The sequence below is a fragment of the Brassica napus genome, unplaced genomic scaffold, assembly GCF_020379485.1.
Source record: "Brassica napus cultivar Da-Ae unplaced genomic scaffold, Da-Ae ScsIHWf_2632;HRSCAF=3384, whole genome shotgun sequence".
Taxonomy (NCBI): domain Eukaryota; kingdom Viridiplantae; phylum Streptophyta; class Magnoliopsida; order Brassicales; family Brassicaceae; genus Brassica; species Brassica napus.
In genome coordinates this window covers 28013-100101 of record NW_026015932.1, presented here as the reverse complement: position 1 = coordinate 100101, position 72089 = coordinate 28013, and the positions used below count along the sequence as shown (strand labels likewise).

Genomic DNA, 72089 nt, shown 5'->3' with positions numbered 1-72089 from the left:
TTTACGATCCATTCATTCTTGCTTCACAAGCTGACCAGGTATGTATGTTGAAATATATTTTCCATCGGAAGTAATCATATATAATTACTTCGACTTATATAATTTATAATTTTTCAGGTTTGCTATATTCGTTATCCGCGGATTAGGCAAAGGAACGATCCTTGGATCGTTGTCATGTCAATAAATCCCAGAAGCCGAGTACAAGGAGTATTTGATCCACTACAACAACAATTAACCGAAGAGGACGGCGAGATTGGAGAGTTTGACGAAGACAATTCAGATTCATCATGTTCATCATCAGATAATTCCTCAGATGGAGAGTAGATACTCTTTTATGAATGTATATGCAAATTACTTTTAAACATTGTAGATTTCTTCTAAAAACAAATTATGGGTTTGAAACGTTGTATACTTTTAAATTACAAAAAATAAATTAGATTTGTTGATTCTAAAATCGAACGGTTTTGATTGATTGATTATATACGGTTTTGATTGAATGGTTATATATATGTCATGTTCAAAGTTAAAAAAAAATCAAACTGAAACTCTAAATTGATAATGTCCGTCGGTTTTCCGTCGGAATTTACCGACGCATTTCCGACGAAACCCTAGAATTTGAGGGTTTCGTCGGAAATGCATCGGTAAATACCGACGGAATACCGATGAACCCCTCAAATTCTAGGGGTTCGTCGGTATTCCGTCGGTATTTACCGACGCATTTCCGACGAACCCCTCAAATCCTAGGGGTTCGTCGGAAATGCGTCGGTATATACCGACAGAATACCGACGGACATTATCAACTTAGAGAGTTTCGGTTTTTTACAAATATGATTTTTTTTGCACTTGTATTAAATATCATATATAACATCAGACAACAAATCTACCCATTGTATTCTCACAGTTTTAAAACTTTGAACATGACATATATATATAATCATTCAATCAAAACCATATATAATAAATGAATCAAAACCGTTCGAACAACATCATACACTTTTAAGTTGGCTTGTGCCAGTTCTCAGAAGTTGTAGCACTCAAACAAATCTAGAACATTTTTTTAGAATGTTTTATGATTATATAACATAATATATTGGTTTTAGAAAGTTTTATAACAAATATAAATAATTTCGACACCCTGTGTAAACTCTAAAACTTAATCCGTCGGTATCTCGTCGGAATATTCCGACAAATTACCGACGGAATTAACTATACCGACGAAGAACAGACGGATAAGGTCGTCGATATTTAAAAAATTACACGGGTCAAGCTGTACCGCGCAAAATTTTGGTAAACCGCCAATATTAAAAAACCGACGGATTTCCGACGGGTAGATAAAATACCGACGGAAAAAACCCGTCGGTTATCCGTCGGTTCATTAAATGAATACATAAGAGAAAATCTCTTCTTTTTCCTCATTTCTTCCCCGTTTTCTCTCTCTCTCCGCCCAGCCCCTCCTCCTCCCTCGCGATTTCCGGCGATTCCCTCCTCCTCCCTCGCGATTTCCGACGTAATCCCCCAAATTCGACCTCCTCTTTCACCCAGTCATGTAAGATTTTCAATTCTTTTATCTTTCTCATGGGATTTCAATGGTTACAATGTTAGTTTTAGGGTTTATGTGATTTTGAGATTGATTAGGGATTTGGAAGTTAGTTTAGGGCCGGGATTGAAGTTTTTATTTACGATTTGTGTGATTGGAGTTATAGATTTTGGATTTCTTTAATTTGAATAAAGTTTTTTAAAATTTTTTTTTTAATTATATAAAAATCGTTTTTAATTATAAAACGTTTCATATTTTTATATTTTTTTCATTATAAAATTTCGTTAAATTAATTTAAAAACACTTTTTAATTATTATAAAAAAAATTTAATTATAAAAAGTTTCTTTTTTTTTGAAACACAATTATAATACGTTTCTAAATAATAAAAAAAGCTTACTAATGTTTTTAAATAATAAAAAAGCTTACTACGTTTATAATAAAACGTTTTTTTTTTTTTGAAACACAATTATAATACGTTTCTAAATAATAAAAAAGCTTACTAATGTTTTTTTTTCGTAGGGATGAACCACCTCCTCTTATAGTTAGACGTCGTTTTCGCCGGGGTACTTCTTCAGTCACTCAGAGTACGTCACCCGCTAGTAGCCCAGTTGCAGCTACCACTCCTCCAGCAGCCCCCACCCCTCCAGCAGCCCGCACCCCCCCTTCTGTAGCTTCCGGCCCTTCTCAAAGTTCAAGAGGAGGAGGATTGCCTACTACGATGACTGTTGCGGAGTTAGTTAGGCAACCTGGCCGAGAATCGCTTCAGCGCCTTGATCCAAATTATCTTATTGTCCCAAACACCACTTGGTAAGTATTTGTTTTAAAAGGTTCTTTCATTTTATATTCATCTTTTACATTTAATTGTGTTTGGTTTTATTTCGTAGGTTTGATTTGTCTGGCAATGGTATCACCAACAGCCTTCTTAGGATGGAGTACACGATGCTAAAGCGTGGTTATCCAACTTTCTATGACATGCCTGCAGAAGATCAAGAACTTTGGTTTCGGCAATTTGCGGTATATGTTCTCAATTTTTAATATTATAAATTTTTTTCCACCAATTGTAACTTTCTAAAAAAAAATTTATATTTATTTTGCAGCAAGAGTTCACTTGGGAATCAGGGATTACCGAACAAGTGAAAATTGTTTTCCGCCGCAAAGCAGCTTCGCACTACACCAAGCGGATCAATGAGTGGAAGCAAAAATTCGATGTTGGTGAGGTCCCGAAGCACATCAACCCAGACGTTTGGCGGGATTTGTGTGGTCATTGGACGAAAGATGAGACAAAGTCTTTGTCGACAATCAACTCGCAAAATCGGTGTAGCAGGCGTGGCGGGAAAGGGATGTTTGTCCACAACTTAGGGGCAACAAGTTTACAGACCCGAGCACTTCAGCTAGTAAGTTTCTAATCTGATTTTCTTATTCTTTTTTAAATATGTGATACTAAATATATTGTTTTTAGATGAAGGAAAACGGTGGAGTTCCCGTAGATGATTTTACCCTGATGAAGAATGCCTATACCAACAAGAAGACTGGCGTGATTCAGGATGGACTTATTCAGGACGTAATCCAGGTCGTGGAAAATCGAAAAGAGGATCTCCTCGCGACTCAAGCTTCTATGTGTGAAGAAGGCGATTCTGCATCTTCCAACTCCTTAACCGTAGAGCAACTCAACAACCTTGTTCTCGAGGTACATTCTAATTTCTTTTTGCTATGTATGTGTGATATGTGTGTGTGCGTGAGTATGTGTGTGATATGTATTTGTTATTTCTCATTCAGGCTGTTCCAAGGAAAAAGGGCCGTTATGTTGGATTGGCTCGTTCGACCGGAGGGGCTTCTTCTTCTTCTTCAGCTCACTATCCACTGGTTCATGAGCTTATGGAGCAGATTAAGACCAAAGATACGGAGATTGAGTTCCTCAAGAATGACAATGCTGAAATCCGGGTTGAGCTGCAGCAAAACCGAACGACTATGGAGCAAAACAATGTTCTCACCCAGACCTTGTTGCAGAAGTTTAGGAGCCGATTCGGTGAAGACTTTTAGTTGTTTTTTTAATTTTCAAAAACTTTTTATTACTTTTCATAACTTTAATGTATAATAATGTTGAATTTATATATCTATAATGTTTTTAAATTCTAAATTATCAATTTTTTCCTGAAATTAAATAAAGAATTATAAAAATTGTTTTTTTTTAATTAAAAAAGGAAAACCGACGGATGAAGTTTTCCGTCGGAATTTCTACATATTTCCGACGAATATGTTCCGTCGGTTTTTTTCTAAAAATTCCGACGACACATATCCGTCGGTTTTTTCAGAAAATTCCGACGAATTCTCTTCGTCGGTATTCTCTATAAATACCGACGAACATATTCCGTCGGAAATTTTAGAAAATTTCCGACGAAACATATCCGTCGGTTTTTTCAGAAAATTCCGACGAATTATCTTCGTCGGTATTCTCTATAAATACCGACGGATATGTTTCGTCGGAAATTTTAGAAAAAAACCGACGGAATATGTTCGTCGGTATTTACCGACGATATGTGTTCGTCGGTATTTTGCCGACGAATTGCCGACGAATATCAGTATACCGACGAGATGATACCGACGGACATATTTCGTCGGTATTCCATCGGTATGCTACTTTCCCGACGAGATTATGACGGATTTGTCCATCGGTATCAAGCAGTTTTCTTGTAGTGGTTTCATTCTTTATTAATCAATCCATGTTCGATTATGGGTTCTTAGGTTTTGAATTACCTTTTAACCTTAGATGATTGTTGAATCGGACCACCAAAGGAGTTGAGCCGCGAGCGGACACTAACAGGATGCGAGCTGGAATGGATCGAGTCGCTTCTATCGGGTCACAGACGTCCTTTGTTGCTTGATCGGGAACGCCTTGATCGTCGGACGCGAGCTGTCTGATGCTGTTGCAAACGAGGAAGAGGTCGCGTGCTGGAGCTGCTCTCGGGTCGCGAACGTCTGAGCTAGGATCAGGAACGCCTTGGGCTGAAGCTGATCGGGGACGCGAGCTGGAACAGATGCAGGAACAAGAGACGCGATCGGGGTTTAGAGTTCGTCAGATCGCCGGCTAGGGTTAGGGTTTTAGGGTTTTTCGATTTGGGTATTAGCTTAGGGATTTAGAGTTTCGTGCTGATAACGTGTTATAAAAGTAATGGAAAAATTTATCTTTATTCATAACATAGAGGTTCATTATATATGAGATTACACCGTCGTAGATAAATGGAAAGATTACAAATCATAATCTCTTGGTTATGAGTCATCCACGATCTGGTTATTAACAGTGATATGATTATTGATATTCCTTTGTTTTGCATCTCTGGTTTTTTTTTTTTTTTCTCTGGTTCTGTTTTGGAAGTGATATGATTATTGACTTACGTTTTGGATTGTCAGGCTTTTCACATCGTAAAATGCACTGGCTGAGTTTGCATGGGTTGCAAGGCAAAAAAGGAAGTTGTAGCAGGAATGATGCATCATCTGACCCTGGAGTGAAGCCATGGTTGACCTTCAAAGAGTTGCAGGAATTCAAGCCGCTACCATTAATCTTTCCAATCTTGGCTGCAAAAAAAAAGGTATGACTACAGATGTTACGTTATGTACTCAAGAAATAGATTAATATTAAGAAATACTTTAATGATGAAGATTTGGTTTTATGGATCAGATGGCCATGACTCTGGATGCAGGGAAGTGCAATACGTTTCTTGATCATGTCAAGACCATCTAACAAAGATCTAACTCACTGTTCACTTATGAACTTCAGGAGGTTGTGCATAGTACTTTAGAACATTTGTAATGCCTCTCTCTTTAGTGTTGGCTCAACTTACGAAGTGTATTCTGTTCGTTTGCAGGCCCGTCAAAGCCACAAAAGAATTGGAGTGATACGCAAAGAAACTACAACGGATAATCAACAAATAGTGGGCCTCTCTATCCCTAATGCAGCTGTAGAAACTGTGTTACAACTTACAAGGTATCGTTAAAAAAGCTTCTTACATGTAGTTTCATCTTGAGATCCTAATCAGTTTACTGTAAGTCTGACAATCATTAGTTAGGAAAATGATTAGTGTCTTTTTGTTGTCTTGAAGATTTAGCATGGGTTCAAGAGATCAATAACTAACTGTACATTGTGATTAAAAAAAAAAAATACGAGTCATTCTCTTTTTTTGTCTAAAGACAATAAATTCATTGGAACTTTCACTGATTATCATCTTCCTGCAGTTTTGAACGTTTTGAATTCTTCATTTATCTATGTACTCTAAGAAATTTAAACTTAGGATATTCTATGTATATTTTTATTAAAGAATTATTATAAGTACATTTTATACCTTAGGAACAGGAGCCATTGAAGTAGAGAATTATCCTTTAGCAGCTACAAATTGTTTTGATGTGTCGGTATAGCCGACAATGGCTTCATTTTATTCGACATCAGGATCATATAAAATTTATATAACATGAAATCAAAGAAATAATAATATTTTTTTGTTTATAACCAAACAAATAAAAACCTAAAGCATTTTTAACCGAAAAAAAACCAAAATAAATATAGATTCAGAATGATATTTATATTTTAGGAAATTAAAAACCAAAATACAATCCAACCCAAAACCGAATCAATATCCAGATTGAACAGATCTAATGTCTCCTTATCTGAAAAATAACCAAGTTAATAATCTCATTCCGCGCAAATCGCGGGTTACTACCTAGTTAAAAGGTATAACAGGAACCGAAAAATATGGATCGACTACAACCACAGTGTTATTCCCAACATAAGGGTCTAACTGGTTTAAACGCAATGGTTGCGGTTGCGGTCAGGGGCGGATCCAAAATAATTTTTAGTACGGGGCACATAACCATTTTCTTATAACAAAAAGCTTAGCTTATATGTATTTGAACAAACTTAGACTAATTATTAATGGAAACAAAACCACACACTCTAGTGCTTTACGTCCGCCCCTGGTTGCGGTTGCTGAAGTTTGCGGATGCGGATGGTTGAGATTTCTAGCGCTTTTAAGAGATTTGTACGGATGGTACTGGGGTTAGAAATTAGTGCGTTTGCGGGATACTTATGACTGGTTAACTACCAAATGCAGCATCAGTTAAATAATAAATTAACAATATTTATATTTTATATAACTATAGAAATATCAAAAATCATAATATTATAATAAATATAAAAATTATATTTATAAAGTTACAGTTTTGAATTTTTAAAACTTATAGATTTTTTTTTATAATATTAATTAAAATATAATAGATATATTTTAGTATATTTATAATTCCAATTTAAAATTTTTATTGAATATTTTTATTTTGGTATTTATATTTTTATTTTTTTTTAAGAAAAAATATTATCTTCCCGCAGCCACCTGCAAACGCAAAAGCTAGCGGGAACCAGCTTTTGAATTATGAGGTTTAGAACGATTTGAAGTGGTTTAGAGCAGTTTGAGTGATTGTTGCAAAACGCCAACAGCCGCAAAAGATGCGTTTGCGGGTGGTAGCGGGGAAATCAGTCAGACCCTAAATAGAGGGGTGTCAAAGTGAGCTAGCTCGCTCAACTCAGCTCAGCTCATAGTGAGCTCGGCTCTTTCATGAGCGAGCTCGGCTCTTTCATGAGCGAGCTCAGCTCAGCTCATTTATTATATGAGCTTCAATATGTAAACTCGAACTCAGATCATCTAGATCATGAGTTAAATGAGCTAACTCGTGATCTAAATGAAAATACTAAAATAATTTTAAAATAAAATAGGGATAAAAATAACTTCTATAATATTGTTCAAAATTTAAATATTAAAAAATCCAAAACATAAATATTAAATACTAAATAAAAACCAACACATGACAAAAAAAAAACAACACCTAATATAAATTAAAACTAAAGCAAAACCAATGATCAAAATCTCTATTCTTTATGAGAGTCTTGAGACAATTCATCTTCAATGTCTTCATCTGTCAAAATTATAAAATTAAAATAAAACACTTATAAACATTTCATGTTAAAATAATAACAAAATATAAATAAATAATCTGAGATGGAAAATATATTACCATTGTCGTCGGAAATAAAACCAAACAACCAAGATCGGGTGCAAAGTAAAGACTGGACGTGTTTAGGAAGAAGACGGCTTCGGTATTTATTTAAAACACGAGAGCCAATACTGAAAGATGACTCAGACGCTACCGTAGTTATAGGAATGCTTAGTATGTCATATGCCATATAAGTCAAAGCTCCAAAACGATGGGCATGGTCTTTCCAATACTGCAAAACGCACATATGAGGATGATTTTTCATCTCTAACTTCGCTTCATCGAGATATATATATCCAAGACAGATTTTCCTTCCTCCGTAGCATCTTGCATATCATCTAGTTCAAACAAATCCTACATCATTCAAAAGTAAAGCCCGTAAGTCACTAAACAAAATAATATATAATATAAACATATATCATATATGTAAGTTGACTTACATCCAAAACGTCTACGTCTTGTCTTGCTTGTTTATTAATCTCATATTTGGATACTCTCATATTTGGTTTAAGTCTGATTTGGATATAATATTTAATCTGGATTTTGGTTTAATTCGAGTGTTTCGGTTGTATGGGAATCAGAACTGAACTTAGTATAAACTGGTATATTACCATTTAAACTTTTCGAGTTTTAATAAAACATCATTTAAACTCTTCAGAAGTTTATATGCTGCCTAATACTTTTAGAGGCAAACCTTCTATGCAAAACTTGTGGGAAGGGGGGGGGGGGGAGAACTTTGTTTAATTTCCGCCTCAGTTCTAAGACCTTATCCAATCCAATACTAAAACTCTATTTTAGTGTGATTTTTACACTAAAAATCACACTATTTTAGTGCAATACTATAATTTTATACCAAATTTGGTGTTACATTATTCACCACACTAAAATACTATTCATTCAACTAAAACACTATTTATTGATTTTATTAATAAAATACACAATTAAATAAATGACAAATAAAATTATAATGTATACATTAATATAAAATAGGTTTTAGTGTAAAGTTTAATGTTGTCGTTGGAGAATATATTTTTTTTTTTTTGAAATTACACTAAAATTTTAATGTGGTTTTCTAGTGTTATGGACCGGAGATGCCGTAAGCATTCCAAGTCTGTACTGTACGGAATATGCTTGATGTATCAATGATTCTTGTATATGCCATACTGTGCATATACACTGTATATATCATGTGGTCTACGTTGCTTGCTGCCTGTCAGTTGGTGAGAAGGGGACCATGAAAGCGAAGATGAAAATGAAATGTACTCCCCATTATCAAGTGACTTTACCTCTTTCACGTCACAAAAATTAACTATAAATGATTTAAATATGGAGTCTAGAATAATAATTTCACCCTCGCGTTATTTTTCTTGTAAAAGAAATAGATTTGAGATAACGTAAGAAGAACCTAGAATACATGGAACTCACTTAGATACGGATGTAGAGTACGTAAGAATGGTCCATACCCACGTTCATATTGTTTGGTATCTATATGTTTTTCATGTTTTCAGAGATCGCAACTTTTCGGGTAATCGACTCTCTTTCAAACTAACAAAATCTAAGATAATTTTCAGAAAAGTGTACAAATTACACTTTTATCCGATCCCTTTACCGCAAATCAATTTGATAGTACACTACAAGAAAACATTAAGGATTCTGAGGGAAAAAATCGTCGGAATTTCGTCGGAATATCGTTATTCCGACGACATACCGACGAAACAAGTCGTCGAAAATAATTCCTCGGAATTTCTTCTTTCCTCGGAAATCCCTCGGAATTTTCCGACGGAATTCCGAGGAAACAAACTTCCGAGGAAATTCCGAGGATCACTAGTTTGTCGGAAATGTCCTCGAAATATACCGAGGGAGAACTTCGTCGGGATATTTCCTCGGACGTTCATCGATCGATGCGTTTTTGGACATATATACATCGATCGATAGGAATATACCGACGGACATATTCCTCGGAATATTCCGAGGAACATGTCCCTCGGTATATTCCGAGGAACCGGTCCCTCGGTATATTCCGAACGTTTTTTTGTAAACAGATCGATCGATGGATTTATGTCCAAAAACGCATCGATCGATCGAGTAAAAAATATAATTAATTTCCTCGGAATGTAAAAAATATTATTTTTTTTTTAAAAAATAAAATTTCTGAAATTTAAATTCGAAAATATGAAATTAAAATTAAAATTGAAATCATATTAATTAATATTCAAAGTTTCACAAATAAAAATAAAACATTCCGAGTTTTTGGAAAAAAAAAAAAACTACGGGTCTGGCACGTCCGGGAACACCTCGTTCGGGTACATCCTCTGCATCATCTCCATCATTTGCTGGTTCAGCCTCCTCTGTACCTCAAAGCCCGCCTGTTGAGCCGCCATCTGGGTCTCCAACAAAGATATACGATCATCTTTGTCCTTCAACTGAGCCGTAAGTACTTCTGGATCAACAAAGGGCGGTGGTGCAGAAGAAGGAGGAACCGACCGGGTGCGACGACCCAAACCGACCAAACGTCCCTTCTTCTTTGGAACCGACTGAATAGAAAATAGCCAAATTTACAAATTTAAACCAAGAAATAAATGAATTGAACTTTAAAAAAAAAAGAACTTACGGATTCAACGATTTCGTTGATTCGAAACCGGGACAAGTTGGTCGAAGCCGTCGAAGCGTCATCCTCGGTTTGAAGCTGAGACACTTCGTCTACCACCTGAGTTTGGACCAGGTCGACCACGTCCCTCACAAGACCGTCATCAATCTGGCCGGTCTTCTTGTTGGTATACGCCCTCCTCATTAGGGCGAGATCATCAACCGGCTCGCCATCATTTTCTTCCGCCTTGAAAAAAAACATAAATTAAAGAAACATTAGAAATTAGAAGAAATGCACAATAAATTAAAATTCTGAAACTCAAATAATTGAAGAAAAAGCGGTTGAACTTACCATGCGATCTCCCAGAGTGGCAATAGATTGAGCACCCAAGTTATGCTTGTAGATGCCCTTCCCTTTACGGTCGCTCCTGCGGTTGGTGGAGTTGGTGGAAGAAGTTTCTTTCGTCTCTTCCTTATCCCAATGCGCACACAACTCCTTCCAGACCGTGTCGTTCATCGACTTTGGGACCTTTTAATAAAAAAAAAAAAGTTTAATAATTAAAAATTAAAAAATAGTTTAATAAATTAAAAAATGTTTAATAAATTAAATCGAACCTTATTGATTTCCCACTTCTTCTTCCACTCGTGGATCTGCTTCCCATAGTTGTCCATAACTTTATGGACGAAGTGGTGATAGATAAAGAGCGTCTCATCGGAATTCCAGTTGAACTCTTGCTGAAAAAAAAACACAATTAGTAGAAAATTTATATTAAAGATTAAAAATATAAGTAAAAATTAGAATACTTACCGCAAACTGACGAAACCACAGAACCTGCTTGTCGGTAGGGAAGTGAGTGAAAGTCGGATGTCCACTGTCGAGGGCCGAGTACATCATACGGTTGATCCATGCGCTGATCCCGTTCCCGGATCGGTTGAACCTAATAAAAAGAATAAACGGTTAATAATGAATCCAAATTTAAAGAAAAAAAAATGTTTAATTACCATGTTTGACCCCGTCCATGTGGATACGGAGTGAGATACGGAAGATGGTCACGACCGGGCTGTTGAACCAACTCCGCAACACGCATCACTCCCGGAGGACCCGGAGGAACAGGAGCGGATGCAGCAGCGCAGGAGCGAGAGGAGCAGGAGCGGGTGCAGCAGAGGGAGATGTATGGTTGGAGCTGTGGGGCGAAGGGGAATCCTGAAAATGGCTGGAATCCCGAGACTGGCTCCCCGTACCACCACGACCACGACGCTGTCGAGGCCGGGTCTGATCATCATGAGACCTGTAAATTAAAAAAATATATTTAATAAATAGAGAAATATATAATTAATTTTTTTAAAAAAAATCCCAAATAATTTAATCACAAAAAAGATTTATATATATTAAAAATATTTAATAAATATATAAAAATAGTTCTAATAAAACAAAAATAGTTTTAATAAATAAAAATAGTTTAATAATTACAAAAAAATAGTTTTAATAATATATATATATTAAAATATTTTTAAATCCCAAATAATAGTTTTTAATCACAAAAAAAGTTTTATAGATATTTAAAATGTTTTGTAAAATCCAAAAAATCGAATTTATATACAAAACTTTTTTGTAAAATCCAAAAAATCGAATTTATATAGAAAAATCGATTTGTAAAAACAAAAATCGATTTTATAAAAACAAAAAATAAAAAAATTATAAAAAAATTCTAAATCAATTCAACAAAACAATTATTCAACCAAATCATAATTCTAAACCTATTATACAACCAAATCACAATCCTAACCAATCACCCTAACAAAAATCTATCAAAACTACACAAAAACCTAACAATAGAACCTAAGAGAGTGGGATAGGGTCCTTACATGATTTGTGTAAGAGAAGGGGGAGATCGCCGGAGATATCGTCGGATTTCAGGGGGAAATCGCCGGAGAGAAGAGAGGAGTCGCGCAGAGGAAGAAGAGAGAAATGGGGAAGAAGAAGGGGCTCGTGGTTATAAAACCTAGGGTCCGACGGACATTATCCGTCGGAATTCTAATTTCAATTTTCGCGAAATATTTGCCCGGTAAAATGAAAATATTCCGAGGAAATACCGAGGAACTAGTGTTTGGGGTTTCAAAACATCAATTTTTTTTTGCCGTATTTCATTTCTTATACAATTGTAATGCATACCATTGAGGATTCTTTGTATAGATGAGCATAAACCATGAAATAACAAATTTCAAAACTAATTGAAAGTATTCCCTTTACCGTTCATTAAAAGGTATAAGTGTTTCTCTTATGTTGTGGGATTTCGTTCATACAATCGGAAAAGTGTTAATTATACGGTAAGGAACAAATATTTGACTTCATAATGAACGTAAGACACTTAATAAGGGTTATATAGGTGTTATTCAAACCGCAAAACGTTGTTTTCGGTTTAAAAACCCTATTTCCTCGGATTATTCCGAGGGAACTCCGAGGAAACCCTCTTCTTCCTCGGAATTGCCTCAGAATATTTCGAGGAAATTCCGAGGAACTAGTGTTTGGGGTTTCAATACGTCATTTTTTTTTATAAACGGATCGATCGATGTATATATATCCAAAAACGCATCGATCGATCACTAAGATGGACCGGACCGTAAGAATGTGATCGATCGATGAGATTAACCCATCGATCGATCGAGAATCTCAAGTGTTCCTCGGAATGTCCTCGGAAAATCTTGTAAGTTTTTTTATAAACGGATCGATCGATGGATATATGTCCAAAAACGCATCGATCACTAAGATGCACCGGACCGTAAGAATGTGATCGATCGATGAGATTATCCCATCGATCGATCGAGAATCTCAAATGTTCCTCGGAATGTCCTCGGAAAATCTTGTAAGTTTTTTTATAAACGGATCGATCGATGGATATATGTCCAAAAACGCATCGATCGATCACTAAGAAGGACCGGACCGTAAGAATGTGATCGATCGATGAGATTATCCCATCGATCGATCGAGAATCTCAAATGTTCCTCGGAATGTCCTCGGAAAATCTTGTAAGTTTTTTTATAAACGGATCGATCGATGGATATATGTCCAAAAACGATCGATCGATCACTAAGATGGACCAAAGCGTAAGAATGTGATCGATCGATCCGTATTTGTTCAAAACGCATCGATCGATGCGTGTGCGGGAAACAGAATTATAAGGCAAAACCCGACCTTTTTTGGATCTAAACCTCAGAACTCTCATCCCCTCCGATTTCCCCTATAATTCGCCCCCCCCCCCCCTTTTCTCTCTATAATCATCCGATTTGAACAATTTTGGGCTCTATTCCCCTTGATTTTTCGAGCTCTACCTGATTCCTACACTCGTTTTCACCCTAAGACAGGTATACTCCGCGAATCTCCACATTCTGAAATCGTGTTCTTGAGCAATTTTTTGGGTTTTGTGAATTTCTTATTTCCGTGTTGATTCCTTGATCAAATATGCATGAAACAGATGTTTAAACATGGAATAGAACACAATTGTCTGTGATCAACGAGTTTGGAACAGGATTTGAGATGATTTAGGGATTGAGAATTTTTTTCAATTTGTTTTTTTTTATCACAACTCGATTTCGCCTTTCATTTTCATGTTGCTTTGAGTTCTTAATTGATTATAACCATGTTGAGAGCAATGATTCTATTTTGTAGAGAATGAAGCGCACGAAAACATCAGCAAAGAAGAACACACAAGAAGAGGGTTCGTCTCAGCGAGAGAAGCAAAGGCCAAAGAAGTGGGATAAGTCTGATACCACCCACTACAACAACATGAAGAAGGTAGCCGTTCCGGCTACACAACTAGCATGTCCTGAGACGATGACAATATTGGGAATCAAAGCAGACATTGAAGGGCTGTTCCAGAACATGGGTCTAGGCCAACTATGCAACCTCAACGAACCCACTTATCCGGAGTTGGTACGCCAGTTCATAGCATCCGCATACGTCAGCCGTCCCGATGATAGCCATCAGGAAGGTTTTCTGGCATTCGTAGTGCAGAAAGTATACTATGAGGTATCTTTCACAGACCTCTGCGGACTATTTGGATTGAGTGCAGGGGAGAGGACATCTGGTCTTTATTGGACTTCAGAGCTGTTGAACTTCTGGGAAACGATTGGCACAGGGGTTTATAGATCTTCTCAGGCAAAGGAGTCACTTATCCGGAGCCCAGTACTGAGATATGCCACACGCCTCATTGGCTCATTGCTATACGGGACAACCACAGCCGCATCAGTCACGCAATGGGAGTTGTGCCTCCTGTACCAAGGTGTGAGGCATTTGCTACCGGCATTTGGAAACTCTACATTCCCACCTGCTACTGCCTTCAACATGGGAGCGGTGCTGGCCGCAAACTTAGCAGGATACAAGGGGAAAGTAACCAAATCCAAGAGCAATGCATGTGGATTTGGTGCAGTGATTACTCGGATCCTTAGACATGTGGGTGTAGACTGCGAGAACCAGCAGGTAGCACTGGACAGATCGAACAACATTGCTTGGAACTACCTGGATGTCAAAAATCTGTAAGTAAGGAGTTCATAGCTGGTCCCCACTCGAGGATCGATCGGGATGGTCCTTACGTCTACGTATTCCAGGACCGAGCGAAGAAAACACTCTACTGCCACCTGCCTCAGATCGGCCTGACTGCTCTACTTTCAGAGGCTGCAGTTGAGTTCCTACCCCCTGCTACCGCACTAGTAGACAAGCCATCCTTCTTCACGCCAAAATATCAGACCAAAGGCAAGGCCGTGGTTGATGAAGAAGGAGAAGATGAGGCTGCACAAGCCATTCCAGATGATTCACAACCCCATCAGCTACTCCCATCAGACTCCAGCCAGTACAAGCTGCAAGAGCTTCCACCGAACGCCACTTCGCGCCAGCAACAACATTGGAGAGATCAGAGCATAAAGACAAACAACGACATGCTACACAAGATCTGGGCTGCCATTTCACGTATCAGGCCGTGTCGTTGCCAAAAGGATGATGTAGTTCATCGGGACAACTCTCCATCCAGCTCTGGTTCGGGTTCGAGTGGTACACACAGGGTAAGAAAGAGGTCCAAGAGACCCAACGATGCAGGAACATCTGGAGCAGGAGACGAGGAGTAGGAGCTATCACCGGCCAGTATTGCCATTTGATTTCCGACCGCGCTATTTTATTTTCTTTTCTATTCTAACGTTTTATGGTCTTATTTTCTGTTAATTTTGAACTTAGTTTTTTTTTTTCTTAATTATGAGTTCGTATTTCTTTTACATGGTTTCTTCGTTTTATTTGGTTGTGTTTTGAGTAGTTTTTAATTCGTATTCAGCTTTGCCTTGCTAGATAAACCAAATAACTAATATCCGAGGAAAGAGGTTATATCAAGTGTTCCTCGGAATTTCCTCGGTATTTCTTAAAAAAAAAAAAAAATCAATGGTAGTCTGTTTCCGAGTCATCATCACCAGATGAATCTGAATCTGGATCTTGGTGAAACTCTCCAATCACTGGTTCATCCTCTACGTGAACGACGGCTTCCTCTCCAAAGTCGGTTAAATCGACTACAAGGCCAACTCCAGCTAAATCTTCTGCTGCACTTAAGTTGCCGGATGTGCTTGGTTGTAGTGGGTCTTCCAGCTCAGAACTTCCCTGAACTCGGCCTCTCGGGTTGAGTCTTGTAACAGTAACCCATGGATCATCTCTGTTCCTTACCCGGGGTACTTGATATAACAAACCTGTAACATTTAGAAAAATTATAAATTAATACACATGATGATGAATCATTCTGAATAATTAACATTTAATTACCTGATCGGCCTGAGAAGCAAGAATGAAAGGATCATAATATTGCAGCTTTCGCCTCGAATTTACTGATGTAACACCAAATGCATCTGTTCTCACACCTCGATCTGGAGTGTTGTCGTGCCAATCACAATAGAAAACAGTACAGCGCAATCCAACCATGCCCAAATACTTGATTTCCAAAATCTCATGTATGTGTCCGTAGTATACATCATCTCCTGATGCAGAACAAACGCCAGCATCATAAGTCGTACTCGAACGTCTCCTCTTCTGAGTTGTGAATGCATATCCTCGAGTACAAAATCTCGGATATGACTTCACAACAAAGTTTGGTCCAACGACCATCTCACGTATCCAATCGTCAAATGTTTCACCTCTGGCCAAACCAGCAGACACCTATTAATAGCACATATATATGTTATATCAATAAATGTGAATTAGTATAAATATGTGATAAAATATATTTTAATTTGTTTAAAGCACTCACATAAGTAAACATCCATCCAGTAAATTCTCTCTGCTTCATTTCTTCTAGTTCGTCCTCTGTGGCGTATCTATACTCAAACCGCTTTTCTGCCATGAAAATCCTGTATATGATGACAATAATGTAATTAATTAAGATTTAAATTTCAACTTGTTAAAATAAAAATTTGTAAGCTCATTTATTTACCTCTCATATTGTAGAACGTATTCGCAGTTGGTGAGCAAATATGTTTGCAAATGACTGCGCTCCTGCTCAGTAAGTCTACGGTCCTTTGGTTTTCCGCTAAGTCGTCCAATGTCTATGAAAATGTCTAGAACCGTAACATGATATGTTGCCCGTTCGTCTCTATCATCATGCCGAGCAGGTCTTCTGTTTTTGGTCTGAACTTCTGCTGGAAAGTAGTACTCGGCAAAGTTTGAAGTTTCTTCATTGATCATCTGTGCGACTATAGAACCTTCCACCCTACTTAAATTTTTCACCATCTTCTTCAAATGGAACATATACCGCTCATACAGATACATCCATCTATACTGCACAGGACCACCAATTCTCTTGCCAGGTGAATAACAAGATGCTCCATAACATCAAAAAATGAGGGAGGAAATATCTTCTCAAGGTTGCACTGAATCACGGCTATGTTAGTCTTCAAATTTTCAATACCTTCAAGAGTCACTGATCTCGTGCATAAATCGCGGAAGAAACCACTTATCCCTGCAATTGCTTCATGAACATTTCGTGGTAATAGTTCCATGAAGGCGAACGGAAAGAGGCGCTGCATCATTACATGGCAATCGTGACTTTTCAAGCCAGTAAACTTTCCTTCCTTTCTGTCGATACAGTTACGCAAATTTGATGCGTAACCGTCTGGAAATTCCACATCGTTTGAAATCCAATCAAAGAACGCATCTTTTCTCGCTGCATCAAGTCGGTATATGGGAAAAGGAGCCCTACCATTCTCATCAACATGAAGTTCTGAACGAGCACATATATAGACTAAATCCAGTCTTGACTTCAAATTATCCTTTGTTTTACCTTGAACATTAAGGATCGTGTTCATGAGATTGTCAAAAAAGTTCTTCTCAATATGCATGACATCTAAATTATGCCTTAGCAGATGATCCTCCCAGTATGGCAGATCCCAGAAAATACTTTTTTGTGCCAGTTATGTAGTTCTCCAACAGCATCTACCGGAAAACGCTCATGTCCACCGACGTCTGGCGTCCTTTCTGCACCAAAATCTCTTAGTTGTATCTTCAAATCTTTCCCACAAATTTCCGGAGGTGGACTGTCAAACACCCTCTTGTTCTTCGTAAACAAATTCCTACTCCTACGATATGGATGATCAGGTGGTAGGAATCTCCTGTGACAGTCAAACCAACACGTTTTCCTTCCGTGTTTTAGTTGGAAAGCATCAGTGTTATCTTGACAATATGGACATGATAGCCTTCCATGCGTTGTCCATCCAGACAACATACCATATGCTGGAAAATCACTTATTGTCCACATTAGTACTGCCCGCATTTGAAAGTTTTCTTTACACAAAACATCGTATGTTTCAGCACCTTGAGCCCATAGTTGTTGCAACTCATATATTAGTGGCTGAAGAAACACATCAAGTGATCTCTTAGGATGCTCTGGTCCGGGAACGAGAATCGAGAGAAACAAAAACTCTCGTCGCAAGCACAAGTTTGGGGGTAGGTTGTATGGTGTAAGAATGACGGGCCATAGAGAATACTGTCTTCCACTCTTGCCAAACGGACTGAAACCATCAGTACATAATCAAAGGTAGACATTTCTTCTCTCATACGCAAAGTCGGGATACTTTAATTGGAAATGCTTCCACGCTTTTGCATCTGAAGGATGTCTGATCTCACCATCTGTTGAGTGCTCCGCATGCCATCTCATTGGTTACGCTGTGCGTTCAGACAGATACAACCTCTGCAACCTTTCCGTCAAAGGTAAATACCACATCCTTTTATATGGCACTGGAACTCTTCCACTCGTATCTTTATAACGAGACTTTCCACAAAATTTGTATGTAACCCGCTGTTCATCCGCCCTCCAATAAATCATGCAGTTGTCGCTGCATACATCTATTACCTGATACGATAAACCAAGACCAGCTACGAGTTTCTGAACCTCGTAGTATGAACCAGGAGCTACATTATCTTCGGGTAGAATACCTTTTACAAAATCAGCAATCGCATCCACACAGTCTTCAGCCAAATTATAATCTGTTTTAATGCCCATCAATCTTGTAGCAGATGATAAAGCTGAATGACCATCTCTGCAACCTTCGTACAATGGTTGCTTTCCAGCATCCAACATATCATAAAATCTCCTAGGTTCTGCATTGGGTAAATCTTCCCCTCTAAAATGATCATTTACCATCTGCTCAGTACCTACACCATAATGAACAAAGAAATATTCAAAAAATAATTGAACAACGAGATGGTAAAATATTATTACAATTTGTATCATATAAAAAACCTATTCCACCTAGAATAAGTTCATACCATTCAAGAAGTTCATTTTCTGAATTTAGACCAACATATTCTGAATTTCAGGCTAGACAATCTAGTGCTGATTCAGAAGTTGAAAGTTCAAAACCCTTATAAAAAAATAGAAGAACAACTCCAAACACCTTATATTCAAAATAAAATTAAAGAAATCGAGAACAAACTAATAGAGCAAGTATGTTCAGATCTTCCCAACGCTTTTTGGGAAAGAAAATAACATACAGTCGAACTACCCTATATAAAAGATTTTAATGAGAAAAATATTCCAACTAAAGCAAGACCTATTCAAATGAATAAAGAATTACTTGAAACATGTAAACAAGAAATAAATGACTTACTTAAAAAGAAATTAATAAGGCCATCAAAATCACCTTGGAGTTGTGCAACATTTTACGTAAATAACCAAGCTGAAAAAGAAAGTGGAATACCACGATTAATAATCAATTATAAACCATTAAATGATGTTTTACAATGGATCAGATATCCAATACCAAATAAAAGAGATATATTAAATCGATTATATGATGCAAAAATATTCTCAAAATTTGACATGAGAAGCGAATTTTGGCAAATATAAATATCCGAAAATGATAAATACAAAACTGCATTCACAGTACCATTTGGACATTACGAATGGAACGTAATGCCCTTTGGATTAAAAAACGCACCAAGTGAATTTGAACATATTATGAATGACATATTCAATAATTATATTAAATTCACAATTGTCTATATAGACGATGTATTAGTTTATTCAAACTCAATCGAACATGTTAAACATTTAGAAACATTTTTACATACAGTCAAAAAACACGGTTTAGTAATATCAGCAAAGAAAATATCGTTATTCCAAACTTGAATAAGATTTTTAGGTCATAATATATATCAAGGAACTATAGTCCCTATTGCAAGATCAATAGAATTCGCCGATAAATTTCCCGATGAATTAAGAGAAAAAACTCAACTTCAAAGATTCTTAGGATGCCTTAATTATGTATATGACTTCCTTCCAAATCTTAGAAAAACTATTTAACCATTATATCAAAGATTACAAAAAAAAAATCCTAAACCTTGGACAGATAAACATACTAATTTAGTCAAACAGGTCAAGCAAAATGTCAAGACCTTACCCTGTCTATCTATCCCACACCCTGAAGCCGATATGATAGTAGAAACAGACGCTTCAGAAGTAGGTTATGGAGGTATTCTTAAGCAAACACCACCCAGTCAGACCAAAGAAGCGATAGTTAGGTTCCATTCCGGAGTATGATAGGACCCCAAACTAACTACTTTACTGTTAAAAAGGAAGTTTTATCAATCGTAAACTGTATTTCAAAATTCCAAGACGATTTAATAAATAAAAGGTTTTTACTTCGCGTAGATTGCAAATCAGCGAAAGAGATTTTACAAAAAGATGTCAAAAATTTGGTTTCAAAACAATTTTTTTGCAAGATGGCAAGCAATTTTATCAGTATTTGATTTCGATATTCAATATATAAAAGGAGAAAATAATTCTTTACCTGATTTTTTAACTCGTGAATATTTACAGGGAAAACGTAATCAACAGAATATTCAACATGGCAGATAAAAAGAAAAGACCAATGACAGCCCTCGACTATATCAAAAACCAACCGCGCCTTCAAGACAAACATCTTACTCAAACTACCAACACCTTCTCAGCCCTTGCGGAGTTTCCTCCCTTATCATATGCAAAAGCAGCTAGTCCAAATCCTGGCCATACCTCTTCGAAACCACCAACTCCTACTCAAAAGTCCGACTACCATACAAAACCTTATTACCAACACATCCATACAACCCATTTTCCAAAACCAATAACCCTAAAAGAACTCCAAAACTATATCAACCGTGTCTTCTACGAAACAAGCCTATGGACAACAGACAATGTAACCAAAAACCAAACCTTCTACGAGTACATTCTAGTAGACTCTATGTTTGCTTCAATTGTACATCATGAAAACCAAAATAACCCAGACCAAATAGACTACTCAACCTACAAAATTATCCGTGTTGCATCCTACCGAGACCTCGGCTTCACCAACCTCCATACTCAAAAACCCTTCAATACTCCCGGCTTTTACATACCCGGATACACCTACACAGATTACCAAAACGCCTTTTTCTACACATTCTTCCGTAGACCATTCATCCATTCATGGTTTATCCAATTTCAATTCAATTGTCCCAAACTCATATCAAACTGGTTCTACGAATGGTGGTATTATTTTGGTCCAGTTGACCAAATCTACCCAGAACCTATACTCAAAACATTCTTACCATATTACCAAAAACAAACACCTCAACCATCCATCCCAATCTTATCCAAAATAGTCTTCCACATCGACATGGGAATTCCATGGATTTGCAGTTGGCACTTCCACCTTACTCAATTCCAGCCCGACATGCCAATGTCTTTGGTCAAGCAATTCCGCGTCAAATGGTGGGACAAATACGACCAAGAAAGATGCTCAATCACCAGTATGCAAAAATTCTTCACCGACAATAGAAATATAGAAAGATCAATAGTTCAACTATCAAGATCAATTCCGACTGAAGACCAACGTCAGCATTCGAGACAATTAATTCAACAATACGGCCAACATCCTCAGCAACAACGACCAACCAGTCCTACAGGATCAGGCTCTTCTTCTAAATCAAAAGGCAAAAAAGTTGTCTTACAAGAAATATTTCAAGCACTTCAGAAAACGTTGGACGTTTCTGACTCTGATTCTGACGAAGTAAACCAACAAGATGAACCTATGCAAGATACTGAGGATCCATTCGGAGGCCCTTGTGCTTAGGATTCCAACGAAATATAAAAAAAAAAAAAAAAAAAAAAAGTTAAAAGTATTGTATAAACTTCGTTTTAATATTACTCTAAGGCCCGAATGCAGATGTGTTCCCGGTTGTAAGTCCTGAACAAAGGCAATAAATCCGCTGGTAAGCTACTGCAGTGCCAAAGAAAAAATTGGTAAAATGAGATTTACATTCTAGTAGACTCTTTATATTATTTTAATACTTTATTATTATATAATATCTTTTATAAAAACTGTACTTATTCGTACCCTAAAATAATAAATAGAGTATATCTAGTTGTATAAAATAAAATAAATACGCAAGAAGCTCTAGAAGCAGTGATGTAAGCAATGACGCAAGCAGTGATGTAAGCAATGACGCAAGCAGTGACTCAATAACGATGTCGGCACCATTAGATGGAAGACACGTGTACTCAACCAATGAATCAACGCCACAGCTCAAACTTATCAAGCAAGCCTCTTCGCCTATAAATACACAAGCTATGAAGACGAAAGAAGCGTCAGAAGTTCTCTGAAGCCCTCTCGCTCTAAAAAATATTCTCACTCTAAAAAATCTATGCTCTCACCCCTTTTGTAATACACTCTACTTATTGTAAGTACCAAAAATTTGTAATCAAAATCTCGATATTAATAAAACAAAAAATTTATTCAGTTTACGCTTTCAAAATTCAAAGTCCAGCGAATCTAGTCCTTAGATTCTAGCAACCCGAATCCAAGAAACTCTGACTAACCGTTAATACCCTAAGAAGTTAATACGGTGTGACAGCAGTATCAGGGAAAACTTTGTACTTTTCTGGGTGAAGCATAGAAATGTAAGCTGCATTATACATAAGGCCCAAAGCGGTGTATAGATTATCGTACCTGTAGAATCTTTTCAGGACTGCTATTCCAAGTGTCTGCACTGATCCAGAATTTATTAGATGGCTCTGATTTTGTGGCACTCAATTTTTAAACCTGATAAGCACCAGCCCATATGATGCCAAACGCAACACCATTTTCTCTCTAAAGCTGAAGCAGGTCAACGCTGTTAAACCAAAGTGGTTGATTACACTCTAAAGCAATGGACCCATTCATGCCATGCTACTGTGTTTCCGCTATAAAGAAGATGCAAATCCTGGGCGAGAACAAGACCGTCAAAACTGAGAACACCACTGGGTCTCAATTTCCCAACTGCAAGTATAAGCATCCAGGATACACAATCAGAACTATTTCCACCAAGAACTGAAGCAAGCAAAGAAACTAACAGAGTCATTGAGAACCAGAATAGGAACCTTGTTCATCAGCTACTGTATCGTTTTGCTCCATCCTTCAATGATTGCTGCATAATTTTCTTCATCAGAGCTTTCAACATCTTGCAAAACACCTCCCTGTTTAAGATACCAATATATAAATTCTTTGTATGTGATAGAATCTGGAACAATTCCTTTTTCCCTCATCTCATTTAGAAGCCTAGAAGCTTCTGTTACATTCCCATCTCTGGCATACCCACCAATCATCACGGTATAGGTAATCTTGTTTGGGACTATGTTCTTTGAATGCATCTCACGCAGAAGGCATTCAACTTTGACCATCTGACCCAATTTACCATACCCATCAATAAGTGATGTATAGTGAAAGACGTTCGGTTCTAAACCCTCCTTCATCTTCTTGAGGAGGAGTCTTGCCTCCTCAACACGGCTAATAATCGACATCCCCTTTATTAGTGAAGTATAAGTAGCACTATTAGGTAAAATTCCTCTGTGTCTCATATCTTCACTGAGATCAGAGGCCATCGATAGCCTTTCACTTCTACAATATGCTCGGATTAGATGGTTGTAAACAACAGTATTTGGCTGCACATTCTCGCTCACCATCTCATCAAACAGTTTCTGACCCTCTTCTGCTCTCTCAGCTTTACAACATCCATTGATCATGACTGAATATGTATAAACATCTGGAAGCATACCATTCTCTTTACAAGCACACCAAAATTGTATGGCCTCCTCGACCTTTTTCATATCAAACAGCCCACAGATCAATATGATGTAAGTATAGTTATTAGGCTTAAGTCCCCTATCAACCATTTCATCCATTAACCTGAAAGCTTCCTCCATTTTCCTCTTTCTGCAATATCCCGAAATCAACGTGTTATAAGAAACGGTATCCATACCAAAACCACGCCCTAATATCTCTTCTTGAATCCTAAAAGCTTCCTCCAGCTTCCCTGCTTCACAGAGTCCATGAAGCAAAGTATTTGAAGTCTTAGTGTCTAGTAAAAAACCTTTATGTATGAGTTTAAACCAAAGATCTACTGCCCATGAGTGTTTGTCATGCTTACAAAGACCAGAAATCAATGTAGTAAGTAACCCACCACCAGGGCTCATGTTACGCAGTAGCATCTCTCCAACAAAACAAAGTGCTGAGTCAAACATACAACGACTGCACAACAAGCAAATCACAGATGTAAAGGAGCCCTGATTTACAGTTAAACCCATCGACAACATTTCCTTCAGGAGACGCTCTGCAACATCTGCTTGACCGTTCTTGCAGTATCCCTTTATGAGAGTATTATACGTCGAAGATGTGAGAGACAACCCCTTTGAAACCATATCATCCTTTACCTCAACAGCTTTGCTCAAACTCCCAGCCTCGATCAAATCATCAATCAAATTATTATACACAATAACATTAGGAGGAAACCCTTTCTCCGTCATTTCCTTCAATACACAACGAGCATCACTAACCCCCTTCGCCTTGATCAAACCCTTGACAAGAATACTATAAGTGATCAGAGTCGGTTCCACACCATTCTCCACCATCTTCTCCTTAAACATAAAACGCATCGTCGTACCTCCCAATCATCCCCAAACCATCTATAACAGTGTTGTAAGTAACAACGTTCGGCGCAACACCAGCTTCCTCCATCTTCGAAAACAACTCAATACCCTCCTCTACTTTCCCTCCTTTGCAAAACGCGTTAATCTCGGTAGTGAACAAGTAAACATCAGGAGAAACTCCTTTGCAAACAACTTCGAAAGCTTCACAACACTTCTGAAACTCGTTAGCTCTAACTAGAGATGTCAGCAAGACGTTACAAGTCGTGTTAGACGGAAACATACCCTTCTTTCCCAGAACAAGAAACACCTCAAGAGCTAGATAACAACCATCACGCTTCAACTCCGTACAGTAAACTTCAATCAACAAATCTGAGAGTCTCCTTCTGATTTCTTGATCAAAACACGAACAAAACTCACTATCGCATCAGCAATCGAATCGTAATCAGAACGCAAAACCGGAACGTTCTCATTGATCAAACGGATTAGAACTAGCCTAGCGGGAGATAACAGATTCGATTCGAGCAATAAACCTATCAATAAGCAATACGAACGGAGGCTGAAGGGGAAGCTAAACGAATCAGACGCTAATCTGAAGAAATCCAAAACCGCCTTAGGATTGACTTTGGATTTGAACTCAGGAAACAATCTATCGAACTCGTGAGGCGATAAGGTGGTTATGAGCTGTTTGCAGTGTTTGTAATCTAGAGATCTTCTTGATAAGGCCGCGGACAATCGTTCCCGTAAATGTTGATCGGAGCAAGCTTCTTCCGCCGATCGGGTTGTGTGGAAGTATTTTCGTGCGTGTGGTGTGGATTTCGAGCGAAGAGTGAGTGCGTAGCTAGCGCGAGAGAGTTTCCTCAGATTCATCGGTGATGACGGAGAGAGGAAATGTGAGGAAGTCACTTGTGATGAGATTTTAGGGAAATAGAGAAGAGCCGCCATTGATCAGAGGAGAGGAAGAAGTGGAGATGTTAGTGAGCCAGACGCCATGGAAGAGAGAGGGAGTTGTTGACGTGACGGAGAGAGCAGGCAAAACCCAGGGTTCAGGCTTGGAAGACACGAACGGGATCCGCGAATAATGGGCCTACGATTGATAAAGCCCATTATAGAGATTGATACAGTAAGATGGAATCGTGTCGTGGCGCACCGTCAAATTTGGTTTGTTTTTCGTTTCAGTCCTTTCAAACAAAAGCAATAATAAGAGTGTTCAAACTTCAAAGGAATAATTTTGGAGTATAATTGGTGTTATGTTGAATACACATGAAAAGATACAAATATTTACACGAAAAGTCACAAGCGTGGTTGGTTTAAGCTTTGGTTCTTGTAATGACCCACCATCTCCACTATCTCCACTATCTCCACCATCTCCACCATCCCCACCACTTCCACCATCTCCACCATCCCCAACTTCTTTAAAGAGAAAGAGAGAGGGAGAGAGAGAGAGAGAGAAAGAAAGAGAGAGAGAAAGAAAGAGAAAGCTCACCTGAGCTCGTCGCCGGAGCAACTGTGTGCGTTTGATCCAAAAATGGTGTTTATGCTGAAATGTTTGTTGAATCAATACAATAAAAGAATCTAAAAATAAAAGATTAGATTCTTGAGGTTTAGGAGAAATCTTGAAGAATCAAATGAGAAATGAACATCAAAAAGAATTTATAGATCAAAGATTGTATTACAAGAGTGATCAAGTAAATCTAAATCTATAAATTCTTTGTAAGAAGTGTTTAATGTGTAAAATGGGAGAAGAGATCTCCTTTCTCATAAGGAGGAGCTCCTTATTTATAAAAAGATATGTCTAGGGTTTTCTAGCCAAATGGGCCTAGTACATTGTCTAATGGGCCTTGAGGAAGGATGTAAATCCACCCCCAACAGTAAGTCCCCCCAAGTTCGTTGAGAGAGATGAAATCGATCTCTGCGAAATTTACGAATAGGGTTTATTAGACAATGAACTAGACAGATTCATGCCTATGACGGTTTAGGCGAGTTTATTTCGAACTTGTGCCTAGTAAGAAGCGAGTTTGCTTTAAACTCGTGCTTAGCGAAAGACGAGTTTACTTGATTCATGCTAAGACAGAGGCGAGTTTACTGAGAGCTCGTGCCTAGTGGAAGGAGAGCTTCTGTAAACTCATGCCTAGCCAAAGATGAGTTTTTGTAAACTCGTGTCTAACAATAAGCGAATCGAATGCAAATTCGTGCCTAATAAAAAGCAAGTTCAATTTAAACTCGTGCCTAAAATACACGTTTACCGAACTATTGCCGACCCGAAGTCTCGTGTTGAGATCATGTGTGCCGAGCAAGTTGTTGGCTTGTGTGTTCGTCAGGCTATGATGACGTTGAGAAACGTTGTGGCTTGTGACACTTGTACCGCTTCCGAAAAGCTCGTAGCTCAGGGCCGTCCTTCGAAGCATGAGGACATGATAGTAGCAGTCACTTGTTGATTCTCTTTGGCTCAACGATCTAATCAACTCTGGTTCACAGCAAAAAAGCATGACCATGATTAATATAAGCCAAAAGAAACAACCAACTGTTGCATAATTAATATGCAAGCTATCGAAATTGTTTTTGCTTAGTGCTCTCAAATGCATATGATGATATAATAATTGTCCACCAACAGCAAAACAATTACAAGAGTCATCTCATAAAAGTTATAAGAGTGAGCAGCTTAGAATTGTTTAATAATTTAAGTCAGAGCTATAATGTCTATCTTGACACACGTAATTTAAAAATGAATAAACCATGTGATGATTTAATAAGAGAGGCTTATCTTTGTCGTGAAGAAGAATTAAAAGTCCAAGGTCGCCGAGAGCTTTGTTTGTATCTTGGCAAAGGAGTTACCGCAGATGTCGTTTCAAGACCTCGTTAGATCATAACAACTCCTTTTCGGCAAAGCCTGACTTGTGGGCAGCGCTGATTATTTCCATCTTAAAGCTTGTAGTGAAGACGTCCCGTTCGCAGAAAGCTCCGTGGGGATAACAATCTTTACGTCGTCGGCAGGCAGGTGTGCTCGAGAAAGTCAGGTGAACTAGGAGCTAAGAGACAAGCTCACTATGATCGACACAGGAAAAGCCTTCTCAGGCTCGTGGATAGGTGCCTCGGTTATCTTCTCTCTTCTTTGTGTTTTTTGGGGCTTGAACAGAGCTTGAAGCACACAGAGATGCAGGTAAAGCCATGTCTGATACACCTCTCGTGATGGGACTTGAAGACGCGGAGCCATCTTTGCGTCTTGGTGTAGAAGTTGAAGACGCTCTGCTTATCGGAGTGTTGACAGAGCCGAGAACGAGACGTCGAGAGAGAACCAACTGAGGTTCCCTTTTCATGGTGTTTGGCATGAACGACTCGTTTCAGCTTGTCATCATACCCACGCCTTATGCTTTCCTCCAGACCAAAGTCTCTCAGGTTTCTCAAGCCCAAACAACATAACGTTTTCTTCCTCGAGCTCGAAGCCAAGATGAGCAACGCATGAAGAAGTCAAAAGGTGTGGGAACCCTTCACCATCGGCGTTACGGAGCCTGGTTGCGGAAGGGCTTTTTGAAAGGGCTGTAACAGAGCTTTGCTTACAGCAGTGGCACCAAAGTGGCTGGGACTAGCCATCTCAAGCATCACATCGACAATGGACATGTCCTGCGCTTCTTCATCATACCCATGACAACAATGACAACGAAAATGGCGTGGAAGCAAGGGCCCTCAACGAGAGGTCTGTCGGTCTCGGCGCTTCTTGTTCCAAAGATCTACTCTCCCTCGAATGGGTCGTGAAGCTTCTAGGCTGGTTGCTGTCGTGTCAAGAGGAGATCATGAACTTCACTGGCCGAGCCCTCGTGAAGAGATAAAACCGTGATAAGATGATTGATTGTTCCTCACGGTCACCACCAGAAGTCTTCGAAGTTGACGAGTTCGTGATCTTTGTCGGAAAGGTCGAGGTTGAAGTCGGCAAAGAGAGGAACGGCCATTGTTGCTTCATCTTGTTACTAACCCACCAAGAGTTCGATTCAAGTCCCACAGAGAGGTCTCCTTTCGGATAGAAAGCTTGTACCTTTGAAGTTCTGGCATGGATGAGGAGCTCTGGATCGACACTTTTGCGCAGAAGCGGACGAGATTCTGTCAACTTCACCGGCGGATCGAGACGGAAGCTTCACCGGCGGATCGAGACGGGAGCTTCACCGGCGCCGTCTGTGAGGATCGAGATGACAAGCTCGCTTTCTCGTTGGTTGAAGAAAGCTTCGACCTTTGACCCGTAATCGTTAGTTTCTCCCGCTCCGTAGAACCAAACCCAAACCCGTGTGTTGGCGGATCGAGACGGAAGCTTCACCGGCGGATCGAGACGGGTGCTTCACTGGCGCCGTCTGTGAGGATCGAGACGACAAGCTAGCCTTCTCGTTGGTTGAAGAAAGCTTCGACCTTTGACCCGTAATCGTTCGTCTCTCCCGCTCTGTAGAACCAAACCCGTGTGTTGGTGAAGAAACAAGACGACATTGTTGATAATTTTTTTTTTTTTTTTTTTTTTTTTTTTTGTTCCTCTCAAGTTTGATAGATTTCAAGATTGTTCTCCTAGCCCCTTCTTCTAGCGCCAACTGTTTGATCCAAAAATGGTGTTTATGCTGAAATGTTTGTTGAATCAATACAATAAAAGAATCTAAAAATAAAAGATTAGATTCTTGAGGTTTAGGAGAAATCTTGAAGAATCAAATGAGAAATGAACATCAAAAAGAATTTATAGATCAAAGATTATATTACAAGAGTGATCAAGTAAATCTAAATCTATAAATTCTTTGTAAGAAGTGTTTAATGTGTAAAATGGGAGAAGAGATCTCCTTTCTCATAAGGAGGAGCTCCTTATTTATAAAAAGATATGTCTAGGGTTTTCTAGCCAAATGGGCCTAGTACATTGTCTAATGGGCCTTGAGGAAGGATGTAAATCCACCCCCAACAGTGTGCCGTGATCACGTTCAGCTTGCCACCACCGATAAACGCCCTAGGTAACCGCCGGAAACCGCATTCCTTAAGCTCAGTTTCGTTTCCGTTTAGTAAATCGCCCATAACTTCCTAACCATCGATCATCTCATGCATTCAAGACCACCATCGTGTTCCTCTCGTCGAGACGAAGCCGTAGACACCAACCACGCCTCAATCGGAGCCCGGACGAAGCCTCACGCGCCTCCGGAAGTTTCGCCTCTGCGCGCGCGTGAAGTACACGCGTCGCCGCCGGCAAACGTCGCCACCGCCGGACCACCGTCCCCCGCCGCCGGATTACCGCCGTCGTCGCCGACAACCGCCGCCGGAATACCGCCGTCGCCGCCGGTGACCGACACCGGTGACTCGCCGGCGACTCGGTCAACTCGGCCGAGTCAACTCAGTGAGTCAACCGAGTTGACTCGGTTAACCGATTGGTTAGCCGGTTTAAATTGATTTCGGTTCGGTTAGGGTAAACCGGTCGGTTTAGTCAAATCGATTTCTGGTCAAAGCTTGACCGGGTTGACTTTGACCGGCGGGTTGACTTTTCCGAAAACCTTGACCAGTTCCGTTTTCGACCGTTCGAAAGGCGTTCTGACTCAGAATTTCGATCTGATTTCAGATATGGAGTCTATTTGAGCAGCTGGAGTTCATAGACAACACTTTTCTATTGCTAAGGTGAGGGTCTATTCCCGAACTTCTCTTACACGGCTTAGGACCTCGAATAAGTATAATTTATTTCTAATGTGTTCCGTCTGCTTGAAATCGAGTCTGTCATTGCTTGTTTAGTTTTAGGTTCTTTGCATAAACCGGAACTAGGGGGTTAGAGGATTCAACATTGATTGTTTCACTTAATGTAAATTCTTAGCTAGGATTGTTTTTGTTTGGAGACGGATACAGAGACGGACTGCTGTATGCCGGATTGTATGGAGGTCACGGCCAACTTTAGTCGACCGGTTGAGCTGTAGACTGGAAGTGTCGATAAATCGTCTACGGGCGTATGTTACCGAGCACTTTTTCGGTGTGTGTATGAACCGAGCACCTTTTCGGTAGTGTTTTGGCCTGTTAGTGGGCGGCGAGTGTGCACCTCGCTAGGACCATTGTTTGTTGCTTGAGTACTTTAGGTACTGTGTTTGACATGCATTAGAATTAAATTATATTTATTCGGAGTGCTATGTCCGGGTCCATGGACTTCGGGGTGGCATCCCATACCTCACTGAGCGATTCCCCTGTCGCTCACCCCTCACTCTTCCCCTTTTCAGGTGAGACAAACAAGTATGTGATATTTGGACGGACTTGGTGCTATTGGACTTTTCTTTCGGATTTTATTTGGGCATGGGTGAGAGTTGTCGGGTTTATGGGCTTTTATATTACGGGATATTGTTGGTGGCCCGTCGTCCTTAGTGTCAGGGAGACGGGTGTCACATTGTTGTATGATGACGCATCGGGGGTGACACGCTGTCCTCCATATAGGAGGTGTAGGGTGTCACAATTTGGTATCAGAGCGGGTTCCATCCCGGTTCCGTCCGGGATGGCGGTCAGGGGATTCGGTTTTCATCGGTTTTCAACTTAAAATATATATATATATATATATATATATATATATTTATACATTTCGAAATTCTTTTAGCACCATTATGTCCAGTAATTACTAACTCAAATGTCTCTTTCTATGACGATGAGTAAAATCATCGTCATTCGTCATTCGTCCTTCGACTATCAAGGTTCTCGACAGATGTTCAGCAGTTGCGTGAAGTCCAAGTTCGCCAGTTTTCTCGGGAGTTATCAGTTTCTTCGGTCATGATTTCGAGGCTATCCAGGAGTGGATATGTGACGTTTCTGCCACCAGCCCACTTCAAGCAATCGTTCCACGAGTTTTGTTACTGGAGATTATGTGGTGTGTGGTATGAGCCATTGGTTGGCATGTGTTGTTGTGTGTACGAGTATATTGACTATTTTGGAGATATATTTGTTTTGTGAACTCGTGGAGATCGCTTTTGAATTGGGGTGCAGCAGCTTGCGTTGTGTGGGTGTTGGAGTTACACTTTGGTATGTTTGCCAGTTTTTGGCATTGTTGATCGTTTCAGAGATGTGTCAGTTCGGACAGCTGACATAGGATGTTGAGAGCTATTTATATTCAATGCAGTGTACCAGTTATGCTTGGAGGGCCGATTTGTTCGGATAGTCATCAGAGATGGAGCTATGTTTTACGATGTTATCCTTGGGATGGATTGACTGTCACGGCATCAAGTAGTGTTGGATTGCCTGAGGGCAAGAGTTTCGATTGCTGGAGCAGATGGAAGTTGTTAGTGCATGCATGCTACATACTGAGGAGTTATGGGATATAAGAACAGAGAGATTTTTGGCTACCATTTCAATGGTTAAGGATGATGGACAGCATGGGCTGCAGGATCTTCCGGTTATTGCAGAGTATGAGGATATATTTGTGACCTTTGGAAAGGCCACCACAAGACACATGAGACGCTCTTGCAATTTTATTTTATTTGGAGCAAACAGCACTGGTTTCACGAGTTTCTTATCGTCTATCACCAGCATGGATGACTGAGTTGAGAAAGCGATTGGAGGAACTCTTTGATAAGGGATTTATCAGATCGAGTTCTTCCCCATGGGGAGCATCATTGTTGTTGTAAATAAGAAAGGTGGGAGTTTCAGATTTTGTATTGACTACATAAACTTGAACATGGTAACCATCGTATTGACGAGTTGTTAGAAGAGCTTAATGGAGGTTCATCGTTCTCGAAGTTTGTCTTGGCATCAAGATACCATCAGATTGCTATAGCTGAGGAGTATGTACGGAATGCAGATTTCCATTATGGATATTACGAGTTCGTAGTGATACCATTTGGGTCGACAAAGGCACTGTTGCATTCATGAAGATATGAATGACGTTTTCGTGAACATTTGGATAGGTGTGCGATTGTATTCACCAACGACATCCTGATTATTTTGGAATAGAAAGGAGATTTGTGAGCATTTAGCGGATTGCGTTGGATAAGCCTGGAGAGCATCAGTTGTTCGCTAAGTTGAGGAAGTGTAACTTCTGGCAGAGGAATGTTGTATTTTTGGGTAACATGGTTTTGGAAGCAGAATTTTGATGGATCCAAAGAAGATTAATACCGTTTCGGGAAGGTCGGAACCTAAGAGCGCTACAAAGATCTGCCGTTCTTTTTGGGTTGATAGTGTACTACTGGAAGTTCATCAAGGGTTTCACCGGTATAGTAATGTTAAAGACGCGGTCTACATGTAAAGACGTTAAGTGTGGCTGGATAGATTTTTTTTCGAGGAGTTTCACTGAATTGAAGCACAACTAATGAAGACACCAGTTTTGGGTTCTACTGAGGCTGAGGCTTACTGTGATGTGTCAGATACTGGATTGAATTTAAATTAAGGTATGAGGATTAAGTCATTCATATGCATCACGCCAGAGAGGCTGTAGTGGTATTTGCGTTATAGTTTTGGAGATCGTGATTGTACGGGAAGGAAGTCCAGATTCTATGGGATCATTAGAGTATGATATTTATCTCCACTGATTAAAAATTGCACTTGGGCAGTGCAGTTGGATTGAGTTTGTAGCAAACTATAGTTTGGATATCGCATACTATCTGGTAAGGACAACCAGGTGATAAATGCCTTGGGTAGGCGTATGAGCTGTATCTCGGGAACCAAGAAGGTTCATAAGTTTACTGGGAGATTTGCTAGTCTCATGTTGGGTGCCATTACTGTCAATGGGGGGACAGATGTCCTTGGGACTTTGGAGCATGCAGTTTTGCTATGGAGGATACGCAAGCACAAGTTAGCATTGGATTTGGTTGAACAGATCGAGATTGAGAGTATTGGATATCATACAGTTCTGAGCAGGAGATACTTGTACCGAAACCGAGTTTGTGTGTTGGACGATAAGTTGTTAAGAAAAGGAATCTTACAACAAACATATCACTCGTGTTTCTCTACGCATCGGGAAGACCAAAGGGTACAAAGATATGAGGAGTTAACTATAATTGGTGTAGTATTAAGATGTTTGTAACTACATTGCGTCACAGTGCCAGACATGTTATATGGCAATGACAGAGGATCAGTCATCTATCATGTTATTTTTGAGCTTGCTTTTGCCGGAGTAGAAATGAGGCATGGTGATTATGGACATTGTTATTGGATTTTAAATCACCATATGTGGAAAGGATGCCACATGGGTAGTCATGGATAGACTTACCAAGTCAGCCCATTTCCTAAGTAATTAAGAAGATAATCAGGGCTAATCAATTGGAGCAAACCTACATTATTGAGTTCGGGAAGTTTCATGGATATCAACATTGTATCGGATTGGGAATCGAAGTTCACATCTACATTTCAGAGAGCCTTTCGGAAGGCACTTGGGACAAAGATCATACGGGTACATCTTATCACCCGCAAACAGATGGTCAGTCAGAGAGGACTATTCAGACTTTGGAGGATATGCTCAGAGCTTGTGTTTTAGATTGGGAAGGTAGTTGGGTGAAATATCTACCTCTAGCCGAGTTTGCCTACAACAACAGCTATCATTCGAGTATTGGGATGGCACCATATGAGGCTCTATTTGGTAGGCCTTGTCGCACACCACTTTGTTGGACGGAAGTGGGAGAGCGACGTGAGATAGAACCAGCCATGGTTCAAGAAACAGTCGAACAGGTTGAGATGCTCAAGATGCGGCTTAAGGAAGCCCATAACCGTCAGAAGAGTTATGCAGATAAATGGCGAAGAGATTTGGAGTTTCAGGTTGGCGACCTGGTATACCTGAAAATGAGGACATTTCAGGGAGCATCTAAGACTCGGAAGCTAAAGAAGCTTAAACCAAGATATATGGGACCATATCCTATTTTGGAGCGGATTGGAGCAGTTGCTTACCGACTAGATTTATCAGGAGAGTTATCAGATTTCTATGACGTGTTTCATGTTTCTGTTTTGAGAAAAGTAGTGAGAGAGCCAGAGCTCATTTTGCAGCAACCACCTAGAAACTTTGGCAAAGGGTTACGTGGGTTGTGCCAACCAGTAGAGATATTGGAACGCCAAGTGAAAGCAGATCGTGGAATGATGACCATGTTGATCAAGGTTCGCTGGGAGGGAGACAGAATTCAGGAGGATACCTGGGAGTCCGAGTCCCAAATGAGGATTGATTATCCAGAGCTGTTTCGGGGTGTCTTTGGAGAGTTTGGTGATGTGAATTCGGGGTCGAATTCCTTGTTAGTGGGGGAGAATTGTAATGACCCACCATCTCCACTATCTCCACTATCTCCACTATCTCCACTATCTCCACTATCTCCACCATCTCCACCATCCCCACCACTTCCACCATCTCCACCATCTCCACCATCCCTAACTTCTTTAAAGAGAAAGAGAGGGAGAGAGAGAGAGAGAGAGGGAGAGAGAGAGAGAGAGAGAGAGAGAGAGAGAGAGAGAGAGAGAGAGAGAGAGAGAGAGAGAAAGAGAGAGAAAGCTCACCTGAGCTCGTCGCCGGAGCAACCGTGTGCCGTGATCACGTTCAGCTTGCCACCACCGATAAACGCCCTAGGTAACCGCCGGAAACCGCATTCCTTAAGCTCAGTTTCGTTTCCGTTTAGTAAATCGCCCATAACTTCCTAACCATTGATCATCTCGTGCATTCAAGACCACCATCGTGTTCCTCTCGTCGAGACGAAGCCGTAGACACCAACCACGCCTCAATCGGAGCCCGGACGAAGCCTCACGCGCCTCCGGAAGTTTTGCCTCTGCGCGCGCGTGAAGTACACGCGCCGCCGCCGGAAAACGTCGCCACTGCCGGACCACCGTCCCCCGCCGCCGGAATACCGCCGTCGCCGCCAACAACCGCCGCCGGAATACCGCCGTCGCCGCCAACAACCGCCGCCGGAATACCGCCGTCGCCGCCGGTGACCGACACCGGTGACTCGCCGGCGACTCGGTCAACTCGGCCGAGTCAACTCAGTGAGTCAACTCGGTTAACTCGGTTGACTCGGTTAACCGATCGGTTAGCCGGTTTAAATTGATTTCGGTTTGGTTAGGGTAAACCGGTCGGTTTAGTCAAATCGATTTCTGGTCAAAGCTTGACCGGGTTGACTTTGACCAGCGGGTTGACTTTTCTGAAAACCTTGACCAGTTCCGTTTTCGACCGTTCGAAAGGCGTTCTGACTCAGAATTTCGATCTGATTTCAGATATGGAGTCTATTTGAGCAGCTGGAGTTCATAGACAACACTTTTCTATTGCTAAGGTGAGGGTCTATTCCCGAACTCCTCTTACACGGCTTAGGACCTCGAATAAGTATAATTTATTTCTAATGTGTTCCGTCTGCTTGAAATCGAGTCTGTCATTGCTTGTTTAGTTTTAGGTTCTTTGCATAAACCGGAACTAGGGGGTTAGAGGATTCAACATTGATTGTTTCACTTAATGTAAATTCTTAGCTAGGATTGTTTTTGTTTGGAGACGGATACAGAGACGGACTGCTGTATGCCGGATTGTATGGAGGTCACGGCCAACTTTAGTCGACCGGTTGAGCTGTAGACTGGAAGTGTCGATAAATCGTCTACGGGCGTGTGTTACCGAGCACTTTTTCGGTGTGTGTATGAACCGAGCACCTTTTCGGTAGTGTTTTGGCCTGTTAGTGGGCGGCGAGTGTGCACCTCGCTAGGACCATTGTTTGTTGCCTGAGTACTTTAGGTACTGTGTTTGACATGCATTAGAATTAAATTATATTTATTCGGAGTGCTATGTCCGGGTCCATGGACTTCGGGGTGGCATCCCATACCTCACTGAGCGATTCCCCTGTCGCTCACCCCTCACTCTTCCCCTTTTCAGGTGAGACAAACAAGTATGTGATATTTGGACGGACTTGGTGCTATTGGACTTTTCTTTCGGATTTTATTTGGGCATGGGTGAGAGTTGTCGGGTTTATGGGCTTTTATATTACGGGATATTGTTGGTGGCCCGTCGTCCTTAGTGTCAGGGAGACGGGTGTCACATTGTTGTATGATGACGCGTCGGGGGTGACACGCTGTCCTCCATATAGGAGGTGACGGGTGTCACAGTTCTTTGCTTAATCTGCTTCCTATTCACTATGCAAGGTCTCTAGTTCGATTTCACTTTATCAAAGAGCCGTTTTGGAATTAGAGTCTTTTGTTGTTAGAGTTTCCATCATCTTCTTCACTTTTGTTGCTAGATTTTATTTTAGCTTTGAATTTAAGCTTCCAAATTATCACGTATTTTGTCTCCAAGTATTATTTTTTATCCGTACGCTTTGGACTCCGAGGGTTAGTATAACTCGTCGGCTTTGTTGTATTCTCTTATGTAATTTGGTTGCAGTATGAATACAATCCTTCAGTGTTAAAAAAAAAGAGAGTGGTTGTCTAATAAAAGAGTTGAGGACATGGAGTGTATGATTATACCTTTCTCCTTTAACATATATAAGACACTGAAATTTAATTTGGAAATGGAATGTATGATGCATTATAACATCTTATTGTGGTTCTCGTAATGGATTGTTTCAATCTAATGAATATATATATATTGTTTGTATCAAAAGAGTGGCATGTATTTGTAACACATTAGGAAGTTTCCAAAGATTTATAAAAATTCAACACTTTTGATATAAATTTGTTCCACATGCAAATAATTTGACATGCAGTACTTGAAGTATCCCAACGTCATCAAAGATTTATGTTGGTTTATACCAATAGTTTGACTATTAACCCGTTTTAAACCGTTTTAAATTTCATAAGTTTAGTCAATTGTTGTATGAATAATGCTTCTCACAAACTTCACTCACCTATTGCTTCCAATTTTCTATAAAAAAATAGCAACAGTTCATAAAAACTACATGTAGAGACCTAATGTGAATATGTGATGGAAACATTATAGAATCACGTAGGTAGACACTTGGCAACAATTCAGTCACATAAAAATAAAATAATAAGAATTGTTGGATGGAAAACTATTTTAAATGTATATGGAAATATAAAAGGTGCGACATGACATAATCTACTCATGAAATAAACATTGACATCACCGTCTGGAATAATCTTTAGGATATGATTCACGTGAAACCAAAATGATCCAGATATCACGCCAATTGCAGTGCTAACTAACATTCGTACCTATGCTATGTGTATTTATCATACAATTCCAGTAACATGTTCTTGTTACAATGATATCAGCCTATCACTCTCGATGTACTCTTAGATTTACAAATCCATCGTCCAACCTTTTCTAGTATATATTAATATATTTCCTCACGATTGCATAATAGCAAATAATGAGCATACTCGATGAAAAGCTTACTAAGCTAGATGCAAATTAAAGTATCCACGATCAAACAATAAGTAAGCTGCAAACCTCACATGCTGCACTTTAACTACAGAAAAAACTTCACCATTATTGTCCAATAGTTATTTGTTTTCTTTCTTTTGTCGGCAAACGATTCTATAATGTCATAAAGCAGTACAGTTACAGCAGTTTGATTGCACAGTGGAGATTATACAACATTGATCCAGACAATAAAATTTGGGAACTAAATCTCTTGCGACCTCTGCGAATTAGGTTGCTAGTTTTTCTTTTGATGAACATGAACTTGTGATTATCTGACGCCCATGAACCGTCTACCATACTAACACATCAAGATAAGTTTGCTTTGACCAATAACTTCATGGGTTGTTTTTGAAACCGTTTCTTCTCTCTTTCCCATTTTACAATAACTCTAAGTATTATCATGTGTGATCTTCTCCGGATCTATTAAAAGAAACAGCTTCAGACCAGGCTTAGATATATCACCAGTGCTTTACAGATAATGTCAATTTGGAATAGACTACCTCTATAATTTCTCTAGTTAATTCCACATGACCTCCATGTCCAATAAAAGGGAACAAATCAATAGGTTTGCCTTAGCTGCTTATATAAAGTAGAAATGCTCAAAATATTATCAACTAGTATTACTGATAAGTTGCTCACTTGGAAGATGTTTAGTCGGAAACAACTCCTAAGTATAGGTTATTTGTTGTTGTATTTTAATGGATTTGAAAATCCAAACTAAATCTAGTGTTATTGGTTCTATGATTTTCAAATCTGTATTAAAATCATGTGTTATTGGTTTAATGATTCATAAATTCTCTATCAAATCAAGTGTTATTCAATCGTACAGATTTATTAATATATTTGATTTTATAATGGATTTGAATGGATTTGTTTGGATTTTTTAGTTAAAAATATAAAGACTCAAATCCGAGGAAAAACCTCCGGATTTGCATATTTTACTTGGATTTATAAATACTATATGAATTTCTAAATCAATCTAAATATATAAACCAATAACACATAAATCTAAACTAGAGAGGGTAAATATTTGGCCTTCTTATTATTTGTTTATTTGGCAAAAAAAAAACACTTCCCAAAAATGTAAAACTAAATGGAGACATTTATTTAAGGAACAAAACTTAGGTTCACCCCTAAGGTGAATCTTTAAATTCACCTTCCCTCTTATTACCAATCAAAATGCCACATAGATTAATAGTAAAATACATTAATTTTTTAAAAAAAAATCTAAAATAATTGAAAAAAAATAATGACGCTCATTTTAATGAAGCTAACGTCACTAACTAAACCCTAAATCTTAAATTCTAAACCCTAAACCTTAAATCTAAACCCTAAACCCTAAATTTTAAACCCAAACTCTAAACCCTAAACTCAAACCCTATATCTTAAACCTAAATCCTAAACCCTAAACCTAAACCGTAAACTCTAAACCCAAACCCTAGACCTTAAACTCAAACCGTAGATCCTAAACCTAAACCTAGACTCTAAACCCAAATCTTAAACCCTAAAGAAACAACATCAACATTAACCCTAACCTTTAGGATATAGGATTTGGGTTCAGGGTTTACGATTTGAGTTTAGGGTGTAGGGATTAGGTTTGGATATATGGTTTGAGTTTAGAGTCTGTGATTTGGGTTTAGGATTTACGGTTTGGGTTTAGGGTTTAGGATTTGGGTTTAGGATATAAGGTTTGAGTTTAGGGTTTAGGGTCTACGGTTTGGGTTTAGAGTTTATGATTTGGGTTTAGGGTTTAGGATATAGATTTAAAGTTTAGGGTTTAGTAAGTGGCGTTAGCATCATTAAAATTGGCATTATTATTTTTTTCAATTATTTCAGATTTTTTAAAATAAAATTAATCTATTTTATTATTAATGTATGTGGTACTTTGATTGGTAGCAAGAGAAGATGTGAATTTAAAGATTCACACTAGGGCCGAAAGTCTTGTTCTTATTCAAGAGGTGAGAGACAATACATAAACTTTTGTTTGAATCTTTATCCTTATTTGTTTTATGAGTTATTCTTGGGTTCACTCCCTAGGGTGAACCTAAAGGTTCACCAACCAATAGAAAATTGCCATTTTAAATCTAGTATCTTTTAAGAGTTATTCTTGGGTTCACCCCCTAGGGTGAACCTTTAGGTTCACCAACCAATAGAAAATTGTCATTTTAAATCTAGTATCTTTTAATTAAGGAAACCAAATAACATGCAAATTATATTATTTTTTCAAAATAAAATTTAAAAATAAATAAAAATAATATATAAAAAACGAATTCAAAAAAAAAAAATGTTGTCAACAAAACACTAAACCCTAAACTCTAATACTAAACCCTAAACTCAAATCATAAACCCTAAACTCAAATCCTAAACCCTAAATCCTTGGGTAAACCCTAAATCCCTGGGTAAACCCCTAAACCCTTGGAAAAACACTAAGCATATTGTCAACAAAACACTAAACCCTAAACTCTAATCCTAAACCCTAAACCCTTGGGAAAACCTTAAACCCTTTGGTAAACCCTAAACCCTTGGATAAACCCTAAACCCTTAGGTAAACCCTAAACCCTTGGAAAAACACTAAACATTTGGATAAATTCTAAATTATAAATCTTAAACAGTAAACTCTAAATCTTAAAAATAAATTTTTTTTTTTAAATAATCTGTTTTTAGAACTATTGTTATTTTTATTTATTTAATTTTTAATTTTTTATTTTAAAAGCATAATATAATTTGGCAAGTTATTTTGTTTCCTTAATTAAAAGATACTAGATCTAAAATGACAACTTTCTATTTTGTTTCCCAAGAAAAAGTCTTGTTTTATATTCTCTCTATTTTTTAAAGAATGCCATTTAATCAATTTTTTTGTGAAAAAAATGTCGTTTTAAAATTGCATTGTCATTTATACTTACTTTCATCTTAATATTAATTGAAAATATATTAATTTTATAAAGAAAATTATTTATTCCAAATTCTATTAGTTGAATAGATGTAATTAATTGCAAATTCAATGCATTGATTTTATAAATAAATTATTTATCTCAAAAATCTCCAAAAACCCATGCCAATTGGATCCAATAAAATTATCACGCAAAAAAGAAAGTAGTAACATTGATTTTTTTCTACATATATTTTAGTTTATATAAAGTATTTATATATTGCAATATATTTTGTTTTTAAATTACAAAATGTATGTCAACAATATTACTACTAAATTACAGTATACCATACCATACGTCCATGCTCCATACTCTATATCTTACCGCCATCTTCAGTCTAATCATCTCCGAAAGAAACCGTTTGCCTTTCAAACTTTTAAAAGAATCATAAATCTTTTTTTTGAAAGGGTAATATTATTCGAACCAAGAGCTCTTGGTCTAGTAGTAATGGAACTCCAGCTGGAGTGCCCGCCCTGGGTTCGAGTTGCCTTGGCCACCTTCCCGCTTATAACCGTGCGTGCCCGGATGGAAGGCCTCGTGGGAATTAGTCTGGACTTACCGTCTGGGAACCCCACGGTCATCAAAACAAAAAAAAAGGTAATATTATTTACTTTTAAAAGAAGAATAAATAATAAATAAATGTTGAAAATAATAAAAAAAATAAAACGAGTGTCACGTTACATTTTTTACTATTATTTGTTGTTTGATGATAATATTTAAACTTTAATTATTATTAGTATTATTTTATTTTTGTCAACAAAAGAATTGATTGTTTCTATCTGTTATATATAAACACACAAAAGCATAAAAGCTCACTCAACACTTAAACGCCTCGAATTCTCTCTACCATATAAAAATCTCGGTGAGGCCGGCGGAGAGACTATGGCGGGACAGTCGAGGAAATGGATGATTCTTGTGGCGACGATATGGATTCATGCATTTACGGGGACGAACTTCGATTTCTCAGCTTACTCCTCAGATTTGAAATCGGTTTTGGAGATATCGCAGGTGCAGCTTAACTACCTAGCCGTCGCTTCCGATCTTGGGAAGGTGTTCGGGTGGTCGTCGGGGCTTGCGTTGATGTATTTCCCACTTTGGACGGTGCTTTTCACGGCGGCGTTCATGGGATTCGTCGGTTACGGAGTCCAGTGGCTGGTCATAACTAACTTCGTCTCTTTGCCTTATATTATGGTAACTTCACTCATTTTTCTACCTTTTTATTGATGAAATTGCTTCTTATCTATTTCTAAAAAAAAAAAAAACTGTTTCTTATTCATTTTAAAAATTATTTTATACCCCTCTTTATTTAGCATCTTATACTAGTAATAGTAATAAAAACAAATAACTTTTTTTTAAACCTAAGTTGATATATTTGTGTGTTTATCTTCAAAACTAGTTTCGGTCAATGCTTAACGAATAAAAACTGAATTCATTCTTTTAAAACGATTTGATATAATCTAACTTTATTTATTTTGCTATGAAGTTATGAACCAATATTTATGTTTCTTTTTTTCTGGAAAATTAATTTAATCATTTTTTGTCTAATGGTTTCATGGCAAATTTAATCATATGTGTATAACATTAACATTAGCATTATGCTCTACATTATCCAATCAACAATTGTTAGAAAAGCATTTACTAAATACTAATGTTCTCAAAATGCTATCTAACCAATGCTCTGATATAAAGCTTTTAGGACAGCATTTGCATTTATAATTTATAAAATTAAGGAAAATATATAATTAATTCATTTTATTTTATTTAATAATATCATAAAATTATTTTTTATATCCAGAAAATAAAATTTTGATTTCTAAAATTAATTCACAATAAAATATTTTTTTAAATAGTATTTCACATTTAAAATATAAATTAATTTATATAATTTAATTTATTTTAAATGTGAAAAATTATTTTTAAAAGTAGGTATTTTAATTATAAAAGTTATTTTAAATAATATTTTTTGATATAAACATAAATTTTAAATTATTAATAAAATAAATAAATTATTTATCTTTTAATTTTATATGTTAGTATATTTATATATATATTAGAAATATATTCATTAAAAATAAGTATATTATATATTATATACTAATTTTATAATAATTTTAAATAGCATATTCATACTGCTCTACCAATCATCCTATTAAACAGTTTAGCAATATAATACAGCTCTTGCAGTATACTGCTTCTATAGCATACCATTACTCTATAGCATACTGTTATTGCTGATGCTAATGTTCTACCAATCAAGGTCATGAATCAAAATTATGATTCAACGCTTTTCTGTTTTCAGATTCTAGTAAAAATGTACTTTATCTTGTAAAATTATTCACTTTTCTAATGATATAATAAAATTAATCAGATTGCTAAAAGATAAATTTTCAAATATATGATATAATTTTCTCTAAACTAAAGAAGTATATTTTGGTAGAAAATTTAGTTACGTTTATGTTTTCTTGTAATGACTTTTTATGTTAGTGTCAATAATTCTTTTTGACAGACTCAATTAAGATTTTATAAACCGAGTTAGTGTCAATATATTTAAGAGTTATTCATATATTTAAAAATATAATTTCGTCATAGTTCACAATTGAGACGAAACTAAGAGCACCAGCATTCTAGGTTCGTGGGTGGAGTTCACACGCTTTCCCAGAAAAAAAATATTATAATATGCTACAGTAATGATCCTGTTTCGCCACGCTCCTTCCGTATGAACCAGAGTCGTCACTGTTCAGCGGGCCCCACGCCACATGGCGGCCCGTTATTAGTCAATTTATTTATTTATTTATTTATTTTTTAAAAAAAAATCAAAAAAAAAATAAAAAAATAAAAAATTCAAATTATGAACCCCAACCAGGGGTTCATTAATGCTGGTGCTCTAAGATTTTGATACACACATTAGGTGACGACTGATTGGTAGGGTCGGTATTTCACTTCTTTTTTTCGATCTGTCGATTTGTCCTTATTTTCCTTGGTATATGCATTTTTATTAGAATGTCCAAACCTTTTGACTAGAAAGAAATTCCACATTAGTTGCAAAAAAAAAATTCCACAAAATTGGTTGGTCCAACACGTCTGCTTCTTGGCATGTTCGGTCTCTTGTGTGATGGCTGTTTCGAAATCTGCAACTATTTACAATATAAATTATGACGTCAGAAAATAATATTCAAATATTTCATCTTTTTGGATAATTCATGTAATTATTATTGTCTAAATCATGTAAATAGACTAAAATAGTGACCACCAATTTTTGTTTATCTAGACGTCTTTTTCTGATGAGTAGGAATTTTGTGATTGAGAAAAATTTATGAAGTAGATAAATTAATATTAAATTTGATTTTAAAATGTTTAATGTTGGATTGTTGTCTTCCACCTAATCAAGTCAATTTTACGAACATTTTTAATGAATATTCGATCAAACCACACAAAAACTACAATTTTTAATTTGTTATATATATATATATATATATATTCAGAAGATTGTTATCTTTTTGAGAAAAAGAAAAAAATAGCAGTAAATCAAGTTTTTGTTCCCAAACTAGCATTCAAGGTCAAAATTCACAAAAATAACACTTAATGTTTTATCAAAAGTCACAAACTTAGGGTTTAGAGTTAAAGGGTGGGGTTTAGGATTTAAGGTTTAGGGTTTAGGGTTTAGATTTTAGGGTTTAGGGTTTATGGTTTAGGGTTTAGGGTTTAGAATTTAGGGTTTAGGGTTTAGAGTTTAAGGTTTAGGGTTTATGGTTTAGGGTTTAGGGTTTAGGGTTTAGAGTTTAGGGTTTAGGGTTTAGAGTTTAGGGTTTAGTGTTTGAGTTGAGAAATGAGGTTTTGGGGATAATATTTCAAATTTTGAAAAATAAAAAAATTAAAATTTTCAAAGGATAAACTTAGAAATGTGCTATTGTGGTCATTTTAGTTTTTGAGTGCTATTTTTGTGATATAAACTTAGAAAGATGCTAATTTGGAGATTTGCCCTATTTTTTTTACCTAATCAAGACTTTATAAACGCTTTTTATTAATATTTGATCAAAACACTCAAAATCCATATTTTTCTAATTTGTTATATATATTTTTCTAATTTAATATATATATATATATATATATATATATATTTTTTTTTTTTAAACAAACATTTTGTTGTCTATGAAGAAACTTTGTTCAAATGTTGGCTAGCTTCTGTGCAGGTGTTTCTCTGTTGCCTACTTGCTGGTTTAAGCATCTGTTGGTTCAACACAGTCTGCTTTGTGCTCTGCATCAGTAACTTCCCTGCAAACAGATCACTTGCTCTTTCCCTCACAGTAAGCTTCAACGGTGTAAGCGCTGCTTTATACACAACCCAACCTCTCCAGAGCTCTACCTTCTCTTAAACGCTCTCATACCTCTCGTTATCTCTTTCGCTGCAATCATCCTTATTCTTCGCCAACCGCCTTTTGAGCCTCTTCCACTAGATGGAGTTCGCCGTGACTCCCTCATGTTTCTATTGCTCAACATCCTCGCCGCTTTAAACGGCGTTTACCTCCTCCTCTTTGAGTCAAACTCCTCTGACGTAACCTCTGCTGGTCTCCTCTTCGGTGGAGCTATCATTCTCTTGATCCTCCCTTTATGTATCCCCGGTTTAGTCATCGCACGTAACTGGTATCTTCGCACGATCCACGCTAGCTTCCGTCTCGAAGGTTCTGGTTTCATTCTTGTTGATCTTGATGAGCTTGAGTTGCATATATGGATGCTTGCGCAAGAAGCTGACCGAGAAAGCTACCAGTTCCTGAACGAAGATGTTGTGCGAAACACAGTTAAGACTATAGCTGCGGAGGAAGGTGATGCTGATGAGTTGCTTATCACAAGAGGCCAGCTTGAGGTTTTGGGAACTGAACATTCTTTGAAGCAGCTCTTATGCAGAGTTGACTTCTGGTTATACTATGTCGCGTACTTCTGCGGTGGAACCATCGGTCTTGTGTACAGCAACAACCTTGGACAGATAGCTCAGTCTTTAGGACAAAGCTCAAAGACCACAACTCTTGTCACACTTTACTCCTCCTCCTCATTCTTTGGAAGGTTGCTTTCTGCAACACCAGACTATATTAGAGCGTAAGTACATCCATATTCATTACTTTAAGCCTCTCTAGTTTTTGGTTTCAGGTTGTGATTATTGTAACTTGTGCAGGAAGTTTTATTTTGCAAGAACCGGGTGGTTAGCAATCGCGTTATTGCCAACACCAATAGCTCTATTCTTGCTTGCATCATCAGGAACCGCGTCAGCATTACAAGTAGGAACTGCGCTGATTGGTCTAAGCTCAGGATTCATATTCGCAGCAGCGGTTTCCATCACATCAGAGTTTTTTGGACCAAACGGTGTTGGAGTTAACCACAATATCTTGATCACAAACATACCTATAGGATCTTTGATATATGGATTCTTGGCTGCATTGGTCTATGACTCACATGGTTCGACCGGGATCAAATCGATGACTGACTCGGTCGTGTGTATGGGCAGAGGCTGTTATTATTTGACGTTTGTGTGGTGGGGATGCTTGTCGGTACTTGGGTTAGGTTCTAGTCTTGTGCTGTTTATTAGAACTAGAAGAGCTTACCAAAGGTTTGAGCAAGCTCGGATAAGTTCAAACATTGATTCATAGAAGTTTGCCTCAATACCCTATGGCTTGTGTATATAAATATTGTAACTGGGCTTTATGGTGTAGGAATTAGGAAAGATCCATACTATACCAGATAAGTTAATGGTTTTGTATTTATATGAGAAATAATTTATGTAGCTATTACTCCTTCCGTTTCAAAAAGATACATGTTCTAGAAGAAAATTTTGTTTCAAAAAGATGTATTTTTTATATTTTCAATGTATTGCAAAATTGTTAATTTCAAAAATGTTAATTGTATTTTTTGAAATTTTATTAATTTAAAAATATAGAAAATATAAAATTACAAAAAACAATACATTAATAATTTAAATTTTAATATGTTTTATTTATAAGTGTGAAAATTCTAAAACATGCATTATTTTGAAACATAGGAAGTAATATGTAAGTGATTACATTACTAAAGAATGACTTTCACATTAAAATGTTGATAAATCAAAGTTCAAAGATATTTGTGTAACTAAAAACACCAAATAATCTTAAGAAAGACTTAGACAAATATGCAAAGTTTAAGAATAAAAATACTTTTTTAATAAATATAAAAGAAAAAGATTACTTTGATTTCAGAACTGAATTTTTTGTCAAAAGTTCGGTTTGATTTGGAAGGTTTCTAAAAGAACTTCGGTTTTATGTTGATATGTTCAGTAATCGCTTAGTTCAGTTTTTCAAAAATAAAAATTTTGGTAACCAAATTTCAAACCTAACTAACTAAATTAACCAAAATTTCAAAACTAACTGAAATTATCCAAAATTTTGAGTCAAACTAACCGAATTAAACAAAATTTTGATCTGAAATAACCAAAATTACCCGAATTTAACCGACTTTATAATCGAACCCAAAAACTTCGATTAATTCCGGTAAACTTTTAAAAACCAAACTACGAACCAAACCGAACTTTTTTACTGCAAAATTTTAGTCGAACCAAACTACCCTAAAACCGAACTATCCGAACCCACAGGCCTACTTGTGATCTTTGTTCGCCTGGTTTATGGATTAGATCTTGGTAAATGCTTGAGTGCAATTCCGTGCCACGAGACGGCTAGGTTTGGAACCTCTCGAGCAATCCAGTGGGGAGAAGCCACACTGTCAGAATGAACCGCTTCAAAAGGTTAATTACGGTTCTCTTCTTGGTAAGGCTCCCAGGCTTTGTTGTACCGCCATTTTCCTGGCTCTGCATTGCCGTGGGAATAGATTATAGGGTTGATGGTTTGGTCGGAAACTAGGATGTTTTTGTTGGTTTTAGAAGAATGGTCTAAGGGAGCGGTGAAAACGAGAAAAATAGTCTTGGGATGCAGAAGATCAAATAATCTATTCAACAGAGAAATTAACACACACACACACACACAAAAAAATTACAAGCTGAACGGCAAGGACTGTACAGTGCACAATATGGCATGGTAATGGACTCCTTGGTAGATACGAACTAAGTAGCGGCATCACACGGGTAGACACCACACCAGCTTCAGTGTTTAATCTTCGTGTATGTGGCCAGTGGTTGGCTGAATCCTTGAACTGATAGATGTTCATCATCAAACTAAGAGGTTTCACAATTAATCTATGATCTCGAGTTATGGAAGGCTCTCAAGATTTGTGCAGCCAGAAAGTTTAAGCTCGACAATAGATTTCGAGTTGCGTATCCCGGATGGCAGTTGCTGAAGCCTACTGCAGTTTTCCAGATCTAGTGTAGCAAGATTAGTGAGATTCTCTGTTGACAATGGAAGCTCTCTTATAGCAGTCCCAGCTAGATATAACTCTTTCAAGTTAGGTGCAAAATCCTGAACCTCATCGAGCTCTGAGCAGCCAGACAAATTTAGAAGCTTGAGAGAAGTCAAATCAACCATCATGGCTGGCAAAGTCCGCAAGCCAGAACAGTTTTTCATATTCAAAGTAACAAGCTTCCCACAACGAGGAATGGACGTGCTAATGTCAACTAGACTAGTACATCCTTCGAGATCAATATCCTCAAGGTTCAGGGCTTCTGATAACATCAGAATATCAGTTAAGTTTCTTGAGTTACTCAATCTGATTTTCTTTAGCTTCTTGAGATTCTGTTGACAACGTCAATAACCAACATCAGATGCAAGTAATTCATGTAATATAGCATAATGTGAGCACTTACTTTCTTCTCTTCCCAGAGCTTCTCCATATTGCTATATGGCATGTTTAACTCGACAAGATTCTCCGGAATAAATTCCTCAGGCAAGTATTCCAGAGGGTAATGCTCCCAGTGAAGTAGCCTTAGCTCATCGGGTAACATGTCAAGGCCGTCAGGTAGACTTAGCTTGCACTGGTTCCCAGAGGTGGAATCATAGAACTTCAGCAATCTAAGTCCATACATGTTATCAAACACAGTCGGACTCAACTTGATAAAGTTCTCAAAGGTCAAGTCAGACGCATCCAAGAAGATTCCTTCAATTGCTTCTGTTCCCTGACCAAGAAAAAGCACAGAATTGGTAGGGTAACATTAGATCTTACAACTACAGAAATGATGATTATGAAGTTATCTGGAGTGTTAAAAAGAACTAAACACATGTTAACTTACTGAATTTTTTGTCAATACATAAGTAATGTCGTCAGAGTCCCACAATCTGCTACGCTCGCATGGATCCTCGTCTTCTTCAAGAACAATAAATCGACCAAAATCTTGGAAAGGAATAGGCATCTCTATCGCATTGTCCACAAGAGTAATGAGAGACTCGTCTATAAGATCACAAATTCCCAAATTAGTAAGAAACCCGCAAGCATCAAGTAACTGCACCACGTGATCTTTGTTCTCCCCACTGAAAAAACATGCAAGGTCCAAAAATATGTTCTTTTGGTTTCCATCTAGCCCATCAAAGCTTCTCCGGAATGTTTCCTGAATCTGAGTTGGAGGATTTCTCCGCAAGCTTTGGAGATGCTTCTTCATGTCTTTTATACGCTGCTTTGATACAGAGGAGCCCAAAACTTCGAGAGACAATGGAATACCACTACTGCAGCTCACAAGCTCTTTGATGACTTCACTTTCTCCATTCAAATATTGTTTGCAGAGGCGAGAAGATTCAAACTGGCACAATCTTCGAATCTCGTACGGCTCTTGAACCTTGCACTGTACAAGAACTTGTTTCCGCCTAGAGGTTAAGATGATTCTGTGTCCATGAGAGATCCAGCTAAACCCTCCAACTACAGCTTCTGCATCGCTGGCGTTGCTCACGTCATCGAGAACAAGAAGAATTTTTTTACTGTGGAACCAGTGCCTCATGAAACTTGGTTTTATATCACAAGCGCTTATACTTAGTTTTTCTTCCCCAAATACTTTAGATAAGAAATCATCACGCATTTGCATCATCCCTTTCTTTTGACACGTTAGATAAAAGTCTTGCAGAAAGTAACACATATCGTAGTCTGGAGCTAGAAGTCCATAAATCTCTCGAGCAATGGATGTCTTACCTATTCCTGCCATACCCCAGAGTCCAACAATTTCCACGTCGGAAGGTTTGAGACTTTTTATATATGCTACGGCTCTGGCCAGATTCGTGTATTTTTTCAAGTCTAGCCTTAAACATGTGTTTCTTACAACTTCCTTGGCAAGCATAACCTGAGTCCTGCAAGAAACAAAAGTGTTAATAAGCGCATTGGATATTTCCTAGTGAAGAGGCAACTAAGAGAAGTTAATTTACCCTTTTGTCCATCCATGTCCATGTACGGATGGTATTTCAGCCATAGCCGCCTTCCAATTCTGAACTCTGTCTGCCTGGATAGGATTCAGACACTTCAGCCGTACTTCTTCCAGCCCAGTGTCTGATAGTGTTACTCTAAAATGTACAGGAGTGGTTACGAATTTTTCTGCTTGCCAATGTTCCATGATTGCCACCAGATGAGCTAGGGACTCACTAGAACAAGAGTAGTTATTTGAAAGCACTACAACACCAACACTAGATCTGTCTAGTAACTCTGTGTCCAAGGTCTCTCTCCCCGATAGATTATACGTCAGAGGTGTGAGTTCTCGCTCGTGTAACTCTTTTAAGATTGTTTCCATGAAATGTGGCTCGTCCACATCATGGCTGTCGTAAAAGATCAATATGCATTGTGATTCTCTAGTCACCTCTTCAACGTATCGGGTTACAGCTAGGCTGTGGAAAGGATTTTCCTTCAGTTTTATATCGTACGCCTCACACATGGCACTGAGGTGGCCAGCAAGGGCCTCCACGTCGCCTGAAGCCTGCTGCATGCGGAGAAAATCAATAACGTTTTCCGCTCTGCACTCAGAGAGATTCAGTGGAGGCTGGTGGGTGCTAAGGAACTCGCAGAAGGAGGACCAGTCATCGTTAGGATTCCTCATGCTGAGAGCTGTATCTGAGGATTTGCCTCTGACGGTTGCAATGATGCACCCTGAACCTGACAAAACACTCCTCCCGTCCTTGATTTCTTTGGTTTTAACACTCACTTCAACTTGTTTCTCCGATTGCTCTTTGCTACTTTCTTTATTTGGCTCGGCTTTCTTACTGCGCCAAACATTAACAATTTCGGCGTTCCAGTATTTTCCCAGCTTTTCCACTGTCTCTATTGGATCCATCGTCGCAAATACAATCAACTTAATCTCCTCGAACCATTCCACTGTAGGAAAGACTCCTAAACACGAAAACAATATACAATGGAACGTTAAAACAACCCGTGAAAGCTTATATCAAGAATCAGTTATTAGTTGTAAGGAACTTTAAAAGAAAAATCGGCAGACCGCCAATGGAATAACAAAAAAAGTTACCTGAGATCTTAGAAATTGTGTTAAGGGCCTTAGATTTTTCGTCCGGGTTTTTGTCATAGTCAAGTAGATAAATTTCGAAAAAAAAAACCTGCAAAGAATCATCTCTAACTTTCAAACAGACCTCCTCCTTGAAAGTATTCAGTCTATCACCGGGACTTGGTGCCGTTTCCAAATCATCAATGTTATCTTTCGTGAAGGGCAAACCTATAAATTGGTAACGAAATTTGATTTAAAAAAAAAGGTATTGTAAATATATAATAACAATCATCCATCAAGTCAATATGAACAATTTAACAACTTTTTACTAACCATAATTCTTGTACATCTCAGAGTTCATAAACTCGATGAAGGGTGAAGGTGTAGAATCAAATCCATATCTTCCCTTGATCTCTTTGTACTCTTTCCACCACCTCATGAAACTGCTTTTCTCCCAGAAAATTTCTGGTGAAACTTCACTTTTTAAGATCATCTCCCACACGTATTCCTCAAACCTCGCGAGTTTTCCTATCAATTCCTCGTGTTTCATCCCCACGTTTGTTTTCAGCAAATTGATTACGATGATAGCTTCCTCAACTTCGGCCCAGAAACAAGAATCAACCGTTATTAGATCACTCAGATCTTTCCCCGGTCTATGACTATACGATTTATAGAATAATTCGTTAAGCCATTTCTCGAGCATAACGTAGTGGCGAGACCTCCCCGTGGTACGGTACTCTTTCCGACCGCTGAGGTAATGTTCAGCAATATCGAACGGTTCCACCAGCCGTCTGTAATTGTTCCCAGCGAATAGACTGATTGTCTTGAGCACCGACTTTTCCTTCCGTGGCATATTCTCTATATTTTCCACCACTGATTTAAAGAAATCGTTTAGCTCATTTCTAAACTGTGAATACGGAAAAATGGTTTGGGTCTTGAAGCAATCGTAGGAACATATCTTCGATTTCTTGCTTTGCTTTACGTACCTGTCAAGATATATCATCCCTATCTTTATGTCGTTTACTTTATTAAGCAGATCAAATCGCAGCTTCTTTTTCCGTGCACGTCCCTCCATTCGATCGATAATAATATCATCAATCATCAGACTTGACTCCGCCATTGAGGAATAACGCAGGCGCTTTATAACTTCCCCATAGTCAGTCCAGCCCACTAGATCCGCGTTAACACCGTTAAGCAACTCCAGTACAGCCTCGGGGTCATCGATGCAAATACATTCCGAGCCAAAACAGATCAAGAACATTCCAAAAGGTTTGAACAAATCTTCCGTGATGGGACTTCGTGCAGCGTCGTCAACCACGTGAAGGAAACATGAGTTCATCACAGAATGATTTAGAATCTGCTGCAAAGAAGCGTCTCCGATTAAAGGCGAGCCAAATGTGATGCACAAGGGGAGTTTTTGTCTTCGATCGACTGCTTCTAGGAGCCATAGTGTAAAGAGAGATGCGACAGATCCTCCTAACGCAGCCCCAGTGATGATTACCGGCTTCGGGGACTCGCGTAACTGAAAAACATATGATAACTCTCAAGATTCCAGGCTGTCTTGGAATTTTTTTTTAAACCTTGTTTTCTAACGTTGTAAACTGAAAATGTATTGTCTGGAACTAAGATTACCTCTGATTTGAGCATAAGGAGTTCATCATAGTTTGAGGTAAAAATCTCAAGAGCAGGTGTGTGCAGAGAGAATGAGGGGATCTTAGCGGAATAGAGAAAACTAAACGTATTTGTTTCTCCGGAAATAAGAGTAGGAGAAGAGCTATTTTTGCATATCGGTGGTGCGGAAAAAACTACTAATATGTATTTAGAATCTTGGTAAATCTTCGTTCGTAGAGCTGAATTTTTATCTTGATAGGTTGATCCATGCAGCTCCGAGATCTTACTCCACGAGACGTCTAAGATACCCGAGCTTGACACAAGCTTCCCTAGCTGAGAACTGTTTCTGATAACCAGGAGAAGGAAAATATAGTCAATGTTCAAACAAGTACGTTTTCACGAAATTATTGAGCAACTGCGAAAGACAGATTTAAAAGAAAGAAGAAAGTGAGTACTTACAGTGAAGAAGAAAACATCTTGTGAGATAGAACAGATCTCTGGAGAAGAAAGTTCAAAGCGACGACTCTTGATTCACAAAAGGGGGGACGTGTTCGGTGTGGGTACAGTAGAACGGCAACAAAAGGAGAGAAACCTCATCTTTAACGATTTATTTTGTATTATGACAATCTCATCCATACAATAAATATCCACATGTGCCAACTCTCTCAGCCATTGGACAGCCACCCAAAACATCTTTGTCCTACATTCCGCCGGAACATTGTCCGTGTTGGTCCTCACTTGGGCCTTCGTGTATTATGGATCATTGGGGAAGGTATTAAGAGTAAATTAAAGCCCATAAGAACAAAACCAACAGTGGTTTCTCACCTAGGAACAAAAAATAACAGATAATATTAGTGATTTGGTAAAAAAAAAATAGAAAAAAGAATCCTCTATATTAAATGTCAGTTATTTAAGTTACAATTTAAATTACAAAACTTACATGTCAGTTTCTCAGCCTTCTTCAAAGTCCAAATTAAATGATCTTTTTTTGGCTAAAGATTTACATTTTTTGTCATCGTATGGACCAACCTACTTTATATATTATAGCTGACCTTTTTAGCAAGGTTCATTGAACCGGTTACCACATTTAACATTATTCTTCTTAAATATAATTATAATTATATATATTAAAATATTTTTAAAAATAATAGTATATATATATCGGTTGAATAGGTTAATCAGGTAATGTTCATTAATTATCTTAAATATCATAATATATATATATATATAAATAAAATTTAAATGATAATATCAATTAAATTAATGATTTATGTTATAACTATGGAGAACATGAAAATTAAGAAAATTCATTTATTAAATAGTAGTATAGATATATATATTTTTTTACCAAAATAATGTATATATTTAATAATAACTAAATTAGTCGTATGCAAATATTAGGAAATTAAATAAATGTAATTGTCCAAGGGATTTTTTGTAAATAGATTTTTCAGTGTTGTTGTTTTAATATATAGACTAGTATTATCTCTCGTGCTTAGCAAGGACATTATTTTTATAATCTACAATAGAAATAATTTATTTTAAAGGTTATAATTTAAAACGTAAGTAAATATTATTTCCAAGATATATTTTGATAAAACTTTAAATATAAAAATAAAATTTTGATTTTTATATCCCACAATAGTCAAGTATAGACACAAGATAACCGTTACATATTTCCAATTACATATTTCCATTTTTTAAACCCAAAAAAAAAGATTATTACATATCAAAAATCAGATTGAGGGAAAGCATATTTCTTGAAAAAGTTTTATTAAAGCACAAACTTTAATTTTGCAGATAATTGACATTTATATTTATTATAGTCTTTCCCTATTTCTTTTATGTATACATTTATTTTCGTCCATGAGATTCCTTTAAGTTTATTTGCATTGCTATACTTGCTTAGTCATTTTTGTTTCTAACAGAATCTACAAATAAAAATTATAAAAGTAGAAGTATTTTTTTTTAATCTTAAAGTAAACAAATAATTTCACTGCATTTTCTATATAACTATAAACACACAAATAAAGAGTAAGGAAAATTTACCATAGTTAGGTCTTGATTTAGATAGTAGACATGAATCTTTCTTGTTTCTTTGATTTCATTTGTTGCCTTCTAATTATCTCTGCGTTTTTTTTCTTGTGGTGCTTCTTAAGTTTTGAGAGGATGTGTACGTGTGTGTTCTGAGTTGAGACTATATTAATCTTTTCGTGAACTATCACCACGACAACAAATAAACCTATTCCAGCAAATTGCGAATTGATTAGTCATTTTAAATACATTGTTGACATATTATTTTTACCTTTACCTTTTTCACTATGCAGTATGTAGCTTTGGCCAATGTCTAGAATTACAGAAAAAAATTACTAAAGTTATAAGTAGGTTAGAAGAGAAAACAGTTAATCAAAAAGATATTGAGCATAAAGAGTTTAAAGCGTTTTTTAGTTTTCACTTTTCACTTACATGGACTTGAAACTTTTATCTTCCAAGTTCCAACTTCAGTATCAATCCAAAGCATGCATATTGATGTTCTTCTTTTTTCTCATTTCGTTAAAAGACGAAATTCTTTTGAAAACTATTAGGCAACTGTTGGACCAGACCAGTTTGGATTTGGATCTTGAACTGCAAATGGTTTCGCCATTAGAAGTTGAAACTGTAGAGAAATCAATGGAGTCATTGCAAAAGATTTAAGAATTTACAATTTCTCATTGCAAGTATAGATCGAACTAATTAATATATGACAATTATCTAAAAAAGATGGAGAAATTTCATATTTACCACCACTAAAGAGACTTTTCAAAAATATCTTCTTCATTAAATGGCAAAAGACTTTTATACCCTTGTTCTCTATATATATAATAAATTATTATTTAAATAAATAAAAAAAATTATGTTTTCGAATTGTACTTTTTCAAATTCGAACTTTTATATAATTTAAAAAAAAAAATCAAAATTTTGTTTTTTTTTAAAATCGAAAATTATGTTTGAAACAATTTTTGAAAAAAAATTATATATTTTTATTTATTTATTTATATATTTATTAGAATCCTAATTTTCACATTCCAAAAACCATAATCTACTCCTCAACTCTAAACCCTAAGTCTTGATTAGTTAACTCTTGGGGTATAAATGTTTTCTTATGGCAATTAAAAAAAGTGGTACTAAGAATGAGGTATTTATAACAATTTTCCCAAAAAAAATTAGAGGTTTGTAAGTAGTGGAATCATGGGTGTCGTATATTGAAAACTTTTTTTTTAACGCCATTTTTGTTTTATATATAAAATAAATAAAAGGAAATCAATTAATAGACTAAACAAGTTTTATGCTTTTAAAATTTTCCGTATTTACATTTGTTTTTTAAACAGCTATTGTTTTAAAATATTTTCCACATGTCATTGTTTTTAAATTCTATTCTGCGTGACAGTTTCTGATTTCTCTGACGAGTTACGCTTTATTATGTAAGATATTAGTTGTATGCTAAAAATATTAGGAAGTTAAATAAATATAACTGTTTATGGGTCTTTTTTGTAAATAGATTTTTTAGTGTTTTTTTTTTAAATTATGGACGAGAGGAGTTCATCCAAACGACTGGAGATGTTTAAAGTCGTGGTTTCTTCCACTTTATTTCCTAACGAGAGAGACCCCTTATCCAGAAAGCTGCATCCGCTAATGGCTTTTTCATCTTCCTCTAAGTGCCAAGTTCCAGGTGTTTGTGAGTTTCAGAGGCCGACATCACAACTTAATAATTCATAAACAACAGCGTTAGCTAAAATATTATCTACTAATAACAGCTATCCCAATTAATTCAAAAAGCGGTGAATTTCACTTATGTGTCTTTTCAATAATTAAAAGTTGCGTATTTTTATTTAAAAATAACTATTTATATTGAAAGAATGTGACCATTTATATTGAAAAGTTGTGATTCTTCGTATAAGTATTATTACAAAAAGACACAACCTTTTAATTTAAAAGATGTGACTCTTCAAATAAATTTTTGAAAATCTATAAATAGTCCAATGTCCATGCCTTCTCAAAACGTAATTTTCACTAATCAAATAAAATGGTGAAGAAAAAAAAATTAATAATAGCAAACCCAAACAATGTTGAAAAGTTGTGTGTTTTATAGAAATTTTATTTCTTGTTAAAAGTTGTGTCTTTTCATTATATATTAAGATATATCCTTTCGTTTCAAGAGTTGTGTATTAGTTAGTATTTAGATTAAAAAGATGTAATTATTTAAATAAAAAATTGTGACTATTCATATATGTATCATTTCAAAATAACTACCTTTAAATTGAAATGACGTGACTATTTAAATTGAAAAGTTGTGACTATTCATATAAGTATCATTTCAAAATAATCACTTTTAAACTGGAAAAAATGTGACTATTTATCTATATGAAAGTTGCATCTCTTAATTTTTTATATGAAAAGTTGTATTGATTAGTATTGAGATGAAAAATTATGTCTTTTCGTTTTTATTTTTCTCATATCTATTTAATAATATTTTATAAATATTTGCAATTGTTTTATTTCTAAGAATCAGTGTATTGATTAATATGAAAATTTGAATCTCTTAAGTTTTATACATAAAAGTTGCATTTCTTAAATGTTTTACATGAAAAACCCAAACAATGTTGAAAAGTTATGTATTTTTATAGGAATTTTATTTCTTGTTAAAGTTATATCTTTTCGTTATTTGTTTCGAGAGTTGTGCATTAGTTAGAATTTAACTACAAAATATGTAATAATTTAAATGAAAACTTGTGACTATTCATATTTCTATAATTTCAAAATAATTACATTTAAATTTGAAAAATGTGAATATTTAAATTAAAAAGTTGTGATTATTCATATAAGTATCATTTCAAAATAACCACCTTTAAATCGAAAGATGTGACTATTCATATATATGAATAAAGTAAAAACAAAAAGACATAAATTTTCTTTTCAATACTAATAAAAATAACTTTTCATAAAAAAACTTAAGAGACACAATTTTCATATTAACAATGATTAAAAAAATGATAAATATTTACGTGGTGTCATCAATGAAGTTGTGATTTAAGAGATATGAACGCATCATAATCTAAGAGGTATGAATGTGTTGTGATCCAAGAGATACAAACTTATCATGATCCAAGGAGTATGAACGTTTTGTGACTGAAAGGATGTGAATGTATTTTGCCCGAAAATATACAAAACGGTCGTGACCGAAAGGCTGCCAATGATCATAAACGAAAAAGTGTGAATGGATCTTGACCGAAAGGATGTGAAATTAATCTTGACTGAAAGAGTGGGAACATATCTTTACCGTGGCCAAAATGGTGCAAATGGGTTATGACCGAAAGGGTGCAAATGATCGTGACTGAAAGGTTGCGAATGGATCGTGACCGAAAAATTGCAAACAGGTCGTGACCAAAGGGTGCAAATGGTCGTGATCGTTGCGAATGGGTTGTGGCCGAAAAAGTGTAAACGGGTCATGACCAAAAAAATGGTGTGAACGGATCGTAACCGAAAGGGTGTGAACGATTTGTTACCGAAAGAGTGTGAATGGGTCTTGACTGAAAGAGTGCGAATGAGTCGTAACTAAATCTGTGTCACTGTCAATGGATCATGACCAAAGATGTAAGAATGGATCGTTAATGAAAATGTGCGAACGAAACATCACCTAGATATTTCTAAAGGTCAACCATGATGTTAGTGATATAAGAGTCTGATCTTTTCTGGCCAACATAAAAAGTCTATTTAAAACAACTACAAATATTTATGAAATATTAATATATAGATATGAGTAAAGTAAAAACAAAAAAGGCATAAATTTTCATTTCAATACTAATAAATACAAACAAAAATTCATATAAGTTTACTTTTCATATTAACACTGATTAAAAATTATAAATATTTATATAGTGTCATCAATAGAGAGCTATAAATGTGTTGTAATTTAAGAGATATGAACGTGTCATAATCTAAGAGGTACAGACATGCTATGATCCAAGAGGTACAAAAGGATCGTGACCCTAAAGGCTGTGAACTGTCATAAACGAAAGGGTGCGAACGGTTCCTGACCGAAAGGATGTGAAATTAATCCTGACCGAAAGGATGCAAATGGATATTGACCATAACAAAAAGGGTACAAATGGGTTATGACCGAAAGCGTGCAAATGAGTTATGACCGAAAGCGTGCAAATGGGTTATGATCGAAAGGGTGCAAATGATCATGTTTGAAATATTGCAAATGGTCGTGACCGAAAGGTTGTGAATGGATTGTGACCAGAAAATTGCAAACGGGTCGTGACCAAAGGGTGCAAATGGTCGTGACCGAAAGATTGCAAATGGGTTGTGACAAAAAAGTGCAAACGTGTCGTGACCAAAAGGAGTAAACAGATCGTAACCGCATGAGTGTGAACAGATCGTAACTGAAAGAACGTGAGTGGATTGTGAATGAAAGGGTGCAAACGAGTCGTATCCAAAGGAGTGCCAATAAATCATGACCGAAGAGGTAAGAATGGATCGTGACTGAAAAAGTGCGAACGAGACATCACTGAGAGAATGTTAAAGGTTAACCATGGTGATGGTGATATAAGAGTATGACCTTTTCTCGACAACATAAAAAGTTTATCCAGATTATAATACATCATTTTTTTAATATTTCTTAGATTTTGCCTGTTTTTACCCATCCGAAAACTTTTATTGTCTTATGGTCAACCATGGTGCTGGTGATATAAGAGTATGACATTTTCTCGACAACATAAAAAGTCTATCCAAATTAGAATATATCATTTTCTTAATATTTCTTAGATTTTGCCTGTTTTTACCCATCCGCAAAATTTTTGTCTTATTGATCTCAATTTCAATTTACACCCTTTCGTTCACGCCATTTACACTTTTTCGGTCATGACACATTCATACCTTGGTCAAGGCAAATTCGTCCACCCCTTGGAACAAGTTCATACCTCTTGAATCACATCATGTTTGTATCCCTTAGTTTAAGACGTGTTCGTACCTTTTAGGTTATGAGTCGTTCGTATTTTTTCGTTGATAACACAACCGTCTAACGTAAACGATACATTTTTTGTTTAAAAAGATTTTTTTGGTTAATAAGAGATTTTATTTATTTATTATAAATTGATATAATTTAAAATTTTAGAGTAACTTACCTAAAATAATAAAAAAATGTATAATTTTATTAGTATTGATCTATTTGCATTTTAGTTGTAATTTAAAATTATAGAATATACATTTTTAATATTATCTATAAATAAATATGAACACATATGTTCTACGTTTTAACATGAGAATTTTTTTGAAAATAAAATTAATTTTATATAATATATAAATTATAATATTATATATTTATTTATAAAAAATGAGTTCCCACGCGATGCCTAGTGAAATATAATACTAAACAAAATTAAAATAAATATTAATAATCTACTAGTATAAAATATTTGTAAATATTTATTGTCGTATATATACACAAATGAATCACCTAGTATTAATATATATATATATACTTTTAAATAAAAATAAAATAAAAAGATAATAAAAAATATTATTAAAATGCAGTATTAAAAAGATAGCTAAAATATCTTTTTGATATCCTATTTTGAAAATATTTAAGATATTATGCAATGTCCCGATCAGCCATGGGTAATGGATCCATGCTCATTCTCTCGGCTCATGGTTTCCATACCGTCTGACGGGCGGTTAATTAATTTTTTCCAAGACTAAAAAGTTATGCTTACTGACCATGGAGTCACCACATTTTTCTTTGCTTTGGTCTCACTCATACGGTTAATATGTCATTCATTTTTCTACTATTCTAACTCAAACACGTTTAAGTTCTGTAATTCTAAGTGAATGTATGACGGAAAAAGTAAGTGCACTTAGGTGATATAGATATCCAAATTAAAATTTTAAGTCTTTTCATATACTACAAACCGGAATATTACAAATGTGCTAACAGATTTTTGTAAATAGAATTTTTAGTGATTTTGTTTTAATATAAAGGCTAGATTTTGATCTTCACTTTTAAGCGCGTATATTTTTTTACCTTTTGATAGAATTTGATTGAATTTATAATTTTTATTAGAAAACAAATAATTTAAAGTTGTTCTATTTGTGTTTAAAAAAGAATTATTCTATTATAATATTTGGTTTTGAGGCATTGTTTTACCCACACCCGTGATTGAACCGATAAATCTGATAACCTGAGTATAATCTAGTTCAAATTTAATAAAAAAAAATTTAATTAAAAATCTTAAAATACATGTAAAAATCCAAAAATTCGCTATTAACGTACGAAAAAAATATTATTTTTGAAATTTTTAATTAAATAACTCATAATATTTAATATTATATAAAATTTTAAAAACTTGTAATTCTGTAGACTTTAATGAAATTTGTATTGTGTCATCTCAAGAAAATCAAACAATGGTAATATAATTTTTTTTACTGATATGACAATAGTTTCTTTTTCGTTACTAATAAACTATGATAAGTTTTTAATTTATTTGTTTTAGATCTAAAACTTAATTTTATAATAACTTTTAATATATTTTTGAACACTCAAAATTGGCATATCATTATTATATAAAAAATGACATAGTAATTTTTTTTAAAAAAAAATTCATGTATGTATGAAATTTGATAGTTAAATAATACTATGCATGAAAAATGATACTAAAATTAAATGGAGAATAATTTGCATAAAAATTAGAATTATTATCATTTACTAAATACGGAAAGTATGAATTACCATAAATAGAGGGAATATTTTATTGCCAGTTTAAATAAATAATATTTATATTAAAATTATATGGCAATGATATGCCATTGTAAATAAATTAGAAAAGTAATGACAAAATCATATTAGAGATTCTGCTTTAATAGTATAGATGAGAAATTGTCAAAAATTGCAACATTCATAGTTGTTTACGCTAATCACTTTTACTTTCACTTTTAAAGAATGATAAAATATATTCATAACCCTATGGTTTCTAATATAGACTTAATATTAAAAGTTGAGGAGTATATTAGGGTTTTTGGAATGTGAAATTTATGATTCAAATAAATATATAAATAAATACTTAAAAATATATTAAAAAATTAAAAAATAGTTTCAAACATAATTTTCTATTTTCAAAAAGAAATTTTGAAAATATGTTTTAAAAAAAATTTAGAAAAAAGTTTGAATTTGAAAAAGTATAATTCAAAAAAATAATTACTTTTAATTTTTTTAAAATTTGTTTTATTTATTTATATAATTATTTATTATATATAGAGAACAAATATATAATAGTTTTTGACTATTTAATGAAAAAAATATTTTTGAAAATATAATGGTAAACATGAAATTTTCATTTTGTGGACGAGAGGAGTTCGTCCAAACGACTGGAGACGTTTAAAGTCGGGGTTTCTTCCACTTCATTTCCTAAAGAGAGAATATCAATCATTGCTTTACCCTTTTTAACCGCTTTGTTTCGTTATAAACATCTCTAACACTAGCGCCACTTCGAGTGCCGGTCATGAGATATTTATGGTCCAATACGAAATACAAAATGAGGCCCTTAGATAATACATAAAAAAATTTGTTTTTATGATTAGATATTGGTTTAAAACTAGTAAAAATTTATCAATTCTTAAATATTGGTTTTTTACATTTTTTTCCTACAAAATCATCGATCAAATTTTCATAATCAAATGCTTGATCATATCTCTTTTAATCCATAACATTGAAGACAATTATGTTAAATTATTATATTCCTTTTAATCCACTCATAGTATTAAATAACACAAAAGACTACATAAAACTCAGTTGTTTTTTATTTAGAGAGGGGCCCATCACCTTCTTAACTTATCGAACACATTAACACATAACATATTGATATGTTAACAAATAACAACATTGAATAATTAGGCTAAAAATGTTTAAATAAATAATAGGCCCCATACTAATGTATCACATGTATGGGGTCAAATCCGGGTCTGGCCACTTCATATGTTATTTTACAGTAATAATTTATTCTGATTGAAAATTATGATAAAAAATCAAAGTATTTAGAACAGTAAGTTGATCCGTGCATAGCACGGGTAAATACTAGTATATATATGGGGGAATGGCTTGCCTGCCCCCTCCATGTCATGGCCAAATCTCCTATGGGTTTACATAATCCCCTAGGCCCCTGATTCATTAAACGAACGCGAAATGACGGATTTACCCTTAGTTTAATTTTTTTTTTTGAGAATTTGATAGGAAACCGGGCAGAAAGGAGGGGAAAGGAAACCGGCCACGGTCAGGTATGGTTGTGGTTAGGTTGTGAAACCGGTCTGGTTTTGTAACAAAATAAAAAAATAAAAAGAAAAGAAATTAATTGGACAATTTCCCCCAATTAATTGGACAATCATCGGGCGCTCCGAATCCGCCCTCAGCTCCATCCATCTCTCAGCTCGTTCTCGTTTTTCCAAAGATAATGGAGCGATGCCGTCTGTCGCCATAGACCAGTCCTTTCCCGACGTCTAGCATTCCGTCGAAGCCGGTAAGTTGTGGTCTCCGCCTCGAGCTTTCATCGTAATTGAATTGTGATTCGATTTAGGAGTAATGCACAACGGCATTGTTTCGTGTCTGGGTCAATCAGTATAGTAAAGTGGTACAAAATGCATTTCAGTGGTTGAATAGGAGGGTATTGGCATTATGGGCCTAGATCGGTTTACACCAGATATGTAATTCAATTTGTTGTTGATTAACTGTGGATAACTTGGGAAAACTCTGAACAAATGGTAGAACTGTAGTTAACTTGGAATAACTCAGAACAACTAGTAGAACTGTAGATAACTCTAGTCAGTTTGTTGAGTTTGTTCGTTTTTTTGGCAGGATACAATGAGAAATCATGTCAGCGTACTTTTTAAATTCAAAGACCAGATGTTTAGTATAACTCTGAAGACTTCAGTGGAGGATACAACTTTGTCAATGATAGAAGAGATGATTAATAAGAAGCTTGGGTTGGATGAAAGCAAGGAAAAACTGGAATTGAGCTACATTCCGCTGGTGGTAGGATGTGAGACAGCTTTAAATTTTGTTGATGATGAGGATCTTTTTGTTTACCTAATGGGCATGGATAAAGACAACCGGAGAAGTCTTTTGATTGTGGAGAGTAGTGGAAGATCGAGACAAATATTGGAACCAATAGTGGAACCGGGACCTGTAGATAAACTCTCGTGGGTGGGTAAAAGTTCGGGTGCTAAGAACTACGAAGAGTTGCAGGCATTGGAGAATGAAATTGGAGTTAAAGCCATAACTTTGTACGTAGAAGATAAGCAGGGAAATAACGAGGGAATAATGATGATGCCACTGCAGAGACGGATGCCACTGGGGAGACGGATACCGCTATGGAGACTGATAGTGCTATGGAGACGGATACTGCTATGGAGACTGATAATGCTGCGGACACTAACACTGCTGCGGAGATAGATACCATTGTTCCAACCGCTGTTCCAACCGCTGATAAGTTTTTTGAACAGCCACCAGCCATAAAATCGACTAAGTATATAGAGGAATGGGGCGATAGTTTGAGTCTGTGTAAGAATGACGAATTTCCAAGTAAGAGCATAATTCAGGAGATCGTCGATAGAGCTACTTTTAGTGAATGCTATCATTATCTCACCAAAAAGTCTGATTGTAGGCGATTGGTGATTGGATGTTCACAAGCTAGCTGTAAATGGGGATTACGAGCTTCAAAGATTCCTCAGACATACATTTTTTCGATTAGGAGCTACAGGAGTAAGCATACATGCTCTTAGACTAGTCAAAGTGACAGCAACGATAAGCGAAAAGGGTCAGCAGAACTAGTGTCAGCCTTTTTGAATGAGGAATTCACGGGAGGATTGGAAACTCCAAGTCCTAAGGTTATTAAGGGTCTTGTTAAGTTCAAACTTGGGGTAATGATATCATACTCGATAGCGTTGCGCAGAAAGAATCTGGCGGTTTGTGATCAACATGGTAATCCGGAAGATAGCTACAAGATGATGTATAGCTATTTGTACATGTTAAAGCAAGTGAATCCGAGAACAACAACCGATGTGAAATTGGATGAGGCAGGTAAATTCAAATATCTTTTCATAGCCTTGGGAGCTTGCATTGAGGGTTTTGCAGTCATGAGGAAAGTGATAGTTGTGGATGCGACATGGCTGAAGAACGGATATGGCGGTGGTGTTCTAGTTTTTTCCAAAGCTCAAGATCCAAATCGTCACCATTACCCACAAGCGTTGGCAGTACTAGATGGAGAGAATCATGCTAGCTGGACTTGGTTTTTCGAGATGCTTAAGAGAGCTATACCAGACTCTTCTGAACTGGTTTTCATGACTGGCAGAAATCAAAGCCTGATCTTTGCAGTAGCAAACGTGTATCCACAGGCTCACCATGGCCATTGTTTATGGCATTTGAAGGAACATGTGAAATGGCATGCTTGTAACGTTAACAAAGATGTAGTCGGGCATAGATTCATGGAATTGGGCAGATATTACACCATGGCTGACTTCGAGTCTGCCTACGAATCGTCTAAGAGAAGATATCCTTCGGCTTGGAAGTATGTGGAGGAGCATACTGAAAAAAACAAATGGGCAAGAGTTTTTTTCCACGTGACATGTACAACTTGGACACAAGAAACAGTGTTGAATCAATGAACAACGTGTTTAGAGAGGCAAGGAGGTGGGCCTTAATACCAATGTTGGATTGTATCATCAAGACATTCTTGGATTGGTTTAATCAACAACGCAAGGATGCTGTTTCTGGATCAGTCGAAACGAAGCTGGTGCCTCTGGTTGAGAACTACTTGCACGATCTATGGCCTGTTGCAAGAACACTACCTGTGCGGGAGCTTAATAGCTATGAGCTTGAGTACGAGGTCACCAACAGTGATGGGAGGATGTTTTTGGCGAACTTGGTTGCGAAAACTTGTACTTGCAAGGTGTGGGATTATGAAAAGATTACGTGTCTGCACGGTCTGGCTGCATACATATATTACGCGGTGATGACGGCGTTGGCACGCGATGTGATGTCCATATTCACTATCACGAGCTTTGCTCAAAAATACTATTTGGCGGAACTGTGGGCATTGGCGTATTCCAGGATACTTTATGTTGTGCCCGACAAGTCTTTCTGGAATGTACCAGATGACATAAAAGAGCTGAACATCATACCTCCGAATCGCATTACCCGGAAGGGAAGGAGAAGCGTTAAAAGGCTTCCATCTTGTGGAGAACGACGGAAAAGGACACAAAACAAGAGGAGGCCAAGGCAAAACTATGGTTTCAATTGGTTGTTATTTGGAAATGGTGCTAGCCCCTCTGCTTGAATTTACTTTGGTTATCTGCTTGGTAAAACTTGGTTATCTGTTTGGTAAAAGTTGTTTATCTGCTTTGTAAAACTATATGTTTTTGTTTGATTATTTTTGTGTTTGACATTAGTGTTATCTATATTAAAATTCGTCTCCCATAGTTTAACATTTGATTCCTCGTCTGTAACTTATAATTAAACCCAACGGTGTAAAAGTTTTAGAAAATTCGTAAAAACTCGAAGCATATCCATTAGAAGACCTTCACCTTCATGTCTCACCTTGTTAACGAAGAACATGTTATAAAATAAAATTTCCAGTTATAATTATAACCGAAATGTTAATACACAATACAAGCTGCCTAACATTTTAAAGTACTAATATCGAAAGTAAAACTGGAAAACGAAATCAAAAGGATTAGTAACACTAAATATGTTAGAAACCACCAAAAATAGAACTATGAACAAATTTTGTAACACTAGTATAATATGTAAAACTAAGACCAAATCTTTGGAGGAAAATTTTTTTTTGGTTTGGCGCCTAAGAAATTAAATATTTTCAATCAAATCATCGAAATCTCTCTCTTCCTATCTCAACCCCAGATTCTTCCAAGACTTATCCATATCCCTCTCTCTCTACTCTCTCTCGCCCCCTCTCTCTCTCTCTCCTCTCTTCCAATTATCTCACAAACATATCCCAACTATCTCAACATGACGCACCCACACGAGGAGTACATGCACATGAAGGAGTTGAAGAAATACAACAACATGCTAGGGTGCATTGCCGATGCTCATTACGGGATGCCGACTAGATGTCCTTGTGGGGGAAGAATCGTTGACGAGGTTTCTCCTGGTAAGAAGTTTCCCTCCGAGTTTGATACTCAGCCAGGAAGGAAATACTTCACATGCACCAACTTTGAGGTACTTTTCATATATTAGGGTTTTGATTTGATTCATGTGATGATTGTGTTAGGTTTCATATGTATGAATCGGGTTCTATTTGCAGGATGATGGAATCCACTTCCGTCAACCATGGGTCTTCGCGATCGAGGATGAGGTTAAGGGCTTCGAGGATGAGGTTAAGGGCTTACTGAAGCGCGTTGATGAAATGGCTGCAGAGATCACTGAGCTCAAGGATGAGCTGAAGCGTGTTCGAACCCTAAAGTAATGTTGTTGTTCATGGCTCATTTCGGTTTCAGTTTGTTGTTGTTCAACCATGGGTTTCATGGTTTGGTCTTTCATGTTAGTTGGGGTTGTTTAAGATTTGTAATACTTCTAAGTCTCGTTCCACCATTAAGCTATATTAATTTTCGTATGTTCCTGTGTATTGTGTGTTAATGGAATTAGATCAGCATAACCCGACATATCGTTTTATCACATTCGAATTCAACTATACTAGTTTTACCGAGTTGTCCTAGTATTACAAACAGTTATACTAGTTTTACCATTTTCTCATTGTTTTACCGAGTTGTCCTAGTATTACAAACAATTATACTAGTTTACCATTTTCTCATTGTTTTACCGAGTTGTCCTAGTATTACAAACATTTATACTAGTTTTACCATTTCTCATTGTTTTACTGAGTTGTCCTAGTATTACAAACAGTTATTCATAAATCCTACTTTTTCATAACAAAGCATCATAAATTAGGTTCACCAACAAAACATTATCCGGGATGAAACTTCAACAAAAAAGGTTCATAAAATACATAATCCGACAAGGAACACCAACAACTTTACTTCTTCTTCGATCCCTTCTGCGTTACCTTCACAAACGACTCAAGCGACCCCAACCTTTCCTCAAATTTTCCACTATCGACATCACTCTCTCTAGCTGATTTCCAAGACTTTCCATTTTCTTCATCACATCCTCCAATTTCTTCCCCTGCTCTGCCACTTCTTCCCCTGCCACAATGCCTTCAAGGACTGCATGTTCTGCATTAACGGATCTTTCACTTACTTGTCGAGCTGCAATGTCTTTTTCATACATGTCTTCAAAAAGGACAGTATATCCTTCATTAATACGCTTAATCCAGCTGTCCACAACAATATCAGTGCAATCATCGTCGTCCTCCTCTTCATGAATAACGCCCAAAAGAGCTTTTTCTTCATCATTCCTGGTAGGTAGGATGCTGTCAATATCCTGTGGCTAAGAACACAAATTAGTTACAAACAATTTTACAAAATTTTCCCAAGTTTTACCAACCTAATAATTTACAGGAGGAAGAAGAAAACACTAACCTTAATCCTATCCAGTTCTTGATTAACACTTGCAAGAGGAAACCCTTTCATTTCTATTTTTTTGAACGTTGACTGGCACATTCTCGGACACTCTGGATCAGCTTCCTCAACAGGTTGTCTAAACCTCATTCCCAACTCATGAATTGCCTCAAAAGCAAGAAGCTACAAAACCAACAATTTTTTAAAAGTTAACAAAACAATACTTAAAATTTAATAGCGTTGTAATGTTCTATTACTTACCTCAAGAGGAATACAGAAACCTAGAAGTGGCCATAGCGTCTTCTCTTTCACCAATCCTCCGAAATGATCCATTGTGTGGGAGATCTCCTTAACCATATAATCAAAGGAGTATCTCCCCCATGAAAAGGTCTTACAGTATCCAAGATCATCCACATCTTTTTGGAAAAAATCCAATATATCATTAGCTCCTGCACCAACTTTCGTTTGCACGCATATAACACTTCCTAAAAAGAACAAAACTACCATCCTCAACCTGTCTCTATGGGCTCCCATTGCCAACAACTTCACTTTCACATCCTCCAACCTTATTGTTTCGCCGTTCATGAAATGGCGCTTCACAAATTTCTTCTTAGCAAACTCCTTGTATCCGAGAGGATAATTGCAGCAGTTTAGGCCAGATATCAATGTGTGTTCCCTCAACCCATAACGGATGGGAACACCATTGAAAATGAACCACACCTCTCTCCTCTTCGCGACATCGGCAGTACGCAGTAACATCATCCACATTCCCTGAACTTTGTGGTTTGATTTCGTCTTCTTCCTCCTCTTAATGTTTTCTTGTGCATCTGCATCCAGTTTCTTGTGGAACAAGTGACAAAATTGTGGATGCTCCTCAAACCACCTCCTCTCCGCATCACTTGCTGCCAGTTCCAGAGACAAAAACGTATCAATAACGTCTACTATCATACACCTTGTGCCTAGCTTTATCTGTTTCTTGTACTCCGATTCTAAACATATCAAGAACATTCTACTTGGCTTGACCGCCTCGGTAGCCTCAAATTCCTGCAAGTAACGTAAAGTTCTACGTCAGTTATACCAGTTATTCAAAGAGTTCTACCAAGTTATTCAAATATTCCTAATATACCTACTTAATACTAGTTTTACCATTGTCTCATTGTTTCACCTAGTTGTTCTACTATTAGAAACAATTATACCCATAACTCCTAGTTTTCCTTTACCGAAACATTAATATTCATCCTAAATTACCACCCATAATCCATTCCTAAATTCATACCTCCTCCTCCTCCTCCTGCTCTTTCTCTTCTTCGTCATCTATGGATTCTTCCTCGCGGTTTCCGTCACAGGCATTAGTCTCAACTTCGTTCTCTTTCCCCTCATCTGAGGCTTTCTCGGCGGCAACAGCCGTAGTTGCATGCGGATCCTATTCGTCCTCTCCTTCATCAGAGTCACCATTTTCTCCTTCGTCAGAACCACTCGCCTCCGTTTTCCCTTCGTTCTCTTCATCATTCGCCGCATCCTCATTTCCGTCCTCGTCGCCGTCTTCGTCGCCCTCTTTCTCCTCTTCCAATGTCGGAGCACTCCGTTCAGACCCAACAGCCACCGCAGCTTCCACGAGGTAATTCATCGGCAGGACATCATCTGTCACCGTCGCAGATTCCTCCATCGTCTTTGTCGTCTCGTTCTTCTCCACTTTTTTCTTCTTCGCGTTCTTCTCTACTTCTTTCCTCGAAATCTCCATGTTCACGTCAATTTATTTCCTATTAGCTCCTCTTGTTTCAACCATCTTCCTCAATTTTGTAAATCTCTTTGATTTGGGTTTCTAGGGTTCTTATCCCGTTGAGAGCAAAATTGAAATTTGATTTAGGCAGTTTGTTTTTCGAAATGGGAACGGTTAAGGAGAAAAGGAAACTGATTTACGGTTTATCCGGTCTGCTTTCTTCATAATTTTTCTTTACCGAAACATTAATATTCATCCTAAATTACCACCCATAATCCATTCTTAAATTCATACCTCCTCCTCCTCCTCTTGCTCTTTCTCTTCTTCGTCATCTAGGGATTCTTCCTCGCGGTTTCCGTCACAGGCATTAGTCTCAATTTCGTTCTCTTTCCCCCCATCTGAGGCTTCCTCCGCGGCAACAGCCGTAGTTGGATGCGTATCCTCTTCGTCCTCTCCTTCATCAGAGTCACCATTTTCTCCTTCGTCAGAACCACTCGTCTCCGCTTCCCTTTCTTTCTCTTCATCATTCGCCGCATCCTCATTTTTGTCCTCATCGCCGTCTTCCTCGCCGTCTTCCTCGCCGTCTTCGTCGCCGTCTTTCTCCTCTTCCGATGTCGGAGCACTCTGTTCAGACCCAACAGCCACCGCAGCTTCCACGAGGTAATTCATCGGCAGGACATCATCTGTCACAGTCACAGATTCCTCCGTCGTCTTTTTCGTCTCGTTCTTCTCCACCTTTTTCTTCTTCGCGTTCCTCTCTACTTCTTTCCTCGAAATCTCCACATTCACGTCAATTCTTTTTCCTCTTAGCTCTTCTTGTTTCAACCATCTTCCTCAATTTTGCAAATCTCTTTGATTTGGGTTTCTAGGGTTATTACCCGTTGAGAGCAAAATTGAAATTCGATTTAGACAGTTTGTTTTTCGAAATGGGAACAGTTAAGGAGAAAGAAAACTGCTTTACGGTTTATCCGGTCTGCTTTCTTCGGTTTAATAATAATTTACGGTTTGTGTTTATCCGGTCCACTTTGGATAGAGGTTTGATTTATATGGGTAAAACCAGATAATACTCGTAAATTTGTCAACTTTCCAACGGGTTTTTTGGTCTTTTACTTAGTTTATCACTTAAACAATTATTATTTTTTGCTATGTTTTATAAAGGGTCTTATGAGATGTGGGGTACCTAAGCTCTTTCCCCTATCAATATACAATACTAAAAGGAGGATAATCTGATCAGGGAGAGCGTCCACGTGGGCATTAAAAATCGACCAATCAGGACACCCATTTCTGTCCCGTCAGCTCTACTCAGTTCTACAAGTTTTGCCTCGTGCATGTGGGCTCAGAAGTATATTTGTGGCCCAGTTTATGTCAATTTCAGAAGCCCTAACATCTCCAATATCATCGATCGTCTATCTCTAACATTCTGTCTTCTCCGTTTCCTCTGAATATCCGTTACCAAAACTAATCGTGCTTTTCAATCCCTCCTAATGTATTCGTTTCGCCTCCCTCTCTTTTTGCCCTTCTTTATAAACTGCTTCGTATTAACTAGCTTCCAATCAAGCCCGAAAACCTCTTCTCAAGAAGCTGAAGCCATGGCAATGAAACCCAACGGAAAGTCCCCTCTCTCAACCGGCAAGTCTCTTGTCGCTTTGTATTTCTACTTTTCCCCTTCTCAATCAAATTCTCAGAGCTATTAATAGCAGTCCAAACGGCGAAATCAACCGGAAAGGCCCACACGGCGATCTTCTTCAATGACGTCGTTCCTGGTTTAGGACAATCTGAGCTACGATTTCGATTAATTCATTCTGAGAGGCGAGAGACACAGTGAAAGGTGCCTTCTTAATTGGCCTGGAGCTCATTCTTTATGATGAACACATTGAACAGGTATGAACTCATTTTCGCTGATTGAAACTACTCGACGACAGGGTTGTGTGATCCTGTCTATACTGATTTATGTTTCATCGATGCTGATTTAGTTTTCTGTTCTTTTCCACTCCAGGAGT

At 37.0% G+C, this 72089-nt stretch overlaps 4 protein-coding genes, 1 long non-coding RNA gene and 1 pseudogene across 5 annotated transcripts in view; 4 read left to right on the top strand and 2 right to left on the bottom strand.

Moving 5' to 3' along the window:
* The window catches only part of LOC125601700, a 4397-nt gene extending 3843 nt beyond the window's left edge, over positions 1-554 (top strand). The window contains exons 4-5 of the mRNA XM_048773746.1: positions 1-38; positions 118-554. The exon at positions 1-38 is cut by the window's left edge and continues 352 nt beyond it. Of these exons, the coding sequence (XP_048629703.1) occupies positions 1-38; positions 118-324 (245 nt within the window). The 3' untranslated portion in view covers positions 325-554. The remainder of the gene's footprint in view (positions 39-117) is intronic.
* Positions 555-1541: 987 nt separating this feature from the next.
* LOC125601701 lies at positions 1542-4228 on the top strand. The gene is made up of 5 exons (XM_048773747.1): positions 1542-2345; positions 2423-2552; positions 2636-2932; positions 2998-3225; positions 3315-4228. Exons 1-5 carry the CDS (start codon positions 2041-2043, stop codon positions 3576-3578), a joined length of 1224 nt encoding a protein of 407 aa, XP_048629704.1. The 5' UTR covers positions 1542-2040; the 3' UTR covers positions 3579-4228.
* Positions 4229-22834: 18606 nt separating this feature from the next.
* On the bottom strand, positions 22835-25543 carry LOC106422162 (annotated as a pseudogene).
* Positions 25544-29519: 3976 nt separating this feature from the next.
* Positions 29520-31120, top strand: LOC125601699. Its single transcript, XR_007334372.1, has 3 exons — positions 29520-29571; positions 29668-30223; positions 30808-31120. It is a non-coding gene; the product is annotated as an uncharacterized LOC125601699 (long non-coding RNA).
* Positions 31121-45102: 13982 nt separating this feature from the next.
* LOC125601703 (protein NUCLEAR FUSION DEFECTIVE 4-like) lies at positions 45103-46522 on the top strand. The gene is made up of 2 exons (XM_048773750.1): positions 45103-45916; positions 45993-46522. The coding sequence occupies exons 1-2, from the start codon at positions 45303-45305 to the stop codon at positions 46462-46464; spliced, it is 1086 nt and encodes a 361-aa protein (XP_048629707.1). The 5' UTR covers positions 45103-45302; the 3' UTR covers positions 46465-46522.
* Positions 46523-47746: 1224 nt separating this feature from the next.
* Positions 47747-53151, bottom strand: LOC125601702 (disease resistance protein RPP2A-like). The gene is made up of 7 exons (XM_048773749.1): positions 52833-53151; positions 51534-52722; positions 51225-51428; positions 50140-51091; positions 49023-50064; positions 48600-48908; positions 47747-48528 (listed from the first exon to the last, which is right to left on the bottom strand). The coding sequence occupies exons 1-7, from the start codon at positions 52845-52847 to the stop codon at positions 48049-48051; spliced, it is 4191 nt and encodes a 1396-aa protein (XP_048629706.1). The 5' UTR covers positions 52848-53151; the 3' UTR covers positions 47747-48048.
* Between the last annotated feature and the right edge of the window lie 18938 nt (positions 53152-72089).

What these genes read in the sequence shown, in the direction of transcription:
- LOC125601701 (XM_048773747.1), top strand. Translation starts at nt 2,041, where the DNA reads ATGTTTTTTTTTCGTAGGGATGAACCACCTCCTCTTATAGTTAGACGT. An exon ending in ATTGTCCCAAACACCACTTG is followed by an intron (nt 2,346 to 2,422) that starts GTAAGTATTTGT and finishes TTTATTTCGTAG; the next exon opens with GTTTGATTTGTCTGGCAATG. An exon ending in TCAACAACCTTGTTCTCGAG is followed by an intron (nt 3,226 to 3,314) that starts GTACATTCTAAT and finishes TTTCTCATTCAG; the next exon opens with GCTGTTCCAAGGAAAAAGGG.
- LOC125601702 (XM_048773749.1), bottom strand. An exon ending in CACAATTTCTAAGATCTCAG is followed by an intron (nt 51,092 to 51,224) that starts GTAACTTTTTTT and finishes TTTCGTGTTTAG; the next exon opens with GAGTCTTTCCTACAGTGGAA. An exon ending in AGCTCTGGGAAGAGAAGAAA is followed by an intron (nt 48,529 to 48,599) that starts GTAAGTGCTCAC and finishes CGTTGTCAACAG; the next exon opens with AATCTCAAGAAGCTAAAGAA.
- LOC125601703 (XM_048773750.1), top strand. Translation starts at nt 45,303, where the DNA reads ATGTTTCTATTGCTCAACATCCTCGCCGCTTTAAACGGCGTTTACCTC. An exon ending in ACACCAGACTATATTAGAGC is followed by an intron (nt 45,917 to 45,992) that starts GTAAGTACATCC and finishes TAACTTGTGCAG; the next exon opens with GAAGTTTTATTTTGCAAGAA.